The sequence below is a fragment of the Magnolia sinica genome, chromosome 18 (genome assembly GCF_029962835.1).
Source record: "Magnolia sinica isolate HGM2019 chromosome 18, MsV1, whole genome shotgun sequence".
NCBI classification, from domain to species: Eukaryota; Viridiplantae; Streptophyta; class Magnoliopsida; order Magnoliales; family Magnoliaceae; genus Magnolia; species Magnolia sinica.
In genome coordinates, this window is record NC_080590.1 from 5,592,134 (window position 1) to 5,653,591 (window position 61,458).

The 61,458-nt window shown below is 40.3% G+C and overlaps 4 protein-coding genes across 7 annotated transcripts; 2 read left to right on the plus strand and 2 right to left on the minus strand.

Moving 5' to 3' along the window:
• Nucleotides 1–5,550: 5,550 nt before the first annotated feature.
• LOC131232934 (replication factor C subunit 3-like) lies at nt 5,551–19,501 on the plus strand. Of its 2 annotated transcripts, none has more exons than XM_058229471.1 (11): nt 5,551–6,456; nt 7,776–7,886; nt 7,967–7,999; nt 8,075–8,234; nt 8,319–8,497; nt 9,023–9,159; nt 17,081–17,176; nt 17,771–17,840; nt 17,923–18,000; nt 18,148–18,214; nt 19,289–19,501. In XM_058229471.1, exons 1-11 carry the CDS (start codon nt 5,725–5,727, stop codon nt 19,294–19,296), a joined length of 1,671 nt encoding a protein of 556 aa, XP_058085454.1. In that variant the 5' UTR covers nt 5,551–5,724; the 3' UTR covers nt 19,297–19,501. The 2 variants fall into 2 exon arrangements, with proteins under 2 accessions (XP_058085454.1, XP_058085453.1); XM_058229470.1 differs by lacking the exon at nt 19,289–19,501 and adding an exon at nt 18,567–19,022 and having other exon boundaries at nt 5,554–6,456.
• Nucleotides 19,502–20,263: 762 nt separating this feature from the next.
• Nucleotides 20,264–21,941, minus strand: LOC131233719 (RING-H2 finger protein ATL29-like). Its single transcript, XM_058230504.1, has one exon. It carries the CDS (start codon nt 21,503–21,505, stop codon nt 20,783–20,785), a length of 723 nt encoding a protein of 240 aa, XP_058086487.1. The 5' UTR covers nt 21,506–21,941; the 3' UTR covers nt 20,264–20,782.
• Nucleotides 21,942–24,033: 2,092 nt separating this feature from the next.
• LOC131232998 (monooxygenase 2) lies at nt 24,034–38,174 on the minus strand. Of its 2 annotated transcripts, none has more exons than XM_058229547.1 (6): nt 37,752–38,174; nt 37,504–37,650; nt 29,210–29,275; nt 28,924–29,086; nt 27,337–27,565; nt 24,034–24,747 (listed from the first exon to the last, which is right to left on the minus strand). In XM_058229547.1, exons 1-6 carry the CDS (start codon nt 37,991–37,993, stop codon nt 24,230–24,232), a joined length of 1,365 nt encoding a protein of 454 aa, XP_058085530.1. In that variant the 5' UTR covers nt 37,994–38,174; the 3' UTR covers nt 24,034–24,229. The 2 variants fall into 2 exon arrangements, with proteins under 2 accessions (XP_058085530.1, XP_058085532.1); XM_058229549.1 differs by having other exon boundaries at nt 29,210–29,285; nt 37,752–37,892.
• A 9,578-nt stretch (nt 38,175–47,752) lies between these two features.
• LOC131233130 (uncharacterized) lies at nt 47,753–55,105 on the plus strand. 2 transcript variants are annotated; one of them, XM_058229736.1, is made up of 7 exons: nt 47,753–48,140; nt 49,171–49,259; nt 49,510–49,585; nt 51,134–51,183; nt 51,267–51,614; nt 53,523–53,589; nt 54,504–54,637. In XM_058229736.1, exons 1-6 carry the CDS (start codon nt 48,044–48,046, stop codon nt 53,574–53,576), a joined length of 714 nt encoding a protein of 237 aa, XP_058085719.1. In that variant the 5' UTR covers nt 47,753–48,043; the 3' UTR covers nt 53,577–53,589; nt 54,504–54,637. The 2 variants fall into 2 exon arrangements, with proteins under 2 accessions (XP_058085719.1, XP_058085718.1); XM_058229735.1 differs by having other exon boundaries at nt 47,761–48,140; nt 53,523–53,561; nt 54,504–55,105.
• The last annotated feature ends 6,353 nt before the right edge of the window (nt 55,106–61,458 follow it).

Genomic DNA, 61,458 nt, shown 5'->3' on the forward strand with positions numbered 1-61,458 from the left:
ATTAGATCTGCTTCATTTTTTGGTCATTTCCTAAAATGAAGGGTCAAAAGGGATGGTCGGCGTCGATTGAGGGCATACACATCACAGTGGGCCCCGCAATCAGGGATCCACCGAAGCACCGCCCCGCTTGGTTTTGGGACCGTGGCAGGCGAGCGGATTGCCTGTGACCCCGGGCACAAACATATCTCTGTGCCCAGGGCTGTGTGGGGCCCAGGAGATGTCCGTGACAAATCCACTCCGTCCATCTGTTTTGAAAGACTACTTTCATCCGTTTTAAAAGACTAGGCAGACCCAAAACTTAGGTTGTCCACACAAACAAAATAGTGGCAACAGTGAAATCCACTGTTGAAACCTTCGTTGAGCTGACCATGATGTTGCGTGTGGAATGGCCCACATGAGTTGTGGATCTGCCTGATTTTTGGAATCCCACATTATCGTGGTCTTTCAAAAATGGATGGATGGAGTGGATTTGTCAGGGACATCTTTGTAGGCCCACACAACTCTGGGCATAGAAATATCTATGGGTCACAGGCATTCCACACCACCCTGGTAAAAGAGGCCTGACACGAGAATTGCAAGTGATTGAAGGACTTGCGGGCAACCAGTTACATGAATCCCTTGCTAACCCCATGCTCTTGGGATCCATAGGTTTTTCTTCTCTTTTTCTTGTTTTTTAGCTTGTTAGTACACCCCATTGTCAGTTCATACTTCACTGTTAGCCACCCCTACTAGGGATCAATACCAAGACTTCGGTGTTGAAACTAGGTATCTTTCACTCAGTCTGCCACTTGAGCTATGGATCAGGGGTTTTTTTTTTGTTCCTTGTATCATATACATCGTATTCATTAGTTTGGACAAGTTATATTTGGTACATGATATCGACTAGTGCACATTGTAATATGTTTGTCAAGTAAAGGCCCAATTAGGTCAATTGAACCATGCTTTTAAGTTTTCCATCAACCAAATGTTCAATTGGATCAATTGAATGAGCATGTAAGTTCTTGTGTAAGTGTGAATTTTATTTACAATTTTGTACAGTAGCATGCGCGTAGGTGCAATTAAAATAATGCTAGAGACATTTTAGAGGCTAGCACGAAATTTCTAAAATTTTGAGGGAAAAACTAGAATTTTTATTATAAGTTGTTCTGCCTCTTATAACTTTACGAGTATAATAGATTTATTATCACTTTGTACTATGGTTTTTTCCCGTAAAAATTTTTCAAATAAAATTGATATTTTCTATACTGGCTTGCTTTTTTGTCTTTTTCTATTGCGTGTTTGATTTTATTTAATGGTGCTTTTGCACCCATTAAAGAGTATCAACACCCAACACCTGAGATGAAGGATATCAAAATTCAACCAAACCACACGGCAAAAACAAAGAAGATATAAATAAACACCATTGAAACCTTTCTGGCCCCACTTGACATGTATATATGTCATCCAACATATTCAGAAGGTGACTACCACCTAAATGAAGGAAAGTACACCACACTCATTCAAAACTGTTGTGGACCTATAAGGTGGGCATTCAATCCCGTCAAACATAACTCCGATCCAAAACTTCTATGACACAGGTTTAAGTGTATTTGAGTGCATTTAAAATCCAAAAGTTGTTTGATAATGTGGAATTGGAAATATTTAAAATATACAGCTTTTGTGTGTTTTGAAAATCTCCTTTTAGTTTAATTTGGAATGAAATGTCTTTTTTGGCACTATTTTAAAAGCAAAAGAGTCACATACATAATAAAGATATCACTAGGCTATAAATTCATTGTACATGTAACACACTAAGGATAACCCAAAACCATCAAATTATTAGTTTCATCACTAAAAATACATCAGTAAAATGATTGGAACAATCTAAACATTAGTCATGTAAACCGATGGTTAAAAAATGTTTGCGAGTTGCTTGTTTATGATCCTATGCTTGAAGCCTACTTGAGGCTTAGAATATAATCATTTTACCCAAAGTATATATTTCAATAGGTTTATTATAGTCATTTGGTCAAATATCGTGTGTACAAAATTTTGGAATATTAAAGTTGCTTTTATAATTAAATTCAAATTCATATAAAATACTACAGAATATCAATACATTTTTATTTTTGGTTCCAATGCATTTTGGTTATAAGCTGGCAAACACAATTGAGGATTAAATCACCTTGATCCATGATTTGGATTCCATTGTACTCCAAAAACAAGCTCCTAAACAAGTCAATGCTCGTGCGGTGCACTTAATTTTCTTTTATCTTTGTTATGTCTAGTCTCTTATACGTGGAGTGGATATAACACAAACATCATGACAAGCACCATTTTCTTTTATCTTTTTTTGTCTAGTCTCTCATTAGTGGAGTGGATATAACACAAACATCATGACAAGCACCCTGGAGCTTCTGGGAAGGATCACAGCCTCAGACATGATTTGAGGATAACATGAGGTTATTAGGCTCACCTACAACACAAAGCACTATGACACCATTTTAATGCTTTTGTTTTATCCACTTCTTGTGTCCATTTCATCAACTAATTTTAAGACAAGAGCCCAGACAAGAGAGAGATTTAAAACTCAAGTAGACTACATGAGTGAGAATTGAACACCTATGGTTGAAAACTTAAGGGTGAAAAAAGTTTTAGATCAGGGTTATATTTGTGTTGGGTGTCTACTCATGACTTAGTGGTAGACTCACAAGAGTTTCAACATATAGGTCATGGGTTTGAGTGCCCATTGTGGTGAGTGTGAGTGTGAGTGTGTAAAAAAAGTTATATTTGTGGGCCCTAAGAAGGTTTCAACGGTGGCCAGTGGGTCTTCATCCCTATTATCTCATATGGTGTGGCCTACTTGAGTTTTAGATCTCTCATATCTAAGTTTGTCCTAAAATAAGTGGACAAAACAAATGAATAGGGTGGATATAACACAAACATCATGATAGCCCCACAAAGCTTTGAGTCATAGCGGAAACCTATTACCTCGGTTTATCCAGGCATGTTTCATCCCTTGACATATGAATGCGATTGATGATACTAGCCCGTAAACTTGGGTTACAAGTAACCCAAAGCTATATAAGGCCGACCATGATGTTTGTGTTATATGCACTCAGTAGATTCTATTTTGTCAGGACATTTGAGGACATGAGCCCTAACATGAATTATATCCAAAACTCACAAAGTGGTGCACACAACAAGAAAGAGTAGTGATGGAAATGAATGCCCATAGTTGAAACTTTCTATGGCCTACAGTCATGTTTATAAGCCATCAAACACATTCACAAGGTGATTCCCAGCTTAAAAAGAGCATTGCTCCGTCTCATCTTCTATTGTCCCTTCCTTTCTCTCTTTCACATATGCGACATGTGTGATCCATATATTGAATGGTGTGCATCTCTCTCAGTTCATACTAAATGTGCCGACGACTTTCTCACGTCTCCTGCCTAAAATAGATTGGAGAGAGACCTCTTCAGTTCAAGGCGCGGCATCGGCACAAAAATCACTGTGAAAAAACATCTCATGATTTGATTAACATTTAAACTTTTATTTTAATATTTAATCTTTTGAGAAATTTGATGTTATCCTGGCCAAGAATCATAGGTAAAGTGAGTTGATTACATATGCAGAATATAACCAGTTTCTGCTACATTAGGACTTTTAAAAAATATAATAATAATAAAAAATAAATAAACTAACACCTAGCACACATAGTTTTGATAAATAAATTTGAGTCACATGACACCCATAAACAAATTTTAAGCAATTACAAAGTGCATGCTTATCATACTCTGGCAGAGTATTAAAAGTTTCTCTTGTTGAATTAGCACCATTATTTTATTTTATTCAATTGGCCAGTTGGCTAGTTAAACGATAAAATTGGCATATTTTTCAATTTACATTCCATCTAGAATGCAGCTAACATTATAACAAGGAAGAGTGGTTGTGGACTTGTTTATGAATTATACAATTAAGAGAGCTGCTCCGGAGTCCGGAGCACTATAAGTTGCAGTGCTCCTAGTTGCATTTGGACACTTAGTTGAACCATTCATCAAGACCGTTAATTGCCTTCATTGCACATTTCATGGGCGATGCAAACATCACACCGGTGGGACAAATAATAATCATTTGATCAATGGTCTTTAATAAAGACATGCAAGACAATTTACCCGGAAGTATGTCCAATCAACAATTCGACACATCTATTTGTTAGGGCTGGTCATAGATTGCTTACGAGTCTAAAGAATGGCCTTTGTTAGGCAATTGTAACCATTCCATCCATAGCTTTGAAAATGGATGGTGTAGAAGTAAGGCCTAATAAAAAATAAATCTGATAATCCTGAAGGTAAGATTTTTGTCAGATACCTGTGAAAGTATTCTGGACTCAATGGGCAGTTTAGATCGATCTAATGAACTGTTTAGGTGAATTATGCAGCTAAAAGCACTTTAATTGACCGTGCTCTAAATATATTTATCTCCTATAAAGTAGGAAAGTACGCTTGGTTCCAGCGTTACTTAAGTACTTATAAGTTTATTTGGTTCATCCCACCACCATTTATCACATGGGTCTAACCTTTAATGCGGAACATTTATTATTTGGGCATGCCTTGGCCGGTCTTCAATGTAAATTGGCTATGGATGAGGCCTACCTTCAGTGTGGACTATTCACCTTGTGAGGCCGACTTTCGATGTGGGCTATCCATTGCACAGGCACACCTTTGATGTGGATCGTCCATCATGCGAGCGCCTTGGATGTGGGTACTGATTGTTAAAAGACATACCATCCTTAAAAATATAACCGTTGGGCTAAAAAATGGTTTAAATATTATTATGCAGGATGTCTTAAATGATCTAAATGGAATTTGTTTTCTTGGTTCTTTCAACAAGATGTAGCATATACCGACATCTATTCTTCTTTGTACGTAGCATTCGTGAAATATTTAATTAAAGAGATTGTGTGACAAAAGCTTCAGAGAGCCATCAACCTTAATGATTATATGACATTTACCCTGTACATATATTACATTAGCTTATTGATTAAGTGGATTAGGGACTAGAGCCGGTCAAAACAAGGGATACGATTGTTGATCCAAACCTCTCTCCTTCATCTCTGATTCCCCTCTTTGCTTAAAGCAAGCGCACGCACCAATTAAAAACCTTTGATCATTTAACTATTTTACTGGGCCCGCACTCTTTTTGAAGGTCCAAAGCCTTTTCGGACCATGGTGAATCACCGTCTAGGCTCAGGGGATTAGGGCCATAGCCAATCCCACCTAAGCTCACTGCCACCCTAGTAAGGAGGGTACCGGATCAGGTGTTACCCTTAACGTGTGGGGCCAACCTTGATGAATTTGAGTAAACAAAACCCGTTCAAAAGAACTGATTTTAGTTCTACGATTTACTTAAAGCGAGTCCCCATATTTGGACGGTTTGATTTGAATAATTCTATTCCAAGTGTACAGCATCAGAGTGCATGCATATCAAGTGTCACACTCTGTCAGAGTATCAAATAACCCGAGACGGTCCCATTGACATCCCTGGTTCAGCCCCAGGCGCGGGAAAAACATCTCCTTTTCGCTGTCTCCTGTCTTCAACACAAACACACACCGCTTCCCATCGAAGTAATCGCCTTCCCTTGGAATCGTCACCCTCGACCAACATCAACATGACTCATCGCCATCAAAATCTCCTCCCATTTTTTTCATCTCTCAATCCCTTGCAGAGAAACTCAGCCCCGCCATGTCGAGTCGAATCCCTCACCCTTCCTCACTACCTGATATCTCCAAAACCAAACGCTCCTTCCCATGTAACAGCTCCACATACTCCTCTTCCTCTTCCTATTATCTTTGGTTCCTTCCCAAGTTCCGAAAGAGCTCGAAGAACTTGGAGCTCACCGAAGAGAGCCTCAGCGAGCACAACCTACGGCAGGCGAAGAAGATTTCCACCACCAGCCCCTACTACAAAGGCCTCACTGATTCTCAGCTCTACATCAACCGCATTCGCAAGGGCGCCCTCAGCCCTAGCCGCGAGAGCCATGCGACTCGAGCGACTGCCACCAGCTCCATCTCGACCGCCTTAGTCAAGCTGGGCACTGTCTGTTTTAAAGGGAGGGGATCTCCCAACGCTGCCCAGGATGCTGATGATGCCCTTCCTCCTCGTCCGCTGCCGCTTCACATGTCTTCTCCTCCGAAGGTCGTGGATTCTAGGGTTTCCAGGGCTATGGTGCAGACCGAGATTGTGAATTCTATGGTTTTGGAGGAGATCGAGGCAAAGGGAAAGGTTAGACCGGTCGATTGGAAGCCCTTGAGGAAGAGAGTTTCAATTGTACCGCCGAAGGGAAGTGGCGGCCATGTCCAAGGTTTGCAGAAGGAATTGACTGTGGAGAAGTTCACTTGGGCAAACAAGTACCGACCTATGACTCTTAAGAAATTCATCTGCAACAGAGATAAGGCAGAGTTACTTCAGAACATGGTGAGTTGAATTTATATCACTTGTTGCTTTTCTAAATCCTGGGCTTATGATCGTCTTGATTCCCCTTGCAGTATTTTTTCTATAACCATCTATTTGTAGAACATCCGTCAAAAGGTTATGATCTTCTGATCTGGGAGAATTTTGGGGTGATGGTCCATCCATAGTGGACCACCTTCCATCAACAGTCTGGATCAGTAAGCTGTTGCCCCAGTTGTATGACTATGGACAGGGGTATTGTGTGTCCTGCAGTGCAGGATCAGATAACTGTTCACGTCGAGGATCTCATGTTTGTATCCATAGTTCCGAGTCAAAGCTCGGATCAGGGCTTATGAGCCACAGAGCATTGATCGAATATAAGTTCAATGTATAGATCCTTGCCACCACACTTGGCCATCCAACCAGACTGTCAACAATTGTACCATTGCTTAAAGAATGATTAGATCAGATGATATCAAACTCTCAATATGCAGAATCATCCTGTAGTGTTCATAAAATTCTGAAAATTTTGTTAAAGTTTTCTATTACAAAAACCTGGTTTTGGTTATTGATGAAACAAAGGGTATACTTCCGCACTTCTATGGTATATCTGGGTGTACTATCATAGTGAATTGCAATTATTAGTCTAATAGAGTGTAAGTAATCAAATTGTAGTCTCTTTCCCTAGCATTCTTATTGAGGGTCTGGTCTCCACACTGTGGTTGGTTACTTTCAAGCTGGACTAGAACAAATGTAACTGTAATTTGTGGGTTAGTTCCTCATTATGAATACTAGGAAACATCATTAACGTCCATCTTTTCTTCTTGATTGAAACATCATTTACTTGGTCTTTTCCTCTTGATTTTCACTGAATTATCGAAATTCAATTCATTCGTGCATCCAAATGCAACGTAATTTGAGGGTTAGTTCCGCATTATGAATACTAGGAAACACCATTAACTTCCGTCTTTTCGTCTTGATTGAAACATCATTAACTTCCGTCTTTTCCTCTTGATTTTCACTGAATTATCGCAATTCAATTCACTTGTGCATCCAAATGCATCGTAATTTGAGGGTTAGCTCCTCGTTATGAATACTAGGAAACATCATTTACTTCCATCTTTTCTACTTGATTGAACAATCATTTACTTGGTCTTTTCCTCTTGATTTTCAATGAATTATCGCGATTCAATTCACTTGTGCATCCAAATGCAACCTTAGCAATTTTCCATTTGAAATATTATATGATGATGAAATAGGCAATGATATTTATGTATTTCTTCCCTCTGCAGCTGCAAGCAATTTAAATACATCTGTATTCTTGTTTTTTATGAGGTATTCAGGTGGCCGAGGGAGAATGCAGCCATCTCATATTTGAAGGTTGTCCAGGAGTGGGGAAGAAAACCATGATTTGGGCTTTCCTAAGAGAAGCTTTTGGACCCAATAAGTTGGAGGTAACAACAAAAACTACAAAACAAATGTTGATACTCTTGTATATGAGTTGCTAACGACTTCCTGAAATTCTCTTCTACAGACAAGAGAGGAGTTGAAGAAATTTGAGTTAAAGGTATCTCTTGGAATTTAGGTTGATACTGTTCTTTCTATGTTCAGAGTTTGAGAACTGTTAGCCATCTTATTCCAGGGAGAAGCTGAGGCCAGCATTGAAGTAAATGTTAGAATATCTTCTAAACATGTCGAGATCAATCTGTCGGAATTGCGTGGGCATGAGAAGCATGTCATAGTTTCGTTGATAGAAGAATCAAATGTGACAACCACAGAATGCGATCACACTAACTGTCGAGGCATGTTTCATCTACCAGTGATTTGATCCGTCCAGACCAAACTTGTCATCTAAGTTCTAAGTTTTTCTATTGGTATTTTTGCAGTGATTGTTCTTTACCAGGCAGACAGGCTCTCCACAGATGCCCAACATTATATCCGTTGGATTATGGAGCGATATAAGGGCTGTAATAAGATCTTATTTTGCTGCTCCGATATCTCCAGGCTTCAGCCCATTAGACCTATTTGCACACACATTCACCTTTTACCACCTTCAAAAGAGGAGGTGATTTCATGGAATTACTAGAACATTTTATGGTTTTAATCTCTATGGCTTTTGACATATAAACCTCTGCCTTTTAGCCTATACCCAAATACACCCCCGGCCTTCTATGTATTCCTAATTAAACCCCATATCTTTTCAAACGTTAGTAAAAAAATCCCTGTTGTCAATGAACCATGCGCATTACACTTTTACCACAACTGTTTCCAACTCATTATGCGTGTTTACAACTGTTACCTACTCCCTTTGCGAGTGCCACAATGTGTGAAGCTGTACACATGCACATGCAGGCACATGTGTAAATATGAATCCCTCCACACGGTTGGACATAATCTGTAAAATGGTGGAGATACTACTGAGGGTTGTATTTTACCATCGTTTGGAAATGTAGGGGTTTGTTTTGGAAGACTTAAAAGGTAAGAGGGATTTGAGTCTAGGCCAAAAGGCAGGGGTTTATATGTCAAAAGCCCTATTAATCTATTTGGGTTCTTTGGGATATATATAAACTTTGGCAGTCCTACTCTGTAGATTGTTGAAGTCTTGGAGTACATTGCCGAGCAAGAAGGTGTAGAATTGCCTCATCATCTAGCGGAGAGAATTGCAGAGAACTCCAAACAGAACCTCAGGCAGGCAATTCGGTCATTTGAAGCCACCCGGCAGTTAGAGTAAGTGAATATAGTGATTAACTGTGGCTATATTATTATATATATTTTTTGACCTATTTGTCTTATTTGTTGATATGGAAGTCAATCTTTTCGTTTTCAAGGGAGTCCAATGTAATATTATTGATGTAATGGGAGATAACTAGATGCTGAAGATGGATTGAGTGAAGGAGTCTGCGGAGGATCGAGCAGAGGAGTGCGCGGAGGATTGAGCAGAATCGTGTCTGAACCGGAGATAGAGTGAGGCGAGTGGTGTTCGGTCAAAAGGAACGGAGGGGACGAAGAAGGTATCAGAGAAGTCAGAGACAATACAACCGGCTCAAAACAGTCCATTCCCAGCAACGATCGACTGACGGAATATGGCACCCGGCTAGAAAAATGAAAAAAGGGAAGTCGAAAGAACTTTACAGAAAGGGGAAAGATGTTGCAAGCTATCCAACCCTATTTGTGAAAGGATTTCCAGAAGGGTGGTTACCCATAAATTTCTCAAGAGTTTTCGGCCATGCTAGTGCAGTCATGGATGTGGTTAGACCAAGGGCCATATACAATGGAACATACAGGGGCTTTGCTTTAGTGAGAATGAGTTCAGAGGAAGAACTGTCTATGGTAGTTCGAATGCTTCATGGCGAAAGCTTCAGGGGAGTAAAGCTTTTCATCCAATAGGCGAGGTTTGGACCGGAACTCAAGCAAACATAAGGGGGCCAAAATCAACAACATTATCCGGAACCTGTCAGCCATTGGAGTCAGATCCATCGACAGGAAGGCCCATCGTTCAAAGAGGTGCTTCTTCAATCTATGGAGAGAATGGACGGGTATACCAGCCTGCCTAGTGGAGACAGTCAAATGAAGGAGATGAGTAAAGATAAAGATTTGGAGATGGCTAGGACGGGGTCGAATCTGGTCATTTGCATAAATCATTCATGGTTAGAGAAATCCAAGAAGGACTTGCAGGATACAGTGGTGGCAATCGCTAGAGAAGGAGCTTCGATTCCCCAGGTGAGGTCCTGGATTGACGAATGTTGCAGACTACAACTCGAACAATTCTCCATCAAACCCATTGGATACAACCACCTTTGGATCAAGGTGAGTCCAGGAGTCAATCCGGATATTCTCATCTGGGCAGGAGCGCTACACAAGGAGGGCCCGGTTACTCGAATACAGAGATGGGACGAATTTTCCCTTTTTGGTATGGAAGACGTCTGGGTCCTTATATGGTCAGTTCCCCTTGAACTATGGTATGAAGAGTTTTTCCTATCAGTGGCAGCCAACCTAGGGCAATTCATTGAACTGGATACAAAAACAAAGTTAGGTGAAGAGATGGGTGTCATTAGAGCAAGGATTAGGAGGAAGAAAGGAAAGATATTCTCGGCCCACATCCAGGTGCAAATTGAAGACAGGACCCTTTCTTTGCCAGTCCAAAGAGAGATGATAGATGACCCCATTCCTCGTTGGGGTGACCTCTGGAGGACTAGGGGGCTTCTTCCTTATTCGAAGATGGTCCCAGTAGCTATGGATGTAGCTGCAGGAGCACAAAGACCAAATGTTGTTGGAGTACCGATGGATTTGCACCGTAATCCCATTGCTACAGCTGATCACAGTTGCAATGCGATTAGAGAGGTTTCGGATCGAGCGATCCGTGGCCTTGGGAACAAAGATTGAGAGACACGTGCTCCCATAGACAGACATCGTGTGATGTGCGGCTATGAATTCGGCAATTGGGCAACACGTGCTCTCGAAGATTGCTATCGTGAGACGTGTGGAGTCAGGAATTGCGAATGAGTGACACGTGTTGCGGAAGATAGAAATCATGAGTCATGTGGGAAAGATAGTGGTGATAGAGGTACGCGCGATGAGGTTTTTCTCACGCGATGTGATTGGGTGACACATGCTATCGAAGATAGCTATCGAGCGATGTGCGGGAGTGATTCTGGCGAACGGGCGACACATGTTGCAGAGAACATCTATTGAGCGACGCGTGGATTCGGGAACTACGATCGGGTGACACATGTTTCCAAACACAGCGTTAGTGAGCCACGCAGGAATGATCCGGGTGATCGAGACACGAGCGACGTTGCTCCACTCATGCGACTGGATGAGATCCAGCCACATCTTAACTTCGAGGAGATCCCGAGTGAATCCACTTGTAATCAGCTATCTCCAGATCTCGAAAGAGAAGATTATCGATCCCATGGCCACACGGATGGTCAAGATTCAAGCCCGACTCCAAAGCCTGTCAAACAACCATTTACTCCAAAAGCTTAAGTTGTCAAAGTGTGGTGTATCAATGTATATCAAGGGACTTTATCACTTCAACACCCCCCCGCACATGCGGGAACTCTGCACGGGAACATATTGACGACGGTGGAGGGACACTCACACCATAAATAGGCCAGGCTTAATTTCCCGGTCCCTGGGCCGGACTTGATTTTCCTGACCCCCCGTGGGAGAATAATATATTAGCGAGGCATATTTACTGCTCTCGAGATTCGAACATAGGACCTTCCGCTCTGATACCATGTCAAACAACCATTTACTCCAAAAGCTTAACTTGTCAGAGTGTGGTGTATCAATGTATATCAAGGGACTTTATCACTTCAACAAAGCCATGCGAGGGAACCGAACTGTCAGTTACAGATCTGCCTGTGCGGGACGCGTGGCATGGTGGGTGAAGGTGAAGATGAAGATGGCTCGAGGGAGGTTCCGGAATCCCAGTTGTCGAGGGAGGTTTGGGACTCTTTTCTTGGATCGGATGGAGATTCCCGAGCCCATGAGATTGCTCCGGATATAAACACTTCTCTATGTGTTGACTCTTCGTTCGAACGTAGTCTACGGTCAATAATCAGGGGAGCGATTATGGAGGTCGAGGAGGCAGCAGAGACTGTTGGAGTAGAATGTTCTTCCCCGACTCCTCCTCAGATGATATGGAAGATCACTCCCCCATCTTGGTCGGGTCCTATCCTCGATTTTGGAGATGATCGTTTGGTCATATTTGAGACGATCTCCATTGCGCAGGAAGGAGTAGATGCATCAGACTTCGACAAACACTCTTGGAACTCAGATTATCAGGATACTCACAGTGATCCGCTATCCTCCCCTCTTTCCCCCAGAAGTGTGATATGAGAGCAGGCCCTTATTTCTCTATTTCATGAAGATGGTGGTGAAGACATAATCGAAGTAGAGCCACTGCAAGCGAGGATGGGAAGAGAAGAAGAGGGGGAGGATGTCCATAGGGCAAAGTTGATTGAACGATTCAGAAAAATAAATGGATCAGAGACGCCATTGGCCACGTAGGTAAATCATTAGGATTATTGTTTGGAGATTGTCCGGAAGATTACATAGCCCTTTTTCGGTGTGTGGAAACTTGTGGCCGTTTGCTGTCAGCAACAAGATCACCGAGAAGCCGCTCATCCAGATCGATCAGCAATAGGGAGGTACACAGCCCCTCATCAAGACTCAATTTTGCTATTGGACATAAGGCAGGATTAAGAAGATCAAGAAATTGGGGCAGCGCAGTTTCCTTATGAAGATCCTTTCTTGGAATGTAGAAAAGGAGGCTTTTCAAAGACACCATTGGGAGAAACAATCTAGATGTTATCAGCTTTCAGGAAACTAAGGTGCAAAAGTTTGCTGATGATCTGATGGGATCTCTATGGAAGGCTAAAGATGCAAAGCGGGTAGTGTTAGATGTGAAGGGTAGTGCAGGAGGCATTTTAGTGGCATGGAAATCGTCGTTATGGTCTCTCGAAGATAGTTGGCAAGGTGATTTCTCAGTGTCGATTATTCTCCAACACAACGTCTGATTTTCGTTGCCTCTTTATTGCTGTGTATGGCCCCAATTTGGAAGGCAACAGAGTCGACTTATGGGCCGAGATGAATAGCACTAGACTTAAATTCAAGGGCCCTTGGTGTATAGGCGGAGACTTCAACATAATAAAATTCGCTAAAGACAGATCCCATATCAGTAAGGTCACCACAACAATGTGAAGCTTCTCCTCTTGGATTGAAGATCAGGAGTTGGTGGATCTCCCTTTGTTAGGTTCCAGATTTACATGGTCAAATGGGAGGACAAATCCGACTCTTTCTAGATTGGATTGATTCCTTGTATCAAATGATTGGACCGAGGTTTTTCCTTATGTTTCCCAATCTGCTCTTCCTAGAACTACATCTAATCACTGCCCGATTCTCCTTCAAGTACAAGACCAAAATTGGGGACCGAAACCCTTCAGGTTCGAATCCTATTGGCTGAAGATCAAAGGCTTCCCGCAACAAATAATAGATTGGTGGAAGAGTTTTGAAGTAGAAGGATATGCAGGTTATAGGCTGACTTGCAAATTCAGATTTTTGAAAGAAAAATTGAAGCAGTGGAAAGTAACCGATCAAGACATAAGGGGGAGGGAAACAGAAGCGATCCTGAAGGAGCTCTAGGCGATAGATGTGAAAGTGGAAGAAGGATCTATGACAACAGACCAATTACCCAGGAGGGTTCAACTGATCCAAGACCTTTCAGCTAGGGTGGCAGAAGACGAAATTTTTTGGAAGCAATGTTCGCGGTCTAAGTGGATCAAAGAGAGCGATAAAAACACTAAATTCCTCCACAATGTAGCTAGTGCTCTAGTCAGATGTGATAGAATTGACAGTATCGTTGTGAATGACATCTGCATTGAAGATAAAGATCAAATAGAGACAGAAGCTATCTCCTTTTTCAGCAATCTTCTTCAGGGAGAAGATTGGGTTAGGCCCGGGTTGGACTTTCTCCATTTTGATAGGCTGGCGGAAGATGAAGCTATAGCTCTTGAGGTTCCCTTCACGTCGGAAGAAGCGAAGCTAGCGATAGAAGCCTTGGGTGGATACAAGGCCCCTGGGCCAGATGGATTTCCGATCATCTTCTTCCAAACGTTCTGGGATGTCATTCAGGGGGACGTTATGGATTTCTTTTATGAATTTCATGCTAGAGGGCATTTGTCGGAAGTCCTTGGGGCATCCTTTATTGCATTGATTCCAAAGACCACGAGGGCAGAAAGTTTTAAAGATTATAGACCGATAAGCTTAATTGGTGGGCCGTACAAGATTCTAGCAAAGGTTATGGCGACTCGATTAAAGAATGTGATTGGGAAGGTCATTTCAGGTAATCAAAGTGTGTTCATCCTTGGTAGACAAATCACTGATTGTGCATTGATAGCTTATGAATGCTTACACTCCAGATTCAGATCTAAATCAAAGGGTATATTATTCAAACTTGACATTGAAAAGGCTTATGACCATGTGGATTGGGGATTTCTTTAGTATATGCTATTGCGCATGGGTTTTGATGAGAAATGGAAAGGATGGATAGGAGAGTGCATCAATTCCACTCACTTTTCTGTATTATTAAATGGATCTCCAAAAGGTTTCTTCAGAAGCTCTAGGGGGCTTCGTTAAGGAGATCCTCTGCCTCCTTTTCTTTTCCTCATCGTCGGGGAGGCTCTGTCCAGAATGTTGTCCAAAGGTCAAGAAGAAGGTATTTTAGAAGGCTTCAGGATAAAGGGATTCGATACCCCGATCACACATTCAGTTTGTAGATGATACGTTGCTCCTCAGTGTCGCATGTCAGGAGAAGGTGAGCAATTTGCGTACTAAGATTTGTTGTTATGAGGCAGTCTCTGGGTTGAGAGTTAACATGTTAAAGTCCAAGATGTTTGGGGTGAATCTAGAGAAAGAAGAAATCAGGAAATATGTGGACTTGTTTGACTGCTCTGTAGGCAGATTCCCAATTTCTTTTGTTGGTCTTCCATTGTGTTTAGGCAAGCCTCCTTTATCTTTATGGGATAAGGTCATAGACAGATTTGACAAGTACCTTGCTAGGTGGAAATGCAGATATCTATCGCTTGGGGGTCGCTTAACTCTCATAAAGGTGGCTCTTTCGAATTTACCGTTATATTTCATGTCTCTATTTAAGTGTCCAGTTTCGGTGTTGGCTACTCTAGAGAAACTAAGACACAACTTTCTATGGCATGAGAAGGAAGAGAAAAAGAAAATCCACTTGGTCGAATGGAAGGAGGTGTGCAAATATATTCAATGGGGGAGATTATGAATCGGGCCCTTTTAGGGAAGTGGATCTGGAGGTTAGGGACTGAAAGCAGGAGCCTTTGGAATAAGCTAATCAAAGCTAAGTATGGCATTTCCGAAGGAGGGTGGTGGACAAAAGACTCATCTTCTTATAGCCCTTTAGCCCTTTGGAGGGATGTCCTAACCTTGAAAAAGGAGGTTCTCAAAGGATTGGTTTTAATATTGGAAGAGGAGATAAAGTTCGATTCTGGGAAGATTCATGATTGGGTGATAGAGCTTTGAAAGAAGAATTTCCTAATATTTATTGCATAGTTTCAAACCCAACCTCTTCAGTAGCTAGCTGTTTCACCCTCCGTGGGGGAGTGTTGGTTTGGGATGTGCAGTGCAGAAGAAATCTCCATGATTGGGAGATTGCAGAGTATGTGGCCCTTCTTGACCGGATATCCAGAAGCAAGCCGAATCATCTCAGTTCAGACACCTTGGTATGGAAGATTGATAAAACCGGTACATTCTCAGTCAAGTCTTTATACAAATCCTTGGCCAGTTCCTCTCTCCCCAAAGTTGAAGTCATGACTAACCATATTTGGAGCTATTCGGTTCCCCCTAAGATAGTTTCATTTGGATGGCTAGTTGGGAAAAGCAAGGTTCTTACAGTGAATTTGAGAAAAAAAGGGTTGAATCTAGTAAATGTGTGCTCTTGTTGTATGGCGGATGAAGAGACCGTCGATCATTTATTTGTCCACTGTCCCTTCATCTATCAAATTTGGACAGAAATGTTGAGGCTCTTTGGAATCAGGTGGGCTTTTCCCGAGTCTGCAGGATGTCTCCTAAAGGCATGGCATGGGGTCAGATTAGGTAAGCAAAGACAGGTTTGGAGAATAGCTCTCATAGCTGTTTGGTGGTTCGTCTGGGAAGAAAGAAATGGGAGATGTTTCAGGGATAATTCCAATTCAGCGAAAGATACGATGTGCAAAGTTAAACGGTTGATTATAGAATGGGTTTCTAATGTAGATAGGCTCAAAGGATGTAATCTCCTCTTTATTGGAGTTTAGGCGGTTCGCTTTCTCAGCGGCCCCGCTCCTTCTGTACTTTTTTGCTCTTTTTTAATACAATGCAGTGATCTTTCCAAAAAAAAAAACCGTGGCTATATACTTGTATACTAACGGAGTGCTCAGGACTCCTCATAAATCAGATATTATCCCTCAAAATTGGAATACAGGTTTAGATTATTCATTCAAACTCATGATGAATTAATTATCAAATCGTTCAAAAGACCCTCTTTACTGCATGTTCCAGTATCGTGAATGCTTGAAACCTGCCTGCTTTATTTAAAGGTACAAATATGGCAAGGGGCCTATAACAAACTTTTCCCTCCAGAAGGTCCCTTATTTTTCTTTCTATTTTTAAGTCTCTGATGGTGTGTAGCGAACTCACCCGAAAGTCCCATTATGCCACTGCTGTTAACTTGGTCATTTTCTTCAACGTTTTTTAACTCTTTGAATGGATGATGACAAAAATATGAAAATACAATGATGGATTTGAATTGGTCAATGTACAAGAATGTAACCTTTAGATCTACCAAAATACCCTCATCAGTTTGGTAAGTGTTTAATGATTTAATCCTTTTATGCACATTATACTGACACTGGCCAAAGACATTTGTTTTTCCATTCGATTGATAGGCATTTTGAACCTTTTCTGAACGATAAATGTAAATCTTTCATTAGCTACTATCACAATAGTTATGATGCTTTTAATATAGCATTATGTTATGGACTTTGAGCATTTTGTAGTTGATAACATGTAAGAAGAAAGAAACACTGACATTTTATTTTTCACCTTTATCTGTTTTGGTGTATGCTTGTGTAACTTGATGCAGTTATCCATTTAAAGAAGACCAGGTAATATGGACCGGATGGGAGGAGGATATTGCCAACATTGCTAAAAATATTATTGACGAGCAAAGCCCAAAGCAGTAAGAACTTTCTTTACATTACATGCTGTAATTATTGGCTCTGAAGAAGCCCTTTTAAAATTGGCTTCTGTAGATTCTGTACCAGTTGATACAAACTATTTTCTTAGCTGGGTAGATTGAGAGCTTATGCTTTAAGATAGTTCATGATACCTTGCACAGCATATATTATTTTTAAATGGAACTGTGTGAAATGCGATGGCTACTCAAACTAGGATTCTGAATCCAAGTTCTCCCCGAGTGCTAATATGGCATGTGAGTGAGATATGGTTCATCTGGTGGGCCTCACCCAGCATGTACAGTTATAAGATGGGCCAAATACGCATGAGAAAAAATGGACAGTTAAAAATTGAGCAACTTGCCATATTTGACACAAATGTGTGACATACCTCATGGCTGGACAGCCTCATTTTTGGGCATGCCACTTACACTGTAGGCTGACCAGAGAATAGGATTTAGAATCCTACTCTTGTGAGTAGCCATAGAAGGGCTTGTTGAGCTATTCGTCTGCAACAGTAAGCATGTCTTGGGTTGGATTCCTCACTCTGTCATACCAAACCAGGAAAAAAGAATACCATGTTAATTTATTCTCCACAGGCTATACATTATTCGTGGCAAGCTTCAGAATCTTATTGAGCACAATGTTTCACCTGAGTTTATATTCAGTGTAAGCTTCCTTCCCTGAAGTTGGTGTGGTTGTTATTGTTTTGTAAATTCTGCAATTTCAGTTCACATTTTCTTAACCACAGACTTTGGTTGGAGAATTGAAGAAGCGTTTGGATGACCACCTCCATCCCAAAATCGATTCCTTATATCTGGAATATAATGTGAGTTCAAAGGTTTCCTTTCTTAACTTGGTTTTCTTTGATAACACCACCACTTAACAGGTTTTTCTTTTTTCATTTTTTGGTATTCAGCGGGATAATGTGTTTCCCTTGGATGGTGATAACTCTTTAGTGTTGTGCTGTCAACAGGAAGAATCGGGTAGGAGGAATACTGATGCTGCGAGAAAGAATGTTCATCATTTCATGAGGATTGAAGGTAATCATTGTGAATGCTTGTGTGACGAATCTTTCTTCCTTGGTTTAGGTTATGATTGGAAGAAACTTGTGAAATTAGGTGATCTGAGTTTTTTTCACTCCCCAAATTTTTTATATATATATATATATATATATATATATATATATATATATATATATATATATATATTTCAAGTAACAAAATGTTATCTTGGGGGCATGAAAAGAAGAAAACAGATAAACTGTCCTTTCGGGTTTCATTTTTGTGCTGCCTGATTGGTGGGGTCAAAACGTTAAGTTGATTTAGGGTACTTACAAAAGCTACCTGATTTGTCTAAGCAAACGTGAACAGTCCATGTCTTTTTCCTTGGCAGAATTTACAGCGAAGTTCATGAGCTTCTATAAGCCCTGCGTGGAGAAGAACAGTGGAGGACTGGATGATTTTGAAAGTTAGGGAGGTATTACCAAGTATGACAATGCTTGGTATATAGATGTACAGAAACACAGTAAATGCATTGGAAGAGTGTCACATGAGATCCATGTATTCTATGGTTTGATGGTGCAACTTGTGTACATGTATCATTTACATTGTTGGCCGTTAGGAGACTATTTTTCTTTTTCTTTTTCCATTCTCATTTAGATATGCAATGAAATTTTGCCTTGGGGCCTGTTTGTTTTGCCCATTACCATAATAATGTAAAGAGAATGGGCAATGATTACAAATTACTTTACCTATCATTTAACAATCATTGCATTTAACTGCAATGGTGACAATTTTATATTGTTTGATTTATCTATATTAAAATCGTAACGATGACAATTTTATATTACTTCAATATCAAATCATCATAAAAATAAATTATTTTTGCTGTTAGGATTGAATTTTTTTTTTCATGATAATTACATGAAAAAGTGCAATGATTATAAATTACTTGTTTGCTGAATACATTTGCATTTGACCGACCATACCTATGTTTGACAGTGGTATAACAGTAATGATGATACACTTTACCATAGAAATGGGAAAAATAAACAGGCCCTTAGTTGCTCGGATATGTGTTGCAATTCATGGAAACAACGTTTCTACCATTTGCAGGTAATTGAGTTGAAGGTCTCGCTTTCCAAACCCGAGCACATCCGGCTCCTTTGAAATGTGCTATGGGAGAGGGGCTGATGCAGATTTTGAACATCCCTCTGCATGCAAATGAGTGACAGAACCACTGTCTTGACCGAACTTTGTTAGTGTGGTATACCTAATGAGGTACCCAAGACTACCTTACACTTCCAATGTTTATAAATAGAGAAGATGGGGGGGGGACCGTAACCTTGTTTTTCCAATATGACATTAGAGTCCTGGGTTCCCAATAGGATCTCTCTCTCTCTCTCTCTCTCTCTCTCTCTCTCTCTCTCTCTCCTCCTCCTCCCCACGACCTTGCGGACGATGTCTTTGCTGAAGAACTCGAGTTGCTAAACCAGCAGCCATTCATCGCTGGGGCAAAAGGCAGATCTGCCATACCCAGAAGGCAGTGTAGACAGTGGGTTCATCAGTGGCAGAAGGCAACTTGCACAGGTGACACTATACTGCCTCTTCCGTCTGCATGGAAGGCCACTCGTGCCGGCAGCACTCCATCTCTCTTGTCAGTGGTAGGAGGCCTGTTCGTGTGTTCAACAGCAGCAGAGGACTGTTTCAACTTGGCATTTTGATGCGTTCGGGCTAGCATTAACAGGACATTTACATCAGCCGCGATCTGTAGTCTAACAGAGATCAGTAGGAGACTGCTGAGATCGGTGGTGTATGGTAGTGAACAGTGACAACGGAACAACCTTTTCAGTGGTAATTCATCACCTTCTCCTTGGTGGCTTATGTATCAGTTGAGGTAGACACCGCCTCTTGGTTTTTTCATTTCGAATGTGAGTCTTCCATTTACGTCATGTTTGTGGTCATTCAAATCTAGTTGTGTTGTTAGCTTCTTTATTATTTATTATTATTATTATTATTACTAATTCGTACATCACGATGGTAAAAGTTGGATAGCCGCAGCTACTTTATGTGGTCGCAGTCCCTCATAATGTACTGGAGCGTGAGGCCATTTGTGCCGTCCATTTTGTGACCATTCTCCACCGCTGACAAACCCGAAAGTCTTGGAAGAGATCTCTTCTTAGGAAATGTATGTGAATTGAATCAATGTGGGTTGATTGAGAGACTGAATTTCATCATTTGGGTTTTCTAGCGCGATCAACGTTCTTCCGCATGTTCAGGAAAATTGCAGTTGTAAAAGCAGAGGCAGAAAAAAGGGCTGGGGATTTAACACTAGGAAGGATCTGTGTGCCAACTGTATACTGAGAATTGGTTTATAAACCTTCTCTACCATACGACCAGTGCACGTGCGACCATTCAATAAGTGGGCCACCTCTCTAATGGTCATTATCTGAAGTCATAACCCTCGAGAGCTATTAACGTAGAGCATTCTCATTTGACAAAATTAAAATTGAAAAACACTCAATTTCGAAGCATGAAAAAAAAAAAAACCCAATTAATAAATGAGAATTGAGAACTAGAGAAGATATTACAATTTCATCTGAATCTCCATCAGAGGACCCTTACAGTCCCAACCCTGGCATCCATATCAGCCAAAATAGCGGAGCTCCTCGACCCCATCGGACTCCGTCGTTCATCCGATAATCTAAACCTTCCATTCTCTTCCCTATGTACCAGTGAGTGCCCCGTCGAATGTGACCGTAGCAACTGCTCCACCACCAGCTCCACGTCATCACCGTCTCCCCTCCCATCTTCTTCTTTGGAAGAATTCTCATGCTGATGACTCTCTTCATCCCTTCCATCAGTTTCTGTCATGGGAATACTAACTTCTTCCGGCTTCTCATGTCTGTCAAGATCCCGTCGACAAATGGGGCATGTTGCCTGGGTCTCAAACCATAGATCGATGCACTCTGAATGGAACGCGTGGTTGCATCCTGTCAGCTGTCGCAGCACGTCGTCATCCGAGAATTCTGATAGGCAGACAGCACATTCCAGATTGGCGTTCCCATGGTGGAGATTCTTCAAAGAAGAGTAAGTGAAGGTGGGAAAGGAGGAGATGATGGAAGGGTCGAGGCCACGTGGGGAGGGCGGCGACGGGCGGAGGCTGGCCAGGTTTTCCATGATATAGCGGCAAAGGTAGATGGAGAAGAAGCCAAGGAGGAAGAAGACGAGGAGTATGAGGGTGAGGATGATGGGGAGAGACCGCCGGTCGTCCTCCGCCAATGGGTTGAAAGATTCAGGTGGGTGGTGGTTGACGGAATCCGTCGGTAGCATCGCCGGGATTGAGAGATGCTGCACGAGTGGCCGGATGGTGACAATTCCGGCATTGGGTTTTTACGTTTGCATAGCAGTGAAGAAAATTAGGAGAATGGCTATTGCTCTTTGTTTTCTAAAAAATACTAACACTTGTTTCGTCTTGTTGTTGGGGGAGGGCAAGGAATAGTTGATGCATGTCGGATTTCTGCACGTTGGCTGAAAACGTGGTGCCCGCTAGATGCGCGTTCGGATAATGACGTGGTGGGTCTGTTTGGGATTTGTGGTGGAGTGGTGACTGTTGAACTTGACCGGGCCCAGCTCTGGAAACTGGAAAGTGCATACCCGGAGAGAGAACCGATCGCCTACAAGTAACGGCACCACATTTGTAGGACCATACTCTCTTTCCTGCTCACTTGGTACTTGTCTAGAACATCGGCACCATGAAAGGTGTCGGACCCACCACGAAGATTACTTAGGAAAAAATATCAGAAATTTCCATTCATCATCAGGTGGGCCATACCTTTGTAATCAATGGAAAACCGACAGTACGACTTAACATAAAGGTGTGGCCCATCTATCAAGTGGAGCAGCTGATTTTCTAGCAGAATGATCTTTACTTGTGAAACCCACCGTTTCCATGGTATCGACGTCCTACACAAGTAGCATGTTATTGGGAGAGGCTGCATCTTACTTTTGCCTGTACGGGATCTATTCTCATATTCACGTTCGGGAATTATGCCATCTTCTGCGAGCGGGCTTTGCACGACTAACTCGGGTTCTGGTTATGAGTAGTGTGGCACATTCAGTAATCCAGGCCATTGGTTAACCCAGCTGTGGATGGATTATGTTTAAAACTATTGGACAATCCTAACCTTTCAATTTGTGGGCCATATACTGGCTGTGTTAGGAAGAGGAATACAGCCTCCATATTCAACCAAGAAATGGCACAAGATTGGTAGCTAGGATTTCAATCGGGGAGATTTTTGGGGGTCGTCAGCGACGTTGGATACAAAAGACCAATCGTCTGGATTGTTGAAATCGTGGGGCTCTGCTTGTCAGAACAAAATCCTCTACGAAGATAATATGATTCTTCGGGGTAGTTGGATCAACGGTTTTGATCACCAAGACGGTCGAGTTGATTTTGCGATCTATGACTGATCAGATGGGATTACATGTGGCAAGTGGGGAACCCATATAAAAGGCTGTTTCTGACGCCCGCTTACCACTTCATCAGATCTTCGACGGCCCTTTTGAATCTATGGTTAGTCTGATCTATCTGGTTAAGAGGTTGTATAAACATCCTATATCCTTCAATATTTTAATAATGTATTTGATTTTATTAAATTTGAATTTGACTGACGGTTTGTGCCAGATTTGTATAACATATAGTAGAGTCGTCCAAAGAGTGATCCACATCAGAAGATTACCTTGGGAGAAAACTAGGATGATCTATTCATCAGGCGGGCTACACCGTCCAAGTCATTATGACATCCGACTATCTACCGCAGTGTATTTGTGTGGCGCAAATCAGGAGATCTCCACTGGGGTGATCATGAAGTGGGCCCGATTTGACACATAAGTGATGATTAAATCAAATTGTCAAATGGCCCATCAGATGAGCAGACCGCCCAAATTGGCCCAGAGATCCTATAGGGTGGGGCCAACTGATGAGAAGCTTGGATTTTGTACACCTATACGGCTATACCTACCTTGCATGTTTGAATGGAGAGTACCAGAAATTTGATCTGATTGCCATCTCATTTGGATCGAAAACCAAATTTTAACGGTCCACATTCAATAGGAAAATCAATGGTCAAGATCCTCTGTTCCACGTGATTTTCGTTTTAAGTCTGTTCAAAGAAGATCGCACAGATGATAAATACGTGTCCTACCACCTCCTTTGTCCAACCGTTAAAAAGCAGCCTTGGACCTCAAATCAATGGGGGAATTCACGTAGATAATTAGCCAAAAAATCATACAGTTAAAAAACTCAAGTGGGCCACACCATGTGAATTTGGAGGTTTTAGGTATAATTTTATACTGGGTAGCCTAACCGAGTGTCGAATCACCCTATTTCCGGATAAAGGCAAAAGATGGGACGGTGTATCTGATGGATGGAGTGGATTACATGAGTTAAATCCTTCTCCCACGCTAGAGATTGTGAACCAGACAAGGTAGATAAACGTTTCCGCACATAACCCATCCTAATGGTATTTGGAACTTCATACCCATCTAATTCTAATCCTCCACCTATTTTTGAACGGTACAAAGCGACTTAGATCAACCATCAATAATAAATCTATAAACGGAACGGCTAAGAATACCTATTTACCACCATTTTTGGTACATTGGTCCATTCGTGAAGTCATATCGCCAACACTCTCCAGTCATTGGAGTGTCACCGTTTGGTAAAAGCCACCTGATCTGCACCCACTAGCTCCTAGCATCTCCTCATCACCGTTTTTGGTGCATTGCCCATGCACCACAAAATAAAAAATAAAAAATCTCCACAGATCCTAACCCTTAATTTATGGCCGTTCAATAGATTGTTGAAAAAGGAAATGACTTGATTTTTATATTGATTTTTCTATCTAGTAGATTTTTTGTACATGGGGCATCAATGGTGGGGCCCATCATATCAACAGCTGGGGTCATTGAAACATGATCCCCACCTGAACAAAACTCAAAATCCAAGTGCATTGTAGATATTCTGGTCCACCATTGTGTAATACCTCATCTGATTCATGCATTGTATTTCAGCAATTCACACTCGTAATTCGTGTGCTCCAGCAACGGTCCCAGCCTCACCAGCTTTGGGATGACGATATTGTTCCGAATGGCGCACCCCACTGGATTCTCCCACTGTAGAAGGGACCCAACGAGGTTGGCACGTGCGGTCAACGGAAAAATGCGAGCCCATCTCTCTCTACCATATTCCTTGAATGCTTCTTCGACATGCTGCGGCCCGCCTCCGAGTGCACCCGCGAGCTTCCCGGCCAGGACAACAGCATCTTCCAATGCACAACAAGCACCTTGCCCGAGATTGGGAGTCATGGGATGCCATGCATCACCCACCAGCACCACCCCACCAGTTGACACTGATGGGCTCACCCCTGGCCATAACCACCGGTCCACAAGTGGTGTCTTGATGATTGTGTTGTCTGGAGTGCTCTCTATGACATCTAACAGCTCTGAAGGCCAGTTCCTCACTAGTTCCTGAGCTTGCTTCTTCAACACATCTGGGTCTGTGATCTTTGGCCCTGCCATATCATGGAAGTTTGAAGTTAGCTTTGAAACTTGAAAACTAGATTGCTCTTCAAAGTCTGTTAGGAGTCTACTAACTCGGTCAAGTTGTTTTCATGTATTGAAAACTGACACTCGGGAATATTTAATAGTTGAAAATTACAAATACCATGGCTCCAGGCGAGTCGAGTCAAGCTTTTCCGAGTCGAACAAGCCAACTCAGTTTTGAACAGGTCTTAGATAAAATAACAGATCATCCAGATTTTTAAAAAAACGTCAAGAGTGACTCAGTTGAGCATTTGACGAGTCTTGGTATGACTCAGGAATATTTAATGGTTAATAATTATAAATATTTTGGAACTTGGTCAGTCGAGTTAAGTTTTTCCAAGTGTTGTTGAGTCAAGTCTAATCGAGTCAGAGGTGAGCTTTTCTGAGTTTTCAAACAGAGTTAGATACCTATATCACATAATAATCCATTTGCACCTTAGCGAATTACTTGATACGGCTGCATTCTGTGTGTGAAAATGTTGGAAGACTGACTGAGACGGGCTTTATAAGACTACCACAAGAACAGAAGGGAAGCAAAAGGGGTAAGGTTGGTAGGTGCTTGTGAAATACAAATGGTGCAGCGTCAAAACATCAAATATACTTGATGTCTCATCTGCAAGTGTCCTTAAATTTTAGATCTTTTGGTCCAATGGTTGTGACTGAAAATGACAATCCTTCAAGTTTCTATTGTAACTCGGAGTTTCTTATTTGGGCTAAAATCTAGTTGATAGGGTAGTCTTATAAGTAATGCTACACTGGTGGTCCATGCAAGGAGAGAATGAAGAGGGGAACAGCAGCACACTTGCACAGGCCATCCTGTATATCAGGCCAACCTACTGAAAAGGTGAGCCATAATTGTCTAGGAGAATGGACATTGAGAAAGATTTTAAAAAACAAAAAAACAAAACTCCCCATATTTAATGGATATGACGTTCTACCTAACAAGGGGACTGGCCTTTGGAACTGGGAACAGTCACATGGAGCCCCACCTGGTACAGTGCCTGGATCTCATATGTATGCTCTACATTGGCACATGTGCTGAGGTTCACCTCTTCAATATCTCCTTGCACAAATCGTGGTAGCATCTCTCTCTCTCTCTCTCTCTCTCTCTCTCTCTCAATTGATAGTTAGGATTAGTCCTATAGGAAATCCCCTATTTGTTAAAAAAGAAGAGGTCAGAGTCATTTGTTAAAGGTAGGTTTTGACATGCCTATTTTGGACACAAATTACTTGTTAGGGTGAGTTGACTAGAGGTCAGAAATTTCTGTGTTTAGGGCCTTCATTTCTGGGAGAAGGTTGCGGGCCTGTTTTGTAGACGACTAAAAATGGGTTCATCGCATTCTAGTTGATCGTAATTATGTATTAGAAATTATGATTGTTGGTTATCAAGACTATTCTTAATATTTACTAAAAATTAATTATGATTTCTTACATATAATTACAATTAACTAAAATGTGATTAACTCATTTTCAGGCATAAACAAACAGGCCCTAAGATGATGATGAGTGTCTTTATGGCCTTTGAAACTGTCTGACAACAGAGGAAATGCATTGAGATAATCATCTTCCTGATGCAAGGAGGATTCCTTGATGTGGCTAAACAACATTAGTCTCATCAATATTTTTCTCACATTACATCTTTTTATTAACAAGAGAATTTTATTAGAAAATGCCTGGATGGGCAGAAAATACTGCCCTCAAAGGGCAATACACCCAGAACTGCCCGAGTTAGAACTGCTGGAGTTACATAAGAACCTCTGCCCATTCCCTAAAGAAATCACCTCTCCTATATCCTAGAAATTCCTCTAAGGATATCCCCAGAAGCTAAATAGCTCCTCACTCTGACACAGACTCACTTTCACAGTTAGAAGTCCTGTTATTCTCAAATTACATTTTCGATTTCTATTTTTCTGCGCACCAAATGCTCCCACTTGATGCGATCAGTAATATAGCATAAGTCAGTTCCCACTATGTTAGGAATCAATAAAAAATTATTTATTTTTACTAGTAGAGAAAAGGGCAATGGAAGCTTGTAGGTCCATCTATGTTTTCCTCATCAACCCATGATCCAGTTCCAGTGTCTTTCAATCCATTTTCAACTGGATTGTAATCCACATGACTGGAAACAGTGGAGAGTGGATGTCCACCCATAGAAACCTTCCTGATTGTTTGTTGGCCCACTGAAATGTGGTTCAGACATCTCACCATCCATTGCATGTCCCTCCTGAATGAGGGGTCCCACCAAATTTAAGGCTATTCCAAAACTCAGGTGGGCCCCACGAAATGACTCCAGATCTTTTAGGCAAGATAACCATGCTTCCAGATGGTGTAGCCCACCTCAGTTCTGGACATAGCTATATAAAGGTCCAAAGAACGAGTATCGGAAAAATCAATTATATATGATAAAAAAGAGCCTTTCCTTGAATACAGAATAATTGTGATATTCAGCCTTATCATTTTCTTAAAATCCATGATAAATGCAATTAATCAAGGTTGCTAATGATTTTCAATTGTATTATCCTCGAAATCAGTTTCTTAATTAAGTTCCATGGATTGACCTGGAGATGGGCTGTTGAAGCAGATGAACCAATAAACCTTGGTAGAAGAAATTGGAACAAAACCAGCGCGCAAGCCCCTTCCGTATATGTAGCTCAGTTTCGGTTCGAATGGCTGGCCATTGGGGTAGAAAGCAAGCCCACGGAAAGCACAGTGCCCAACATAGGTAGGTTCAGAGAATCCCATCCATTTTGCAACTGGTGACCGGATACCATCACAGCCAATTACAATCTGCAAACAGGTTTTGAGATAAGATTCCACAAGAAGCATATCAGCCCACAAATTCCTTACTATGGTTTTTTTTTTTTTTGAAAGATACTGAAATCTTTCATAGAAAAAGCTCTGAGGCAGAGGCAAGAAGCAAAAACAAAAACAAACAAACAAGCAAAGAATGAAAAAGGAAAATGCTGGATAATTGCTATGTTTATTCCATAAATGATTGTTTATTCAGATTATTACATAGATAATTGCAATATCAGGTTAACTTTGGAAATTGGTGGACCATTTTAAGTGCCCATGCATGAATGGCATTGGGAATAACAATTTTACAGTGGCAGGATCAAAGAATTATGTTGATTAGAACCTATTAAAAAAAGCATTCTGTTGATTAGAAGTTTGATATGATAATCTAATTGCATAGAAGCTATAACCGGTGATTCCTCATTCTTGAAAGTGAAAGACGCCCTGTATTGAAAAACTGCTTATTGTGTGGAGAGAGTGGATTGACATCTTTCCACACTTCATTCTGAGTTTTTCTTTTCTTTTCTTGTCCTTTTTTTTTTTTTCTTCTTCTTTTTAAATCTCATAAGCATCTTGGAGTTTTATCTTGAACATTTAGTATCTTATATTTATCAAGAATTCGATCTGAAAGGGAAGTGTACTTCTAGTCATTTTATTTTCTGTTTGGAGTCCTCTCAACATATTGTACGAATCTCCGGTTTTCACCATTCCATTACTAGCATCCCTCATCAAAATGCCTGTGTTTGTGAGCCTAATAGTAGAACCAATTAAGTTCCAAAAGAATATCTAAATTCATGCCCAATCTGAACTACACTAGGTAGAGACAGATGAAACACTGTAAATTATCACTATGGGTTTAGCCTGTTTAGAATAAAACAAGTTTTATCAGCTCGTTCTGCAGTTTCCTATATTAATAAAGAAAAAAACTAGAGTGATTACTGATTCAAGCCAAATTATGTTCTCCAAAGAGATAAACAGAATACTAGTTAACAATATTGAGGCATTACTTTAAATGCAATTCACAAAGATACAAGTTCCCATCAAGGAGAACTCCATAAATACATCTGAAGTATATTTGACGTTAGAAAAAATATCCAAAGGCATAGGACTTTAAATCAGTTCTCATGAGTCATATAAAGACTGTAAGTTCCCAAGCAGCATCTATTCATATCATGTAATTAAGATAAACATGGGCATTCCTTTCTTTCAAAGTACAAGATAAACTGCCTTTAAATTTTTTTATTTTTTTTAAAAAGTACAAGTAATTGGAGCAGATGTACTTTTCAAAATCTAACAAAATGTACATGGTTAGAATTTTTGTGTGCTACTATCAAAGTTGAGTAGGCTACCTTTGTAAGTAATCTTGTGCCGTCATCAAGTACCAATAATGTTTCGCCAGTTTCGGTTCTTCTAATATCTGCCAGCCTTGATGAAAAACAGATCGTATCTGCTGGCAACTGATTAGCAACAGATTCCAAAAGCAGCCTTCTTTCCACAGCACGAACTTCTTGACTGCCCACAGGACGATCATGGAAGTGCATTTCAATGGAGAACAGCAAAAGAGTTACTGAGGTATTACGAGAAATGCATCAGCTCAAAGAGGTGCACCAAACAAAATGGAAAGCCATATATTACCCCACAGATTCATCCTTGAATGTGAATGATCGCAACTTCCTCCCATCTTCTGATTTAATCACCATCCTGCACAAAGCTGATACCATCAAGAAGTTTAGAAGAGGTTAAGTGGCCCACTATCCAAATAACTAAACACCATGCAAATGTCTGTACCCCTATTGATGGACTATGCCCCAAGAATCTCCTGGACAGGACAAGCAAAAACTTTGGATTTTTGGCCTACAAATAGACAGTTGAAAATAAAAATTGGGCAACAACCAAACCCCCTTCGTGGTCCCCTGCATTAATCACCCCCAGTAGGGGGTCTAGAACACAAGACCTCCCACTCTGATACCAATTTGACGCAGGACAATTAACCACTTGCTCTAAAAGCTCGAACTGTTAAAGTATGACGAATTAATCCCTTTATCTCATATCCCAAGCCCCACATCTCATGAGTTTTAGGACCTCGGCCGAACCCCCTTCGTGAGCCCCAAATCACATGGGCTGCTCACCCCGAGTGTGTCCCCGCATCCCACGGGCTACCTCACTCGAGCCCAATGTAAAATGCGCATTAATCACCCCTGGTGAGGAGTCTCGAACATGAGACCTCGCCCGTAGGCCCCAAATCACATGGGTCACCCACCCTGAGTGTGCCCCTGCATCCCACAGGCGACCCCGCTCGATCCCAGTGTGAAAATGCCCCTGCATTAAGATTGCTCATTAGAATCTTCAAATCCGGTAGAGTTTTTGGGCATGCTCCATCCACCACGGGATACAACATACCAGCGGTTTGGATTACTAAACCATCAGCACCACTTGCCAGATCTGGAAACCCAAGTATACTGTGCAAAGCTTTCCATTGAGGATCCTATAATTCCTCAGTTTTCGATAAATAGTGGAGATAGTTAAGTATTATTGCCAATCTCTCGCATCCATAGCTTGCTACCAAGACATGGCTAAAAGTGCCTGTTGCCAGGTAACTACAAAAAGAGAGAAACTTTGATAGTTTGACAGTGTAACGATTCGTCCTCATGCACCTCGTAAACTGTACACATGGCATACACTTATCTCCAATTAAACCATCCAAATCATGGGCCCACTTTAGATGGTAGTCAAAAAATTATGCTGAATTAATATTCTACCTAGCAATTGGTGGATTGTAATGGGCAGTTAAAGTGAAAGATGGCCCGAATCCAACAAACAAATGCCCATTAATCAGAGGTTAGAATAGTTCAATCAATCTAATTTATACAGTGGGTCCCATGACTTGGACAGTTTAATTTGAGTTAGCATGTATGCCATATGTACAATTTCCAAGTGAGTAGGTAATGAAAGCAACTCGTCATTGCCAAAAAAGAAGACAGAGGAAGAAGAAGAAGAAGAAGGAAAAAGCAGCTTACAAGATGCATTAGAGAGAGAAAAAAAAAAAACAGGGCAAGGTATGTGAACAATCCGAGCTAGTCCATTTTTTGTGCGCATGTGATATTACACGCTATGCGATTTAAGCATGCATAGACGTGAATCGCGGAGGCACAAACAGATGAGTCGCAGCTACCATTCATGTGTATACAAGTCCATGAGTGCAATTAGCTATTACATACATATTCATAAATTTCAATTATCTGGGGTTAAAGATATAGATTAGTAATCTTGTCTTGAAAATACACACGTGGTCTGAAAATCGATTTTTGTATATCAAATTGTTCCCCACCGATACCGGGTTGTATTGCCCCTGTATCGGGCTGTTTCGAGCTGATCCAGTCATACCGTTCATGGATGATACATTTTTTTACACACGCACTAACACCCCACACACACCCATGCACTCTCGCCACAGTGGGATTTCACCACAATGGGTACTCGAACCCATGACCTCGTGTCGAAACTCTTGTGAGTCTACCACCGAGGCATGAATAAGAACCCAGATGATACATTTACATACAGGCATAAGACGATATGTTAAACCATGAATATATGTTTCAATTAGGGGTTGTTTGGATGTCTGTAAAATGCTTAGTTGTAAAGGGGTTATAGGCAAACACTTTACAAGCAAGTGTTTTGATGGCAAAATTTGCCTATAAAGTGTTTATAAGTTGTGTATACTTTGCAGACAAGTAAACTCACCCATTTTTTTGAAGCAAAAAGCCATATTTCAGATTATAGGTAAGTCTTTATAACTGAAGTAGATCACAAACACAATGGTTGACATGATGTATAGGGCCCACATGATGTGTATAGTATATCTAATCTGCCCATCATGTGCGTCCCTTGATGCTCTCCTACAGCCTTGAAAATAACAGCCTGATTGATCATCAAATAGATCACATGAGAGAACATTTGGGATGGGATGCCCACCATTATAAACCTTCCAGATAGTGTGGGGTCCACTATAATGGGTGGTGCAAGACATCCAGCCTGTACATTGATGCATGCCTAGGGCCCCAAAAAAATCAAGCTGTTTTTGTGTGATTTGCAGATTTTGGTGGGATTTACCGCCCGAAGCTGTATGTAGTGTGAATAGAGACTCTATACGTGGTAAACGTTTTACAAGCTAGCCAAACACATAACTGTTTAAACTTAAAACTCTCTTCAAGTGTAAAGTGTTTACAGCTAAAAACTTTATACGTGTTAGGGGCCTTGCACAAAACCTTAGAATCTAGCCTCCCAAAACAAACCAGAATTATGGGATAATAAAGCAATGAAATAAATCAAAGCATAAACCACACGACACCAGAGAATTTTACGTGGAAAACCCTTAAAGAGGTAAAAACCACGGGACCTCGTCCAGATCAATAATCCACTATAAAGCAGAACGTTGCAACCGATCACAAGCACACACCGCTTGGATCAAACCTTCTTCACTCACGCAGGAGTAGATAAACAATAAGAGAACAAAAGAAAAACGGAGAGATCTCACCGATCACGAGGACGTAGAAGCGCTGAGACGTGGACTGCGAAGTAGATCACCTCTACGAACAGAATCTCCCTTCCACAAGCTTCCTCTCTCTCTCTTTCTCTCTCTCTCTCTCTCTCTCACCTTTGATAGCCCTAAGCCCTCCTAGAAAACCTTTAGGAAACCTTGGAATACCCTGGAATACACCCCAATCCCGTATACACCCCTTTATATAAGAATAGAAAGATGTAGAATCAAAATACGAAACAAGATCCACAGAATCTGCGTTTCTGCAATCGTATCTGCGTAACTCTTCGATGATATCGAAGGTCCTTCGATGACAACCTTCGATATCATCTAAGGTCCTTTGATGATATCGAAAATGGACCAAAACTGTTCAGCGACCCTGGGTGAAAAATATTCGATGATATCGAAGCTGATTCGATTTCATCGAACCCAACAATGAGGAGAAAATCCCCATCAAATCTCCCCATTTAAGACTTAGGAGGAATTCACTTTCTTCAAGCCAGCCTGGTTTCTGCAAACTTCAAACTTGCCCTTGAGCAAAACTTTGGTCATCATGTCTGACCCATTATCGTCCGTGTGGACCTTCTCAAGCTGTAACACCTTCTGTTCCAAAGTATCCCTGATCCAGTGATACCGAATCTCTATGTGCTTCGACTTGGAGTGCTGATTTGGATTCTTGCTCAAGTGTATAGCACTTTGGCTGTCGCAATAGACCACTTGCTGCTCCTGCTTCAGGCTAAGTTCTTATAGGAACCTCTTCATCCAAAGCATCTCTTTACATGCCTCTGTGACCGCAATGTACTCGGCCTCTGTCGTAGACAATGCTACGACCTTCTGTAGCTTGCTATGCCAAGAGACCGCTCTTCCTGCAAACGTGAACATGAACCCCGATATAGACTTCCCGGAGTCTGTGTCGCCTGCCATATCTGCATCTGTGTAGCCTTCTAACACAGGTTTTTCGTCACCATAGCATAGGCTTAACCTGGATGAGCCTCTTAGATACCGTAGTATCCATTTCACCGCTGCCCAATGCTCTTTACTAGGATTGGCAAGATACTGGCTGACAACACCAACCGCATATGCTATGTCTGGGCGTGTACACACCATAGCATACATCAAACTTCCTACCGCTGACGCGTAGGGTATCTTCTGCATCTCATCCACCTCTGCCTTCGCCTTGGGACATTGTTTGTCGCTCAATCTGAAGTGACTATCCAGTGGAGTACAGATCGGCTTTGCTACATTCATATTGAACCGCTATAGGACTTTCTCAATATACTGCTCTTGTGACAACCAAAGCTTTCTGCTGTTTCTGTCACGAGTTATCTCCATTCCTAGGATCTGCTTAGCTGAGCCCAAGTCTTTCATTGCGAATGACTTGCTCAGCTCCTGTTTCAGCGTGTCAATCTTCTTGATGTCTTTTCTCATAATGAGCATGTCATTAACGTATAACAACAGAACTAAGAAATCACCATCTGAGAACTTACGCGTGAACACACAGTGGTCCGACTCCGTTCTGTCATACTCATGCTTAAACATAAACAAGTTAAACTTCTTGTACCATTGCCTTGGAGCTTGTTTCAGCCCATACAAGCTCTTCCTCAGCCTACACACCATATGCTCTTTGCGTTTGACCTTGAACCCCTCTGGTTGGTGCATGTAGATCTCTTCTTCCAGGTCACCATGGAGAAAGACAGTTTTAACATCTAACTACTCTATCTCTAGATCTATGCTAGCCACCAACCCAAGCAACACCCGTATGGATGTCATTTTCACCACTGGTGAAAATATCTCTTCGAAGTCTATACCTTTCCTCTAACCGAACCCTTTTACCACAAGTCTAGCCTTAAACCTCGTCTGTGAATTCTTCTGCTCAACTTTCTTTCTGAACACCCACTTGTTGCTCAAAGCTTTCTTGCCGTTAGGCAATTTCACCATATCATCGGTGTAGTTCTTATGCAAGGATTCCATCTCCTCTTGCATAGCTTTCAACCACTCCCCCTTATGCTCGTCGGCTAGGGCCTCAGAATAATCTTCTGGCTCTCCCTCATCAGTGAGCATAATGTATTCATGCGGTAAGTACCTCTTGGACGACTGTCTGTCCCTAGATGACCTCCTCACCCGTGGCTCAACAGGTGCATCAGGTGGAGGCTGCTCCCCCGGTCCATCTTTTGTAGGAACTCTCTTGTTCTTTGCACCTTGCTGTACTCCCCCGTCATCAGGCACCATGGGAGGAATAATCGGATCCATGTCCTCTAGCTCACCTGAACTAAGCCAGTTCTTCTCTGGCTTACCAATGTTTTCTATACACTGATCTTCAAAGAAAACCATATCTCTGCTCCTGACGAGCTTCTTCTCGGTCAGATCCCACAATCTGTAACCGAATTTTTCATCACCGTACCCCAAGAACACACACTGCTTGATCTTCATATCGAGCTTGGACCTCTCGTCTTTTGGTACGTGAACGGATGCCCTGCATCCAAACACCCTGAGATGACTGTACGATGGATCCTGTCCAGTCCACACCTTCTCAGGCACTTCTCCATTCAACATGGCTGAGGGGGACCTGTTTATCAGATACACTGCCGTGTGCATTGCTTCTCCCCAGAACGTCTTGGGCAACTTCGCATGGGATAACATGCATCTGATTCTCTCTACAATGGTGTGATTCATTCGCTCAGCTACACCATTATGCTGGGGGGTTTTGGGAACCGTCTGTTCATGTCGTATACCCAGGGACTTGCAATACTCATGAAAGTCGCCAATGTATTCACCACCATTGTCAGTGCGGATGCACTTCAATGATTTACCTGTCTCTCTCTCGACCATAACATGAAACAATTTAAACACACCAAAGGCCTCATCCTTGGATTTGAAAGCATAAACCCAAACCCTCATAAATGTATCATCTATAAAAGTGACAAAATACAATGCCCCACCCAAGGTTTTTGTCCTCATAGGACGACAAACATCAGAATAAACCAAATCTAATGCATGCACTTTATTAACATGAGAAACAGATTTAATAAATGAAACTTTATATTGTTTTCCTGATAAACAATCAATACAGGTTTTGAAAGGTATACGTGTCATGTCTAGAAGGAGCCGCTTCCTCGCTAGTAGCTGAAGCCCTTTTTCACTCATGTGGCTTAGACACTTGTGCCACATGTCAATAGCTAAATCTTCTGCTGCATTCAACCCACCCTTGCACACACTGACAATTGCCTTGTAAAGGGTGCAACACTTCTTTCCTCTGGCTGCGATTAATGAACCCTTGATGAGCTTCCAGTGCCTACCAGCAAACCGGCTTTCATAGCCATTATCATCTAACCTTTCCGTCGACATCAAGTTGAGGCGAAGGTTTGGGATATGCCTCACATCCCTGAGAACCAATGTGTAGCCCACATCGGTCTTCACACAAATATCACCGACCCATACGATCTTCGATACGCCAGAATTTCCCATCTTCACGGTCCCATAGTCACATGACTTGTAACTTGTGAAGAAATCACCACGTGGAGTCGCATGAAAAGAGGCTCCCGAGTCAATCACCCAGTCGGTGTCCTGACTTGTAGCCGTGAGATAAACATCATAATCTGCGGAAAGAATAACTACAACGTCGCCATCTGAAGCGACTGCAGTGGAATTTGATTCATCTTCCTTCTCCTTTCCTTTTCCTTTCTTGTCGTTTTTATTCTTACGATATTTATGCTTATAGTGGCCCTTCTTGCCACAATTCTAGCATTCAACATCCTTCCTGATACTCGACTTGCCTCTTGATTTATTTTGGGCCTTCCCGCCCTTCATGTTCTTTCCTCTCCCCCGTTCCTGTGTCACAAGGGTGTCTTGCTGAGTAGATCCCAGAGACTTCCTCCCTGTCTCCTCATTGAAGAGACAACTGGTTACCTATTCCATGGATACCTTTCCGTCTGGCGCAGATTACTTAAAGACACCACCAATGTCTCCCAACTGTCAGGCAATGAACTAAGCAATAGCAAAGCCTGCAATTCATTATTTAGGACCATCTTCATAGCAGAGACTTGGTTCACTATATTGCTGACCTCATTCATGTGCTCGGCCATAGAACCACCATCTTTGAACTTGAGATTCATAAGTCGCCTTATTAGAAAATTTTTATTACCGGCTGTCTTCCTCTCATACAACCATTGTAATTTCAGCCATAGGCTAGCGACTGAGGTCTCCGTAGACATATGGTGGAATACGGAATCGTCCAACCATTGTCTAATAAACCCCACCGCCTTCCGGTCCATCTTCTTACAATCATCATCTGTCATATCCTTTGACTTTGCTGACATGCCGTGAATTGGAGAATGCATGTCCTTGCAATAAAGCAAGTCATCCATCCTAGCCTTCCATATGGTCGAGTTAGAACCATTGAGGCTGATCATCCTTGATGAGCCACCTTCCATAATTCAGAACCAATCCCACTCCGTTCAATGAACTTAGCTCTGATACCACTTTGTTGGGGGCCTTGCACAAAACCTTAGGATCTAGCCTCCCAAAACAAACCAGAATTATGGGATAATAAAACAATAAAATAAATCAAAGCATAAACCACATGACACCAGAGAATTTTACGTGGAAAACCCTCAAAGAGGTAAAAACCACGGGACCTCATCCAGATCAACAATCCACTATAAAGCAGAACGTTACAACCGATCATAAGCACACACCGCTTGGATCAAACCTTCTTCACTCACGCAGGAGTGGATAAACAATAAGAGAATAAAAGAAAAACGGAGAGATCTCACAAATCACGAAGACGTAAAAGCGCTGAGACATGGACTGCGAAGTAGATCACCTCTACGAGCAGAATCTCCCTTCCACAAGCTTCTTCTCTCTCTCTCTCTCTCTCTCTCTCTCACCTTTGATAGCCCTAAGCTCTCCTAGAAAACCTTTAGGAAACCTTAGAATACCCTGGAATACACCCCAATCCCATATACACCCCTTTATATAAGAATAGAAAGAGGTAAAATCAGAATAGGAAACAAGATCCACAGAATCTGCGTTTCCGCAATCGCATCTGCATAACTCTTCGATGATATTGAAGGTCCCTCGATGACAACCTTCGATATCATCTAAGGTCCTTCGATGATATCGAAGACGGACCAAAACTGTCCAGCGACCCGGGGTGAAAAATCCCGAAAATATTCGATGATATCGAAGCTGGTTCGATTTCATCGAACCCAGCAATGAGGAGAAAATCCCCATCAATACGCATATCCAAACCATCCCTCATCGTTCGAATTCAATCAGATCAATGTAAGAGTGAGAAACGAATTCCAGGGAGAATGTGTATAATAACCCAACAAAATTCTCTCATTTTCATCAGAAACAAATGACGATCCAGAAAAGGAACCTGGCATTTTACCCTTGAATTTCAAGAAATTGTCTCCGGAGATTGTCGCCCACTCCAATGGCGTCCAGCACATGCCAACCGTTCTTGAAGAGGGTCAATGAGGTCCCGCTGATCCGAAGTGATTCCGCCTGCTCCAGCACCAGGGACCGCACGCCAAGCCTGGAAGGGTAATGTCGTGAATTCTCACAAAACAAAAACCCATAAAAGAAATTGGATTACCTTCTATTTCTTTTTCTTTTTTTAATTTGAGGGATTCGAACCTGTGAAGAGAGAGTGATGTAGCAAGACCAGCGATTCCAGCTCCAACAATGATGATATCCTCCTTCCGTACGTTTTCGCCATCGGCGAGATCAGCTCGAGCCAGAGAAGTCGGTTTTCTTCGCGCGGGGATTCGAGAAGCAGTTTTTTTCTGTGGGGATATTCTCGTTGGGAGAAGAGATTGAAAAGAAGGTGAGGAAGCAGATTGCGGAAGGAAAAGAAGAGCGGTGGAATTTCCCGCCATCGGGAGGGGATCTTCTGCTTCCTTTAGTGATCGGATACATTATATGAATGTGATTAACGGGCCATCAAAACGAGTGGTGCAGAAGCAGCAATGTCCATCACAGCTTCTCCACACACGTAGAAAGAGAGAGAGAGAGAGGCCATCAATACGAGTGGTGCAGAAGCAACGACGTCCATCACAGCTTCTGATAATGAGAGAGAGGGATATTGGAGGAATGATGTTTTTGTCCGTAGGCAGGAATCCGTCGTCTCTTTTGCGACTCAGGATCCAACCGCCAATCACTGGGTAGTGGTGTCCCACGTACACATTATCCATGTTCTAGGTGCTGCCATATAAAGCCATTATCCCACTATCAGTAATTATCTCAGGCTTTGATTTTTAAGTGTTGAACGCCAGCCATTGAAAGTTTTCTTTTCATTGCCGCAGACTCAACTACAGATGGTGATAGCCAGAATCATCCCTACAGCGTTTGTTTCTAATATAGAGTCCACAGCATGAACGGCTTCGATCAACGGACCCCTGGGCATGTGGCGGGTACACGAGAAAGGCAAGCAATTCGTAAATACCTGCATATCATCCATCCGTCATTTGATACTTACGCACATGTAAATAATATAAATGGTGTTAGAATATTGTGTGATCTTGTTAAAGTACTTTGTGTGATCTTGTTACCATGCATGTGCCAAAATATTACAATAATATTATTTAACATATTACGATATTATTCTTTGTATTTATTGTCCTTCTATAATTATTTGGCCTCATTCACATATAAATAAGCCCTCTGTGTAATTTATATACACATTAAAATACAGAATTTCTATCACAATATCTCTCTTTTTCTTTATTTCTTCATGGTATCGAAGCCATACTCTCGGCCTATAAATTTTTTTTTTCTTCGACGAATTTCTGGTACTCTCTCTTTGTGAAGGTAGCAGTTGTTTGGAGTTCTTTTCCGCCTTCTTTGCAGTCTGATCTGGAACTTTATGTCCAGAAACATATTCACAAGGTACGGAATTTTCCTCCCGTAAAAGATCTCCGCCTATCTCCTCATTCTTCATCTGCCAGCTTACACCACCTTCAATATGTCTCCATCTGCCTCGAGTCTTGATTCAATTGTCTGTCCTATTAATCTTATATTTGATGGATCCAATTATAGTATGTGTACTCAGAATATGAAAGTCTTTTTAAAAGGACGTCGATTATGGCATTATGTGACTGGAGCAGTCCCTCAACCTACGCCGAGAGACAGTGAGAAAGACGATGCCTTTGCATCTCATCAGGAAGAGTAAGACAGTATTTACAACAAAATTCTGTCTTGGATCATCAACACTTCTGTTCCATCCATCAATAGTCTTCTTCCATGACTTGGGAATGCTAAAGTTGCTTGGGACTTTTTAGCAAAAAGATACAACTGCACCTATGATGCTTCATTGGAGTTTCAATTGGAAGCTAAACTCTATCAGATGCGTCAAGACCGAGGTCAGTCTATTGCTAATTTTTATTCTTAAACTAATCATCTTTGGGAACAATTATCTACTGCAGACCCTAAGTTGGAATGTTTTAAAAACATTCAAACGTTTGCCACTTGGCTTGATCGACAGAAGTTTATGCACTTTATGATGGCTCTTCAAGATGATTTTGAATTTACTCGAGCTTCTCTTCTTCACCATCGGCCACTTCCAATATTAGATGTTGTAGCTGTTGAACTCATCTCTGAAGAAACTCAACATTCCACTATGAAGATGCAATCTTCTGACATGATTATGGTCACTGCTTCTCATGGTGCTTCTCAGTCTTCTGCTGGACGTTCTTCCTCTCAATCCACCTCTAAGACTGATTTTTGCAAGTGGTGTAAATGAACTGGTCATACCATCGATGAATGTCGCAAGTTTCAGTATTCTAAGCAGAAAAGAGCTTTCCAACAGACAGCTGCGGTCGCTTCATCTGATCCTCCTATACTTGAGACTCCACCTCAATCCACTTCTCTTACTGCAGCTGACGTGAAGGATTTAATTCACCAGGTTTTGTCTCAATCCTCAACTGTCGTGTCCATCACCCCAGGTAGGGGTTGACACGGGTCGATCCGAGTCGAATTGGGCTGAACCCAGCCCGGCCCGGTCACCAGACACACCCAGCCCGAACCCGGCCCGGCAGCAATCGGGCGAGTTCGGGCCAGTTTAGGTGTCCAGATTCCAGCATATAATGTTATGAACTTTGTTGAGACAACCTACACCTTAGCAACCCCTCAGCCATGGCATTTTCTCCCCAGTGAAAATGTGAAATATGACAGAACTTCAGAGGTTCAAGTAATTGATCCATCTCTAGAAAATGGGGCCAGAAATACCATAGCACAAAAAATATTTCTTCAACCAACAGATGCGGATGAGAAAAAAGTAGGGATTCTTGATCCAGATCCTTGAGAGGGATGAACTATAGAAGAGCATGTTCAGTTTCACCAGTACTGCTTTGATGAGCTGTCCTGCCAAGCCTGCAAAAGCTACGATGACCAATCCTTCACTATCTGGATAAAACATGTTATGATGCTTCCTTCTTACTACTTAACACCAGCTATTTGGTCTCTGCCCGGCAAAATCTCATAAATCCACATGCAAATAGTAACTGGATTTCCACTGGATAGCAAGCCAAACACTACTGCATGATGTGACAGTTGTCACATGGAACTCGTTAGGTGCAATCACTACGACCTCAATAATATGTTTCAAACTAGCATGGATGCATGTGTAAAAACCGAGATTTGGAACTTTCATACAATAGTCAAGGATTGAATATTAAAAATGAAAGAATTTGTTGGATGCATAAAAAAGATATGAATACTGAACTCTCTGCATTAAATGGAAAATAGACATGCCTGACCTTCTTGAGAATTAAGGTTCACTGACTCAAGAAAGGCCAAAAAAAAAAACTATCAGAAAATGCCTTTTAACGGATGCATGAAAAGTCACGCTAACATTAAGTGAAAGAAGTAGAAAGCCATATTGCAAATAAAGAGAAGTTTTCTGTACAAGAAAACTACTTTTCAAGAAACACACAAAAAATATACAATACAACCAGCTAGTAGTTTCCAAACAGCTGCAATTGCAAAGCTCATATATCATTTTTCTTATATGTATTTAGCCACTACCAATCAACAACTGGAAATTTTAGACAGATGCTACACATGCAAACAAAAAGAATTAGTTTAATAATTGAATTGTGGGTTGGGCCGAGTCGGGTCGGGTCGGGTCGAGTCGGGTTTTAGATCGAGTCGGGCCGAACTGGGGCTTATCCGAACCTGGCCCGAACTCAGTTTCGAGCTGAGGAAATTGGCCCGTCCTGACCCGAACTCAGTTCCGAGTCGAGCCAAGTTGAGCTTTTTCGGGCCGAGTCGAGCGAGCTAACCGGGCTAGCCCGGTTTGTGTACAACCCTAACCCCAGGTAAATCCTAGTGGTTTATAGACTCTGCTTGTTGTAATCACATGACATCTGATTCCACCATCTTCTCCCATAAAACTACTCTCTCTCCCAATCCAATCATATACACTGCCGATGGTTCCCATATGTCTGTTAGTCATATAGGGTCTATTTCTACCTCTAATTTATCTGTTGGTGATACTTACCTTGTTCCTAAGTTACCTTTAAACCTTTTTTTCGTTGGACAACTATGTGAGTTAGGTCTTGAACTGAAATTCTCTAACAGGGGTGTTGATGTACAGGATTCATAGACAGGTTAACTACTTGGGACAGGCCGTAAAGTTGGACGTCTTTTCGAGCTCTCATATCTGCAGCTTCCTTCTTTAACAACCACTTCCATGGCTATTAGCTATCACCATCACTTTTAGTTTATGGCACTCCCGATTGGGTCATGCCTCGCTTCCACGTGTCCAGTTCTTGGCCTCTTAGTGTCATCTAGGATCAGTTAATTTTCAGTCATTTGATTGTGTTTCATGTCGTCTTGGAAAACAGATACATTTGTCCTTTAATAAAAGTGAATCTTTTTCTTCTGCACCTTTAGACTTAGTCCATTCTGATATTTTGGGTCCCGCCCCAATTCCGATTGAGGGGGGATCTCGGTATTTTGTTATCTTTGTACATGATTACAGTCGTTATACTTAGATTTATCTTTTACGGCATCGGTCTAAACTCACAAATGTTTACCATAATTTTCACAAAATGGTACACACTCAATTTTCTTGTACCATTAAAATTTTTCGTTCAGATAATGCTATGGAATACAAAGATAAATCTTTTCTTACCCTTTTACAAAAAATTGGAATAATCTCTCATCATTCTTGTCCCTACACCTCTCAACAGAATGGTCGAGCAGAACGTAAACATCGTCATATTCTAGATATGGTAAGAGCACTTCTCATTTCTGCTTCTCTTCCAGAACGCTTTTGGTGTGAAGCTGCTCTCACTGCCGTCTGCACTATCAATCGTGTTCCCTCACCTACCATCCACAATAAAACTCCTTTTGAGCTTCTCCATGGTATAATCTCTAACTATTCCTTGCTTCGAGTTTTTGGTTGTGTCTGTTTTGTCACTCTTCTTATACATGAATGCACCAAACTTGAACCACGATCCAGACTCTGTTGCCTTCTTGGTTATGGTCTCACTCAAAAAGGTTATTGTTGCTATGATCCCATAGCCAAACGTCTTCATATTTTTCGTTATGTGGAGTTTTGGGAACATAAGATGTTTACGAGTCTTTCTCCTTTTCCACAGTTCTCTTCCAGTTATGCTCCTTTTTTACTGATCCATTTATTGCTCCAGTACCTGACTCCTCTGCAGAGATGCTAAGTTCCTCAAACGTTCCTTCTTCAGCTACTCCTAATCCAACTGACACATCTGCTGATCCTCCTGCTACATCAACTACCCCTGAGCCTGTCCAGGTACCTGCACTTCGTCACTCCACTAGAGTAAGAGCCTCTCCATCTCATTTTCAAGACTATCATTGTTTTTATTCCCTTGCTACTCTTCACGAACCTCACACTTATCGTGAGGCTAGTACTGACCCTCTTTGGTAGAAAGCTATGTGTGATGAACTAGATGCTCTTACCAAAACTCATACTTGGGACCTGGTGGATTTACCTTCCGAAAAGTCTACAGTTGGATGTAAGTGGGTTTACAAAATCAAGACTCGGGCAGATGGATCAGTGGAACGATACAAAGCTCGCCTTGTTGCGAAGGGTTTCTTTCAGGAGTATGGTATTGACTATGAGGAGACTTTTGCTCCTGTTGCTCGACTTACCTTTGTTAGATCTTTGCTTGCAGTAGCTGCTGTGCGTTATTGGCAACTTTTTCAGATGGATGTCAAAAATGCCTTCTTGAATGGTGATCTTGCTGAGGAAGTTTATATGCATCTACCACTTAGCTATGACCATCCTGCTCATAAAGTTTGTCGTCTTCGTCGTGCTCTTTATGGTCTCAAACAGGCCCCTCGAGCCTGGTTTGCTAACTTTAGTTCTATTGTTACTCAACAAGGCTGTCCCTAGTGCATATGACTCTGCACTGTTTCTTCGGACTACTGGTGTTGGTAATATTCTTATCCTTCTTTATGTTGATGCATGATCATTACAGAGAATGATCTCTCTGGTATTCGAGATCTTCAACACTTTATGAGTCAGAATTTTGAGGTAAAGGACTTAGGACAGCTTAACTACTTCCTTGGTCTTGAGGTGACTTTAGGTTCATATGGTTATTATCTATCTCAGGCTAAGTATGCTTCTGACTTGCTTTCCAAAGCAGGCTTGATTAACAACAAAACGTGTACTTCTCCTCTTTAATATAATGTTAAGCTTCTTGCTACTGACGGTGAATCTCTTCCAGATGCTACTCTCTATAGACAATTGGTCGGTAGTCTCATCTGTCTCACAATTACTCGCCCAGACAATTCCTACACTGTTCACTTGGTTAGTCAGTTTATGAGTGCACCACGCTCTACTCACTATGCTGCCGTTTTTCATATCTTGCGCTATGTCAAGGGGACTTTGTTTCATGGTCTTCACTTTTCATCACACTCATCTCTGGAGCTCCACTCTTATTCTGATGCTGACTGAGCCGGTGATCCTATCGATCGTTGCTCCACTACAGGTTATTGTTTTTTAGTTGGTACTTCTCTCATTTCTTGGCACAGTAAGAAACAGACTGTTGTTGCCCGATCCAGTACTAAGGCTGAGTACCGTGCACTTGCTGATACTACAGCTGAACTTTTGTGGCTACGATGGCTTTTGACAGACATGGGTGTTTCTCAGCCGACTAGTTCCCCTCTTTATTGTGATAATCGGAGCACCATTTAGATTGCTCACAATGATGTTTTTCATGAGCGGACCAAGCATATCGAGATTGACTGCCACTTCATTCGGCACCACCTCTAACAGGGTACACTACATGTTCGATCCATCTCCTCCGAGGATCAACTTGCCGATATTTTCACGAAGTCTCATCCACCTGGTCGACTACGTGATCTTGTTTTCAAACTCACATTGACTTCATCATCTCGAGTTTGAGGGGGGATGTTAGAATATTGTGTGATCTTGTTACCATACTTTGTGTGATCTTGTTACCATACATGTGCCAGAATATTACAATAATATTCTTTGGCATATTACGATATTATTCTTTGTATTTATTGTCTTTCTATAATTGTTTGGCCTCATTCACATATAAATAGGCCCTCTTTGTATAGTTTATACACATATTGAAATACAGAATTTCTACGACAATCTCTTTCTTTCTCTTTATTTCTTCATATATAAAATAATTCAAATTAAACTGAATAAAGCCTACTGTCAACTAAATCACTGTTCTAAGATAAAGTTGGTGAACAATACTAATCTCCGATTCATGGATGCTCGAGTGTAACTATTTGGATGTTTTTCATTCAAATGTCCACCAATTTGATGATAGGATAATCAAGTAAGCATTATCTTTTGGTTCATGGGACATTTAAACTAGACTCATGATTTGGATGTTTTAATTTAATTTGAATTATTTGCATTTCATGTATGCAATTATTAAGTAATTTTTATGAGTCCAAGAATCATTCATCCTATTATTACAAGAGTATTGGGCTTGTTTGGAGCATCCGATTAGGAGAGATTAGATGACATGGAATTATATTTGATCCCATATAAATTTCATCCTGCATTTAGAAATGATGAAAATGATTGGATTAATCTATGTATCATATCATCCAATTCTAGCAAAAGATATGATGTGATTTTTGATGGATTTCAAAATTCATTACATTTAGGCTACACATTGTTGCATGTGTTTTATCCACACTGTTCATCCATATGTGCCCTATGTGCCCTTTACACACGACAATCGAGCTATAAATGCGTATAGGCAATCGGCATCAATTGTGAAATTTGGTCCGTTGATTATGATTCCATGCCATTTCACCTGATACATTATTTTTTCCAATAGAAGAATTTGATCTCAAATATAAGATTGGACAATGATAATACTATAGTATTTTTAGACATATAATCATTGTGTAATAACGGTATCAATATCATTTAATCCTGCATTCCAGACGGACTCATAGTTTTCTCTCGGAGATTGAACAACTCATGCCATTCATTAACTAACTTAAATCAACCATACTCTTAGATCCCACTGTCGTTGGCTAATTGTAAGTTCACAACAAAATATTCTGGATACATGCTCATTGAAAAAGGATATTGAATATTTTTCAATTTTAGCCATTCACATGAGATAATTAGATAATTGATTGAGCATAATATTTTATTTATGATTGTCTCAGAGATATGTTTTTTTTAAAATTATTACAAAATTGCATACAGGGCATGTATTAACTCAAATTAAACAAGCTAAAGTGAGAAACCCATTGTCATTAATTCACGCTATAAAAATCAGATTGGTTGAGCAATCCTGAATTCCTAACTCATGAATCAGAGCCCCTCTTTTGTAGAAATAGGAATATTAGATATTTTATATTGGTAACTGTTCAATAAATTCCCAATTGGATTGTTAGCTAATTAAATGAGTGTAATAATTTTCTTTATGATTTTAATGAGTTAGATATCAATTGGTTAAAAAATGAGGAAGACTCAAGGTTCAAAGGGGTCGTCCACATGAAATAGCGGGGATGGAAATTCTTTACATCCAGCCAGACAGTTAAAACTAATGAGTGAGATGCCACCATATGTTGACATACTCCTACGAAAGCTACTTACAAGACGAGAAAGGATTGTGAGAAATGCAAATACCTATCAGTGAAAGACATACCCTACTAGGAAGGATAGGTGCTCAAAAATCTATGCATGACTAGAACTCTAAAGGTGATTGTTTGGCATATGACACGTGACGCATATGCAAGACATACTTGATTGCAGCACTTGGACACCATATGTGACATTCTCAAAAACTATGGAACTGAACTCTTTGAGTAGTAAGCCGTCCAAAGACAAATATCATCACTTACAGTAGGATAATGCCTAAATGATCCTCAATTCTAATTAAAATAACATTACGATGAGATTGCTATCTAGTATCTAAACAAAAGACCATCTGCAAAAGTTACAAAGTTTTACGCATGGCTACTACCTAATTCAAGTCTATAAAAGAAGAATAGAAAGAATTGTAGGCCTCACACCAATACAATTAACACAATTATTTTAAACTCAACATCGCTTATCCTTCGTCCCTCGGCAATTAGTTTAATTCAAATCTCTTCACTTCTAATCCACACCACATTATAACAAGTTCAGATTGTTTAATTTAGTTTTAGTTTAGTTTCCACTTTTGTCTAGCACATCGTTGTGGCAAATTGATTTAGTTTTATGTCAAATAATTATGACCCTATCATCAGATCCCCCATATCCTCAAGTCTTTACTTAGTGATTCCTCAATCACGATTTGTTAACTAAACACCACGATTGTCTGGATTTCTCATTATCGTCTCACGACTATCTACGTTTGAAAGACCCATCCTCATGGTCGTTTTGTCAGCTTGAATTGTCATCAACAACTAATTTTACTTTCTTTACTTCATTTACTGATTGCACTTCATATATATATCTAAATTAATAAAATTGGCACATAGTTATATATATATTTGCATTACTTCTGTTGAAGAATGCTGCATTACTTTTGTTGAAGAATGCAGTCAAGCTATCATCACCGTAGAAAAAAGTACTTATTTTTAAGGCTAAAAGAATCCATATGAAAGACTAGCTCCCCCTTCGCAAATCATTTGATGATCTTATCAAATGGCGACTATATAAATAATTGATTTTCACATATTAAGCCTTAAGTAGCCTCTCATGGTGCCTAGGGTCATTGTATATTTAATTCTATTCAAGTCAAATACGATTTTAGCATTCCTAATACTTGCATACTTGCACATATATTATCAAAATCGGCACTTAGTCATGAATGTGGCCTTGTATACACAAGATTAAATAACAATAGAATTACTCACTTGTTCAAATTGTTTTGAGCCCTTATGTTTGTATGCCATTCAAATCGTTCATAAAGTTATTTGCATTTGAGATTAGCTAAAAAAACACAAGCTAGAATGATCCAAAACTACTATAGCCTAAGAAGTTTTTAGTTGTGGGGCACGTTTCCTTTGTCGTGACCAATTGATTTTTGGATCAACCGTGTTTTAAAATGGAATCCCGATCCGGATTCGGATTCCTTAAAATGAGCCCACACCAACTGATGGATGAAGTTGTCACCCAGACATCGCAGTGGGCCCGGTGGCTCAGGCACTTCGCGTCCTATTCGGGTCCCTTGATGTGAGACTTTTGAGACAAGGCGACCCGGTTCGTCCGATGAGCAGCTTGGATCTTCCACATGTATTCCAAGTTGGCACGTGTGAGATTCCACTGCCAAACCACTGTAGTCGGTCGAGTTCATTCCTCTTCATTGCGGGAGAAGTGCAGGCATGTTAGTTCAGAGATAGTCATCATTTCTCTCATACTTTAAAATATTCTCCTAATGGAGAAAGAAGAAAAACAATAATCCGAGATTATTGTTTATCGTGATCTGAGATTATCGCAATTGCAAAAATTGCAAATGGAGAATCCGTTTACGGTGAAGGTGGGACAGGTCTTCACAGGCTTCGGCGTCGGCTGCGGGATTGGAATCGGCGTTGGTCGTCCTTTAAACTTAGGTACTCCTTTTTCCATTCATCTCATTTCCCACACTTTTTTTTTTTTTGGGGCCCTTTCTATCAAAAGGAAGGGTCTTCAAAATCCACATAAAGAAAAAAAAAAAAAATCATTTTTTGTCTTTAAAAAAAAATATATATTTTTCGAACCCTTTTGCTGGTGCGTTTGGATGCCTCATGGAATTGAATTGAAATTACTGGTCTAATAAAGTAGGAATCGCCAAATTCTATCAACTTTCCCTATTATTTATTTCGAAGGTTTATTTCCGAGGCATGCTAATGCGATTTGGGGCAGCTTCCTTACTGTTTGTGATTCATTTCATTTCCGCACTCTAACGCAACCTAGGGTATGCATATGTGAGGTTGCGTTTGGATGCGCAAGTGAATTGAATTGTGAAATGTTCAGTTTAATTTAGTGGATGTGACAAATATTTGACGAGGAAGTGGCCCTCGAATTCTAATTACATTCCTCTCGACAACTTGAAAGTAATGTGATTGCGTTTGGTAATGAAGGAAACTACAATTTGGGTTTTCTTCCACCTTTTTAGACTAGTAATTGCGATCCAATTCATCCATTAACAAATGTTTTGAAATTCAATACAGTTCCTGAATTGTGAATAAATTTCGATTAAATGATTCTTGTTAAGGGTCATTTGGGTGCCTGTAAGTTCTGTTAGTGGGAAGTGAGTTACAGGTAGGTCACTTACAAGTGGTGCTTGGGGGAGGAAATTCAACACGCGCAATTGACATTAGTTTAAGATGATGTTATGATACTTGAAGACTCGGGTAGTCTTGGTTATGCGTATTTTGATGTATTATATACTATAAATCTTCTATGCTTTGAATATTGTAATATAAGATTTATTTGATGGATCTTTGTTCCTATTCATGTATAATTGGGTCACAAAATACATTCTTTCCTCTCATTACCCAGTGCCTTTATGATTTATTTTTTTAAAATTTTTAAATTTAATTTAATTTAATTTAATTTTTTTACAAACTATTGAATGTGGAATTAATACATCCGAATCAGGTGCTATACCGGTCCTGCAACAAGTTATGAGTGCCACCAAAGGTGCTACCGATGCCTTTTCTGGTGTCGGGAGACATGTTAATAATTCTGTAAGTGTCTACTTCATGATGGTTTTGCTGTTTTTGTAATTTTTTATAGGAACTGGAATCTACACCCTCTTTTATGATACATTCACCTTTTTATTCTACTTTTGGTATCATACTAGTACAGTTTGTACCATTCTAATACTAGTAGGAGGAAAAAATTGTATGCATTAAAAACTTAAGCTGTATACATCATTCTCTTTTTGGTATATTGAAGGTCACATTATCTCACCGATCTTCTACTTTTGTCTGTCAGTTAAGAAGGTTGGGAGTGAAGGGCGTCGAAGCGGGTGTTGGATGTGGAGTTGGTTTTGGCCATGGTTTTGGAATAGGTATGATCTGTATTGTGATTCACGCAACATGCATTTGTGCTATATATGACTGGAGGATGACTTCTGATACTTCAATAGTAGCATGTTTAATTTCTACCAATGTGACCGAGAAATACGATGCCTACTTTAAACATGTATTTTTTGGGCCATTTCACCTCTCTTACACCCATTTGTGAAAGAGCATCAGCACGCATTTGGCACTGTTTGAATAGCAACAACTTGCAGCTTCACCTAGGATTTTATTGGAAAGTGCAGAAACAGCCATTCCGAGAACCACTCAATGGAAGAGACTGTCAAACTGGTTCTAAATGGCAAGTGAGCAATATGCAGCTCAAGGCCGAATCTTAGACAGTGATCACTTTGGCCAATGTTGGTTCTGCTCCATGAAAATATCATAACTTCCAAATGCATCCTTAGATAGTACATAATCTTACAGAAGATATGCAACCTTAATAACCTGGGAGTACTTGAGGTGCCCATGACTTTTCATGTGAAAATGACACTTAAGATTGAAAATAAAGTATATCGATAGAATTGTCCTGATAACCAATATGCCGTCAAAATACACTGGCAGAATCACCCTCATAGTTGCCAATGATTAAACAAATAATTGATCTTGATATCCATGCTTTATAGAAGTTTGTTTTCAATTCGATATGCATAGTGGGTGCCTCTCATGTGGGAACGGTCCATGTTCATCCAATGCCCAATGACCTATATATGGCTGTATCTCTTATCAGACTATTCTACTGGTGCACTTTTTACCCCATGCCAACATTAAAAAATTATGATGCGGTGAGGATATTCAACAGCCTCTCCCAATTCCATTCAAGAGCCATCATTGTCAAGTTCTTATAAATGGAACTGATTGAGCCAATTAAGTATTTTGTTGTATACCGTATGGAGCCACGTTGCAGGAACTGCTGCTGCCAGTCCTACGTAGTCCGGTTCTTCCGGCAACTGATAAAGATCGGGCATTCTCTTCCTTTATAACCACAAGCTTCCTTTTTTTTCAGAGAAAGTTGGATGAAAAGGCATTGAGCAATGCTAGGGAACTTGTTGGGACTGCAAGAATAATCTATATTACCTGTCTGTAGAACTTTCATGGTGTAGGTTTTTCCTGTCCTTTGTTTGACCTGTCACAAGTATGGTGCATAGTTTCAGGGAAGTTATTCGCTCAAACTTCCACAAATTTGACATTTTGGCAATGATCAATTACCCCTAAAATTTTAAACTAGACCTACCTAACAATTTAGGAAGTACATGGATGCCCTTTGTCTTTTAACCAAAATAGCTTTTGTATTTCTGAGAAAGACTAAATAACAGAAATGTCCAAATAATGAAAGAAAAAGTTTTTTCCTTCGCAAATAGCCAAGTACCGATGTACTGTGTACCCAAAAATAATGAACTCACATGCACACATGTACTTGTCGTTAGTTACATCTGCGATAGCAAAGCTAGTATGTGCATATGCGGCAAAGCATGTGCATCTACTGACTGACAACATTGTCACTATTTAGGAACTAAGTTCTGACATGTTGATGACAGGCGTTGCTATAAAGCCTGGAGTAGTGCATCAGATCCAATCTTGTCTTGGAGTATGTTTAATTCACCCTTTGTGTTTTTACACTAACCTTGTTGTTTGTCCATTTCTCTAAACTTGGTTCATCATATTTGTTAGCAAGCAGCGGTGAAGGTGATGACAAAAATAGGGATTGCGCCTGGATCTGTCAGTCAGAGTATCATTCCGGGGTCACTGCAAAGCAGCATGAATATGACAACTGGGACGTCTGATGGAAATGTGCAAAAGACAGTTAGAAATGCCATGCAGTTGACAACTAAATCTACTGAAAGTGCATCATATGGTGTGAGAGACGAAGGTTTGCATGAGGATTTCAAGTATGAATCTTTTGCATTGAAAGGATCTCCATCAGAAACACCACTTGGCAGCCGCTCTGAAAAAGTCATCAGCAGTTTCTTGCAGAATCCAGCATTGAAAAATGGGGATGAAACGGAGATTGGTGAATTGGTATGTACGAGCGCAACTAGTGGAATGCAGTTAACTCATAATATTAGTTTCCTATGGATTGCTGATTATGTTATTACTATTTATTTATATTATAGTTAGAGACCATCTACAATGAAAAGGTAAACATGAAACAAATCCACAACAGTAGTAATGCACAAGAATATCCCTGTTATGTTAAGCTGGCATCAAATCAACTTCTTAACTGTTGGTATTAACTGGGAATAAAAAACTTTTCGTTATTGATAATCTGTTTTGGATAGATATGGTGTTTGTATCCATTTGTCAACAAAGCGCAGTTGGTGGTCCTTTTCATTTGCTTATTCACTGAAAATGTTTTCAGGAGCAGTTCCATTTTTATCTCATGACAAAGGATCACTAGCATGTATCGCCCCATTGGGCCCACTTGCAGACATGGCCTGATCATTGGAACTTGTCCATTTTCTGGGTCCTACCCTCTATGGGCCACCATAAGAAACTTATGCTGAACATATTTTTTTGCTGTCGCTCTGTAGGTCCAAAAGTGGACCATTGAAATGAATTTGCAATTGCTCACGTTCAACTCAACTAATCAAACTGCAGGATAATCCTTTTAGCATGATTATTGGACCATATTCATTCAAAATAGAGCCTAAAATGTTGACCGGTCTGATCATTGGACCATCTCTGCATGTGGGCCCCATGGGGTGACACGTGCTGGTGATCTAGAGTCACAGCATAGGCAAATTGAACTATTTCAAAACTGCATTACTTTGGTTTATTTGGTTGGATATTAAGCTGCTTTGTATTTTTAATTGTAGTAGTTAGTGGTTTAGGCTATGTTTGGTCAACACAAGGAATACATACCCTGGTTAAGACACTGCTGAGTGGCTATAACTATTACATGCATGTGGATTTTCCATTGTCATTTAGCAACAGCCATGGTGAGAAGAAAATCAACAGAAGCTTGAGTTTCTTCATCAAGAAATTCAACTCCTTCCCTAGATGGAAGAGGAAAGTCCGACATGGCTGTAATGATGAGAGCATGTCAGCAGTTCTCTTATCAGGTCATATTTTCCTGCAGTGTAGAAAAGCAGCTTTCTTATTGCATGTGTAAATGATAATTGGATTAATCTAATCTTATCATTATTTTAGGCTTAGATATATACCCTTTGGACATCCTTCCATTTTAACGAATTTACTTTGGCATTGGATACAATATACTACATGAGAAATACTTCTTTTCATTTACACCTTATTAAAGAGCATGCAGTGGAAACTCCCCTCACAATCTAGAGCTGCATTAGGGCTGCAACTTGGGTACAGTTCAACCCAAACATGACTGTCCCAACCTGAGTTCGGATTGGGTTGGTGTGAGCTGTCAAGGTCCTCAGTTTGGTTTGGGTTGAAAAATGCCGCCCTACTTTGAATTTGAGTTGGGTTCAGGTTGAGAAAATTCAGGTGGGGTTAGGTTGGTTTGAGAATAATCACGTGTATTTGGGTTAGGTCAGTTGGGTAATGCTGGGTCAGGTTGCGGGTTGGGTCCTCTGGTGGTCGGGTTGGGCTCAGGTTGAACCTCAACCTGACCCAACCCCCAAAGTTGCGCACCCCTAAGCTGCATATATTAGATGACACAGAATGGTATATACACCTTTTTGGAGTCCCGTTGTTAGTTTTTCATTTAAGATGAACACAGGAAACAGTACGCACCCACAGAGCCTCTCAGCACCATTCACTTCTCACTTCCAATTGAAGTTGTTTGATGGTGCTTCTGATTTTGTCATTTTGGATAAATGTCTCATTCCAGCTTATCTTTACCTTTTCAGAAACCTAGACTTCAGCGTTCGTTATAGTTCGAGTAGTCAAACATACATTAGAGTGGTACCTGTGTTGCAGTACGTTGACATTCTCATTTATGAATTTTATGTGCAGGCTGGACAGTTGCGATCAGAAAACAATGCGCTTCAAGTGGTGAGCTTTTCCTAACCTGTATTTCCCAGTATGTATCCGAACGCCTGAGTGCATGTTTCTTACCAAAATGTCTTTTGCAGCCTTACATGATATATGTAGATACGACTTCTGGGGGTCTGATCTCTGTTGGGCTTGCCTCACTTGCAAATATATGTATTCTTGCATTTATTTGTGCAATTTATGCATTTCCTAGTGTATCCGCTATTTAATGAGGTTCTGTAATCATACAATCTATGGTAACACAAGGCTTTTGGTAAAGCATTTCCTAAATGGGGCCTCTAATTTTCCTGTTGAGGGATGATTTTCACTTCTTTTTGTCTCAAATGCATGTCATTGATTGTGTTGTGCTATGAACTTGAGAAATTACCTTCATCTTTTATGATGTTTTTGTTCCACATTTTCACAGACTTCCATATTGGATTCTTAGGACTTAATTTCATCACGAGACGTATACCTGGTGTTACATGCATGTGATTGAAATCATGAGTTGGGGCTGAGTTCGACCTGAATTGTAGGGTTCATCACTGCATACCTTCCCAATAAGAAAAGAAATCATTGGAGAAAAAACCATAATAACGAGGAAGTGATGGGCCCTACAACGGTGCTTGCATTTAATTTCTTTTAGATATTCTCTTTAATCTCTTTTGAAGATATGCCCCTTGATAGAGTGGAATGTGAAACAGGATTTATGTAGCTTGCCCCAGTTAATTGGATAAGGCTTTGATGATGTTGATGATTACCATTGTTGTTGTTTTTTTTTTTTTTCGCTGGTTTCTTGTATTTCTTCCTGAGGTTGCATCTATCGTGCTCACTGGCGTGCTTGTTTGAGGAGGTATATGAGAGTCTGTGCTCTTCTTTGTGTGCCCCCAAACATACACCCGTTCATGTATAACTCCCTACTCTGTTTGAGATCATCAATGAAATGAATTTTCTCTTGTTCAGCTATTGAAACATCAACAATTAATTGAAGAGCTGATGGAAGAGAATGAGCAGCTCCGTCGGGTACTCATGGAAGACCTGAAAGTTTTGCCTAGCAAGCTCCAAGGCGGCACCAGAAGCTTAGAATCCAACAACCCCTGTTTGGATTGTTTCGAATGCCGTAGAAGAAGAAGAAAATCAACTCGGTAATGCAAGCTATCATGCAAGACCCACTCCAGCATTCAAGTTACTATCCAATTTCAATATCATTCAAAAGCCTCAAGAGTCATTCAACATGATGTTCTTACACAACCTCAAAAGGCAAAAATTTTGCAAGCAGAAAACACGAGCATGGGTGGATGTGTTATATATATTCAACCACTGGATGCTAGATCTACCCTTCAAGAATATTTGCTCTCTTTAAATTCTTTTTCTTTAGCGAGGTTTTAAATTCTCTTTAAATTCTTTTGGTGGATCCTAGTTGAATGTGAGAAACGCTGGATTTTGAAGTGTAACAAAACCTTGGATGAGAACCATACTGGATAAAGATCCATGCGGAAAACAATTAGATATGATGTCCTCGTCTAAGATGATTTTGTTAATTATTCTTTTTGTTTGGGATTCTATGATCCTTGACCTGTTGATATAAGCTTAGTATTTTCTGTGAGTGGCGCCCATGGTTCAACAATCCATTTCTCTGGTGTGCCCAAACCATGATGAACCATGACCCCAAAAAGTCCTAGACAAGAAGATTTTAGCCATCTCATCTTTTAACCATTTTCTTTTTCAGCTGAATGCTGGCCTCTACTGTATTTCTTTTCCTAACCTTCTGTTTGTAGTACAGGAATAAAGGGTTAAGATTGTCTGTTGATCATATTCTTGGTTATGGTCCATCCACTGTGGGGCCCATTAGATGAATTGCGTGTATCACCCAGTGTTTTAAATAGTGGTAGTGCGTTGCATAGCATTCAACCCTCTGCATTTAACCATCTGTAGTGTGTAGCATAAGCTACACAATACTTTTATTTTTTATTTTAAAATAGAAAAATGTGATAAATAGTAAGAAAAATGCAAAAAATATAAAAATACCTAAAATATGATTAATTTTTCAAGTATATGCATGTTCAAACAAGTTATTAATTATCATTTATTAAATGCCAATTTACATTTAAAGTTATAAACCATATCAAATAATGATCACATCAACAACTTTCTATGCAGATCACTTCAATTAATAATGTCAAATTGAAACCATAAGTCACAGCTCAAAAGTATGAAAAGAAATAAAAATCCCTCAGGTTAAGAGTATTGAGTATAATACAAATGTCATCTATACAAGGAGGAGTTTTCAAAATATCCTTTTTCAAAACCCTTTTCTTCCTAGCTTTAAAGATTTTTTAGTTTGTGTGTTTCATGCCAACTTAAACAAATGATCACCACTTGTTTAAGGGAAAGTAAACAAAGAAAGGTTTAGTTTTAACTTTTTTATTTTTTTATTTTTTGAAAGGCTTTGTTTTAACTATACATTTTAACTCTTTTTTATTATTATTAATAATAATATAATAATGTGAGTTTTACACCATTTTTAACAAACAAAATGAAAATTTTTTAAAAAATTATACTGTAGCATAAGCTACAAACGCTATACGCCACGTAGTTGTAGCATAGCGCTACAGCTATGCTACACTACTGCTATGCTATGAATGCCATTTGAAACATTGGTATCACCCAGACATTGGCCTACCTGTACAGACTAAAGACCTCCGTGCGTGGAAGCTCATTAGATGAATAATCTTTTCCTAATGTTGTCAAAATCCTTAAGTTATGGCAACTCGTTGTAGGGGCTGAATTGTATCAAATCATAAATTGTATCATAAAGCGTGAGATATTTTCTAATTCTTTTAAAAATAAAAATAAAAATCTTGAAAATATAAATAAATTAGAAAAATTACTCATTAATCATCCATTTACCTTTAATATGTACCTAAAAAATTAATAATCATTATATTGGTAGTTGAGAACTTGTATATGGATTCTTGCCTTTTCTTTATTTTTTGTCTTTCAAGAAATAAAAAGAAAACATATAAGAAACCTTTAATAATTATGTTCTTTCTACCTCTAGACTCGCATCGGAATAGGTGGCATTTCATTATGTTGACTGACGAAAAAGATATTTTTCTTCCTTTGTTTTGAGTCTCCCTCCCTCCCTCCTAAGCAATAGGGTAGAAAATGAGAAGAAAAAATGTATAAAAATTAAAGAAAATGATTCTTCTCCAATTGCGATGCCATCTATGTACTCTATGATTATCTTACGAGTCAATACAATAATCATACGATTTGTATGCTAACCATATGATTACTTCAGATTTGCAATTTTGGGCTGTGGTTCATATGGCTATACACATGATACAATTTGAATCATATGATTTGATTTGTATAGTATGATGTTGACAACCTTGCTTATTCCTACTAGTTCAACAGATTGCACTCTTATTAGTCTACATGTCCACATCTCAATAATGTAGCCATACACGTAAATAGATAACAGTTGTGCCGAAGACATGATCAAAATTTGGGACCATGTCATCACCCTGTATGGTGCCAGCGCTGCACGCATCTGGAGCGAGTGATCAAAATAGTAAAAACCCAATTAAAAGATAATAAATAGAAAAATCTTCTGGTGCACCCACAACCAGTCTTATCAGAGATTAATCATGCCTGCTTAACTATCTATCTATCTATCTATATATATATATATATATATATATATATATATATATATATATATATATATATATATATATATATATAAAAGAATAAAGAAAAAAAGAAAGAAAGAAAAGGTGGATATTGTATTTGGTTGCACCAAATTAGGTTGACTAAACATGGAATTTTATGGTGCAACCAAACGTAACAAAAAGGATATATAAATTGTGTTTGTTATGAAGTAGGCTTTGGTAAGTGAGTTGTTGTGGGGAAGGTATATCTCATTGGAATAGAATATCATATAAGCAATGTTGGTCATCTTATGCAGTATTAGATTATTCAAAGATTTAGCTGTTACATCCATTTCTATTTAGCATCTCAGCGACCCACTCCCATCGGTTGAATGTTTATTGTATTGACTTTTCGTCTGCGAATGACCTCAATGTTATGACCACTACGCCATGGAGGAAAAGAAAAGGTTTTAAAAAGAAGAAGAAGAAGAAGAAGAAGAAGAAGAAGCGAGCGCTGGGATTGGGTCTGAAAAATGGGTGAGGCCTAGTTTTAGACTTCACAACATTTCCTACTTGAGGCTGCTTACGAGCCCAAATCCAGGACTTCTTACATTTACAATGGGCTGGGTTTGTGCTTGAATTTTAGGCCTGCAGGTAGGGGTCAGGCTTCCATTTCAGGGACAACATTTAAATGGTCAGGTTCGCACTAGGACCAGCTTGAGCCCAGCTCAGTAACTGCCTGTGGGTAACATAATGTAAATTATGGTGAAATGGAACGGGCCAGATGGTGGGCTCCATGGCCAAGGAAGCCCTGACTGGGCTGGGCTAGGGGTGGTCCCTAGTCTGGCCTTAGTTCTCTAAACCTTGGCCCTGGCCCTTATTTGCAAAGAAAAGCCTCCGCGGTAGCCTTGGCCCTACAGGTCTAGGATGGACCAAGACCAGCCGCACATTAAAAAATAGTGAAATAATCAACGCTATGAAGTTTGAAAGATGTAAGTGTTTTTGTGGTTATCCTTTCCATCCATAGTGAATCTGAGACTATAAATGGTTTTGATCGTTGAAACATGACACTAAGCCCAAAAACCACTTTTAGATTACACATGTACATCCAATGAGAACTGGTCACAAGTATCTTTAAACCATGCATTCTATTGTAGAAGTGGCTCACTTGACAATTGGTCCAGGCAATAGGCTGGACTAGGTCATTCCTTATTGGCACAGGCCCAAGTTTCCGGCCCACAATTTAAATTGGGCAGGCTGGCTGACCTGGGCCTGATCTAGCCCAGCCCAATAACAGAGGATGGGCAGAGGATGTGTAAATGAATGTGATTATCATGGTCAAATCCAAACATGAGATCACAAAAACCATCATGAGAACTGGGTCGTTCACGACCATACGTATTTTATCTTATTCAAACGAAGAACAATCATTTTCCTAAGATTGCCAATGTACGCATTTTCTCTCTTAAGTCCTGGCCATAGTGACAAATCTCATTCTCGGCAATTTCTCCCGACAGTTTCAGATTTTGACTTTTTATCGCAACATTGTCATCATTAAAATCTCGCAGACATAAAAATATTTAAATTATTTATTACAAATTAATAAATATACATATTTTTTATAATTGAATATACAAGAATAAATTGATTTATCTTACCTTCTAAGTAAATTTTCTGTCATAATCCCGATAATTTTGAGATAGGATCGTGACAATTTCAAAGCTCACGATATTTTCAAAATACCATGATACTATCAAATTCCTTGATAATATCGAGATATTTTTAAAGTCTCAGCAAGCTTTGTTACAATGCCCATTAAATTAAATCTTTTCTGAGAATGTCTCCAGTCCAACCAGTTGGACCACAACGTTCGGTCCACCCGGTAGATAACTCCCAACCTGTACGTGAATATAAAATCTAACCCTTTCAATAGGTTGGTCCCACCATGAGGATCACCTAACGTATCTGTTCATCAAATGGCCACATCATAAACACAATGTACAGCCGTTCATAAATAGTAAAATACAAGTGTGGCCCTGTCAATAAGTGGATATGGCAGATATTTGTAAATTTTGATCATCATGGTGGGACTAATCTATTAGATGGGTGAGATGTTGTACATATATGAAAGGTTTGATGTTATCCACTGGGTGGAAGATAACTACTTTATCATTATTTATTTATGTGGATAAAACAAGAAGTCATCCCATGCTAACCTAATGTCAGCGAGGTTAGGTGGGACACGTGGTGGATAAAATAAAGATATATGATGTAATTACAGCTCAGAAGAAAGCAAGGCTTTGGCTTTGTCTTGGCCGGCTTATCAAGTAAGTGGTATGACCCGAGTAAAAAAACCATGTTAAAATTTTCCTTAAATTAAGAAAAAGGTTAATGAGATGGACTTTGCCCTGGATTGGCTATGCCTCAAAAATCTCTAGATTTGAAAGATTTTAGCCATCCCATCTTTGGCCTTTCTCTCAATGCCATCCACTGTAAAACTCATAAGTTCAGCAGTCCAGATCAATGAACCATGTTCCCCTATTTGTATTGATGTAACATTTTCTGTCCATGACTCCCATAATTCCTCTATAAAATTCTGCGAACTTCGAACCTGTGATTTTCTTTGTATTCGTAAAATAGAGATGCTCAGCGCTCATAATAGTGCTCCTAGTTTCATTGGTCATTTGGACAGTCCAATCGATTGATCTGAACTGTCAATTAGCTGCCTAACATATATCAAGGGCTACCATGCAAAAATCGCACTGATTGGATGTCCAATCCATACTTAATTTGGTCTAATTTTTGGTAGTCATCCTTATTCTCTGCCATGGATGGGATGGTTAAGATTGCCTAAAAAAGTGATACTTTACTATCATAAGCAATCCATGATGGCCCTAAAAGATACATGGATCAAATTATTGATTAGTGTAAATGATCTCGACCATCAATATTAAATGCTACAATCAGATGGTTAAGATTGCCAGATCGGTGTGATGTTTGCATGCTAGCTCATGAAACGAGCACTGAATCTAATGGAAAGTGTAGATGAATGGACTGGATTATCTGGTTGTCCTCATACAACTAAGAACACTGTAACTTTTAGTGCTCCAAGGGCACTGGACCATTTCTCAGGAATATAATGCCTACACGGCCACATCAGTCAACCACTCTTCTCAACAAATGCAATTCATTCTCATGAGCCAGACTACTGTTTAGGTTTGTGCTATTTGAAAATTGGCGGTGACTCATACACATGGCATAGTCTTAAGACAATCCAGACCGTCCAAATGGCTAATACCCAGCTTTGAATAGAACATAACCAAAATTCGCGCCTATTAACAATCTGATGTTTCCTTCTAGAGTCAGAGAACTCATTAACCATCCATTTTATAGCCATTACTTGAATGGTTAGGATCGCTTGATCAGTCTGTTTTAGAGGTATCCTCATTCACAATGGAATCCAGAATTTGGATGGTCTGGATAGCTGTATGTCAGTGCCACGTGTACAGAAGATAAGTCACCATCTTTTAGGTGGTGCAATACTAACTAAGAATCTAGTTCTAGGTTGGCAAGAATTTGAGGACATTTGCCTACCTGACGTTGGCAAGCGGATTAGGCGAGGAAGGGGTGACATTTTTTATTTTTATTTATTTATTTATTTATTTATTAACACACGCACTCACACCCCACACACTCACGCTGGTGGAATTTCACCAGCTATGGGCACTCGAACCCTTGACCGGGAGTTGAAACTACTGAGAGTCTACCACCCGGGCAAGAGTAAGGACCAGAGGAAGGGGTGACATCCTAGTGAGTCAGCACCTGACGGTGGGCCCTACCTCGCTGTATGTGTTGTATATCAACGCTGTACATCCGTTTACCAGATCATTTTAGAGCGTTGTCCCAAAATCGGGGCAGATCCAAATCTCAGGTGGACCACACAGTAGGGATTGAATTCCCACCATTAAAAACTTTTTTCGGCCACAAAAGTTTTGGACCAAGCTGCTTTTTCTTTTACCCTGCATCCAGGTCTGTGTGATCCTATCAACCGGTTGGATGGCAAATAAACATTACAGTGGGCGCTAGGAAAAATTTAACGGTGGTAGTTCAATAGACTCTGTTTTCCTGTGGTGTGGTCCACCTGAGATTTGGAACTCATTCATTTTTGGAAATAGGAAGTAAAATGATCTGGGAAAACGGATGGACGGCGTGGATATACAAAAAATACATTTACGTGGGCCCCACGGTCAGGGTCTCACTCC

Bases quoted from the DNA above. Each gene is read 5' to 3' on its own strand.
- LOC131232934 (XM_058229470.1), top strand. From the start codon at position 5,725: ATGTCGAGTCGAATCCCTCACCCTTCCTCACTACCTGATATCTCCAAA. The intron at 8,235-8,318 runs GCATGTTTCATC...GTATTTTTGCAG, and splicing joins CGATCACACTAACTGTCGAG to TGATTGTTCTTTACCAGGCA. The intron at 8,498-9,022 runs GTGATTTCATGG...CCTACTCTGTAG, and splicing joins TACCACCTTCAAAAGAGGAG to ATTGTTGAAGTCTTGGAGTA.
- LOC131233719 (XM_058230504.1), bottom strand. From the start codon at position 21,505: ATGCTACCGACGGATTCCGTCAACCACCACCCACCTGAATCTTTCAAC.
- LOC131232998 (XM_058229547.1), bottom strand. From the start codon at position 37,993: ATGGCGGGAAATTCCACCGCTCTTCTTTTCCTTCCGCAATCTGCTTCC. The intron at 37,651-37,751 runs GTTCGAATCCCT...TTACCCTTCCAG, and splicing joins ACATCACTCTCTCTTCACAG to GCTTGGCGTGCGGTCCCTGG. The intron at 29,276-37,503 runs GTAAAATGCCAG...AGCTTTGTGCAG, and splicing joins CAATTTCTTGAAATTCAAGG to GATGGTGATTAAATCAGAAG.
- LOC131233130 (XM_058229735.1), top strand. From the start codon at position 48,044: ATGGAGAATCCGTTTACGGTGAAGGTGGGACAGGTCTTCACAGGCTTC. The intron at 48,141-49,170 runs GTACTCCTTTTT...CATCCGAATCAG, and splicing joins TGGTCGTCCTTTAAACTTAG to GTGCTATACCGGTCCTGCAA. The intron at 49,260-49,509 runs GTAAGTGTCTAC...TTTGTCTGTCAG, and splicing joins GGAGACATGTTAATAATTCT to TTAAGAAGGTTGGGAGTGAA.